The 72,089-nt window shown below is 38.7% G+C and overlaps 3 protein-coding genes, 2 long non-coding RNA genes and 1 pseudogene across 7 annotated transcripts; 3 read left to right on the forward strand and 3 right to left on the reverse strand.

Moving 5' to 3' along the window:
- The first annotated feature begins 263 nt into the window (after positions 1–263).
- LOC133720325 (THO complex subunit 4D-like) lies at positions 264–7,807 on the forward strand. 3 transcript variants are annotated; one of them, XM_062146583.1, is made up of 7 exons: positions 264–350; positions 2,484–2,760; positions 3,041–3,184; positions 3,274–3,342; positions 4,428–4,615; positions 5,213–5,278; positions 7,398–7,807. In XM_062146583.1, exons 2-7 carry the CDS (start codon positions 2,524–2,526, stop codon positions 7,570–7,572), a joined length of 879 nt encoding a protein of 292 aa, XP_062002567.1. In that variant the 5' UTR covers positions 264–350; positions 2,484–2,523; the 3' UTR covers positions 7,573–7,807. The 3 variants fall into 3 exon arrangements, with proteins under 3 accessions (XP_062002567.1, XP_062002566.1, XP_062002565.1); XM_062146582.1 differs by lacking the exon at positions 264–350 and adding an exon at positions 2,012–2,182 and having other exon boundaries at positions 2,438–2,760; XM_062146581.1 differs by lacking the exon at positions 264–350 and adding an exon at positions 2,013–2,182.
- A 13,713-nt stretch (positions 7,808–21,520) lies between these two features.
- LOC133723711 (protein OPI10 homolog) lies at positions 21,521–22,493 on the forward strand. The gene is made up of 2 exons (XM_062150592.1): positions 21,521–21,755; positions 21,833–22,493. The coding sequence occupies exons 1-2, from the start codon at positions 21,653–21,655 to the stop codon at positions 22,291–22,293; spliced, it is 564 nt and encodes a 187-aa protein (XP_062006576.1). The 5' UTR covers positions 21,521–21,652; the 3' UTR covers positions 22,294–22,493.
- Positions 22,494–28,643: 6,150 nt separating this feature from the next.
- LOC133721901 (probable calcium-binding protein CML23) lies at positions 28,644–29,350 on the reverse strand. The gene has a single exon (XM_062148671.1). It carries the CDS (start codon positions 29,235–29,237, stop codon positions 28,800–28,802), a length of 438 nt encoding a protein of 145 aa, XP_062004655.1. The 5' UTR covers positions 29,238–29,350; the 3' UTR covers positions 28,644–28,799.
- A 2,489-nt stretch (positions 29,351–31,839) lies between these two features.
- LOC133723861 (uncharacterized) lies at positions 31,840–34,027 on the forward strand. The gene is made up of 4 exons (XR_009853314.1): positions 31,840–32,097; positions 32,190–32,374; positions 33,137–33,213; positions 33,753–34,027. It is a non-coding gene; the product is annotated as an uncharacterized LOC133723861 (long non-coding RNA).
- Positions 34,028–34,385: 358 nt separating this feature from the next.
- LOC133723655 (uncharacterized) lies at positions 34,386–36,677 on the reverse strand. Its single transcript, XR_009853176.1, has 2 exons — positions 36,038–36,677; positions 34,386–35,052 (listed from the first exon to the last, which is right to left on the reverse strand). It is a non-coding gene; the product is annotated as an uncharacterized LOC133723655 (long non-coding RNA).
- Positions 36,678–48,720: 12,043 nt separating this feature from the next.
- Positions 48,721–54,497, reverse strand: LOC133723203 (21 kDa protein-like; annotated as a pseudogene).
- Positions 54,498–72,089: the final 17,592 nt, after the last annotated feature.

A 72,089-nucleotide genomic window follows, 5' to 3' on the forward strand; every position in this document is an offset into this window, starting at 1 on the left:
AAAAAAAAAATAGTGGCATAATCGTCCCTTCATAAATGGAGAAAAAACAGTCAGACGCGAGAGTAAGGGCAAGACCGTCTCCAATTTTCACGTAGCCCCACGTAAACGCCAATCGAAATAAACAGGAAAATTGACTAATACGGGTGTAAAAATTGGTCGGTGTCCCAATCGCGTATGCAAGCAGCTTCTGATCCTTAATTAATAAACAAGTACCCCAGAAAAGGAAGCCCACGCGTATCCAAAAACCCTAAAACCCCTCTCTGGTCTTCATTATAACCCAATCTTCCTTCGCTTATTCTTTCCGCAGCATCCAATCTCTCTTGCAACTCTTCGGATCTAATCGTCTCCTGGTATGTAATCTTATATCTCTAATTCTTTATTACCTTGTGTTGTTTAGGGTTACTGATTCAATTTCGCTTCAGATTTGTGGTTTTCTCTTTGTTTTGTGTGTGAAAAGATCTCGTTTGATGTAGGTTTTCTTAGATCTGATTGCTTCGGATTCTAAATTCTTTAACGTTTCTTGTTTGATTTTCCTTACGCTTGACTGTTTTGAATTTTAGTATTGGAAAGTTGAAATATGATTAAAGTTGATTTGAAATATGTAATTCTTTGCGAAAGTTTTGATTGATGAGTTGGAGATTGTTAGTTTGCTTGAGGACAAACAAAGTTCAAGTGTGGGGGTGTGATTACATGCATTTTTATGCATGTAATTGTATCTAAAACACTAAAAATAAGTTAATCCTCAAGTCAATTATTATATAATAATTAATTCATTTTTATTTATTGTGTAGAGAATAAGCGAAGTTGCGGAAACGAGAGAAAATGGTGGAAAATTGAGCAAAATGGAATTTCCGACAAAAGGACGAAATAGTCAATGCGGGTCAACATGGTCAACGCTATCAAGGGAGCGGAATATAATTGTCTCCGATTGTATTTGCGGAAATACGTTGAGAAGAGAGAAGAAAGAAGAAAGAAAAAGAAAAGAAAGGAAAAAAAGAAGAAGAGTATAACGCCTCATGCTGACGTCATCATGACGCCAATATAGATTTTTTCCTTTCCTACACAACCGTGCAGCATAATCATAAATTCAATTCGTTCAATTAGTTGTTTGTTAAAAACAGTAAGGTTCTGAAGCATTGTGTGCTTGGACAATTAGCTTTCGCCAGTTTAGAAATTGAAATAACATTGATTTTCTTTGCACGTTTCATTTAACATCTACTGCCATTAGGATAGAGCTGGATAAGTTGGATCTTTCTATGCAAGTATATTGACCTTCTGTATTTCAGGTTAATTATTTTTGGAATCGATAAACACATGTGTAGAATAGCCTAGATCTATAATTTGCTTGCCTGGGCAGCTTAAACAAATCAAGTTGATTGTTGACGAGCTACTAATTTAACTTGAGACTTTTGAGTAAATTTCCCACTTGCTCCATATGTAAATCTCAGTTGGAGTGATGTAACAAATAAATGAAAGCACTAGATTAGTGTTATGATTACCAAGCAACGGTTTGGATTGTCTTAGGTTAAATTTTGTTTTTTATCTAATATTTATAAATGCAGTACTATTAAACTGAAACATATTAATGATAAACCCGCAGCATCGCGCGGACTTTATACCTAGTAAAACACTAATACTCAATCTAAGACAATTTCTTCCCTCCAAAACAAATCCAAAACAAAGATCAAATTGAAATCAACACATGAAAAACCAAAGAGACACATGCAACCACCGAAAAGAAGAGAGTGGGAATGAGAGAGAGAGAACAAGAGAACAGTCCCAAAGCCAGAGCTCGAAAAACTGGCGAGAATGAGTTGGAGACCCTTAAATAGGGCAAAAAAAAAAAAAAAAAAATAGTGGCATAATCGTCCCTTCATAAGCGGAAAAAAAAAAAATAGTCAGACGGGAGAGTAAGGGCAAAACCGTCTCCAACTTTCACGTAAACACCAATCGAAATAAACAGAAAAATTGACTGTGCGCTTTATATTATACGGGTGTAAAAATTGGTCGGTGTCCCAACCGCGTATGCAAAGCAGCTTCTGATCCTTAATAAACAAGTACCCCCTGAAAAGGAAGCCCACGCGTATCCAGAAACCCTAAAACCCCGTCTCCCCTCTCTGGTCTCCTTCGCTTATTCTTTCCGCAGCATCCAATCTCTCTCGCAGATCCGAAACGTCTCCTGGTATGTAATCTTATATCTCTAATTCTTTATTACCTTGCGTTGTCTAGGGTTTCTGATTCAATTTCGCTTCAGATTTGTGCTTTTCTCTTTGTTTTGTGTGTGAAAAGATATCGTTTGATGTAGGTTTTCTTAGATCTGATTGCTTCGGATTATAAATTCTTTAACGTTTCTTGTTTGATTTTCCTTACGCTCGACTGTTTTGAATTTTAGTATTGGAAAGTTGAAATATGATTAAAGTTGATTTGAAATATGTAGTTCTTGGCGAAAGTTGTGATTGATGAGTTGGAGAATTTGATTGCAGATCTAGAGCGCTCCAGCATCTGACTTGTAATCTGATTTCGATGACTACTACTTTGGATATGTCACTTGATGATATGATTAAGAGCAAAAGGGGTAATCGTGATAGAAACAGAGAACGTGGCAGGGCTCCTCGCGGTGGTCGTGGCCGTGGCGGCGGCGGCGGCGGCGGCGGCCGTGGGTCCCGTGGGTCTTTTATGGGTGGAAGAATGACAGGGGCAGTTCGGAGAGGTCCTCCCCCCGCAATAAATACCCGACCATCTGCCCACACCATTGCCAAGGCAAGCTAAAAACTGTAGATGTTTTATGATATGCTTGAGAATATGATTTTAAAACGGTTTAGAGAGGATCTGTAGCGACTGTTGTTCATGGAGATGCTCATTTTGGCTCATCCTCCAAACCACTACCGTCGCCCCCCTTGTCTTCAAGATTTGTCTGTTCTTGTTGGTTATTTGGGTTAATTTTCTGGGGACTTTGAGGAATGGCGAATTATCTTGTTATTCATTCATAACCTGACATTTCTTTATCCCATCTGGATCTTTTTCTGCATGCTTTCATCAGTCCTTCCGCAGAACCAAGCGTTTTCCGTGGCAGCCAGATTTGTTTGAAGAAAGCCTTAGAGCTGCAGGGATTTCAGGGATTGAAATCGGCACAAAATTATATGTGTCGAACTTGCACTATGGAGTGACAAATGAGGATATAAGGGTACAACTTGAGCCATATACTTTCAACTTAAGCGCTTTCAATAACAAATTTCATGTATCGATCTGTTGAAACATCGAGTTGCAACTCAGGAACTCTTCTCTGAGATCGGAGAGCTGAAGCGATATGCAGTTCATTTTGATAAAAATGGACGACCAAGTGTGAGCTTTTTTGAACTCTTCCTTTCATTCTCTGTCTTGTTCTTCTTTGTTTGTTGTTGTTCCTTCTTTCTTTTTTCTTTTTTCTTTTTTTTTCTGCCTTGTTGGGATTTATTTTGCGTTACCAGGATTAATTATAATTTCAACTTTCTTGATTGGAGCAACAAACAACAATATGCAAATATCTACTGCCTCAGCCCAGACAATTGTTATTGAGTGGGAGATTTCCGTAGTTAGAATCAGAGACTAATTTCTTCAGAACATTTTAGCTGTTCGGATCCATTAGTATAAAGTTTCTCATAATGTGGGAGTTTTTGATGATGAAGGACTCAGATGTTGACTTTTAGCATCCGTTTAGTCTTGTCAAATTTCTGATATTGGTATTAGATCAGGCACTTGGCTTTTTTAGCATATGTTGACTTTATTGATTATACCGTGGTAGCAAGCATTTAGTCTTGTGAGGTTCGTGTATATATAAAAACTACGAAGCAATTGTCTTTGTTACAGACCACACAGTTACTTGCACACTGAAGCTAGTTAGTGTGGTCCCCATGATTTACCAAACAATGATAAATACCATCCTCCAGAATATTGCAGTGTACTTGGTTCAACTATGTTAAGCTACATGTCCAAAAGAATTTTGAAAGTATAAAAGCACCTACAAGTCAAATACCTTCCCACCTTTTTAAGAGGCATTTGTCTTCATGTGTCCATCAGCATTTTGTTTTGTGCAAGTACAAGTTTCTGGCTGGTAGGTTCTAAGAAAAGCCACCCGAAAGTGGTGTTGTGCTATATGTTTTGTTAGATAGTCTGTTATCATCAGCATATGCATCACTGTAGATCTTGATGTGTATTTTGACATGGTTTATTACTTTTTTGTTATGCCTCTTCCATAGTCCCATACATCCATTCAGGATTCTTTGTAGTTTTGGATATGTTGTGGTTCTCTATCTGCCATAGGATTCTATGATGCTGTGTTATTCATTTATATCTGCCGTTGGATTCTCTGGTTTATATTGGGTTGCTAATTTACTACTATCTGATATTGAAGTTTCAAGCAGAGAATAATCTGTTTTGTTTTATCACAGGGCTCAGCTGAAGTGGTTTATACCAGAAGAAGTGACGCATTTGCAGCATTGAAACGCTATAATAATGTCCTATTGGATGGGAAGCCTATGAAGATCGAGATTGTTGGTGCCAATGAGGGAATGCCAATTTCTGCACGTGTCAGTGTGACAGGAGTACAAGGAAGAAAGAAGAGGACAGTTGTAATGACGTATGATCTACACCCTCTGTTTCTACTCTTTTTTATTGTTATCATTTGTTGCATAAAGCTGATGGATCATCATATTCTGCTTAAAATGAACATGGATAGTTGATGATGGCCTCGGTTAATTGTTTCATTAGTCACGTATGGCTTAATGTATACCTATTCTTTTAGTTTGCAAATCATTGATCCGGATAAAAATTGTACAATTCAAGTAGGTAGGTCACCAGTAGAATTCCCTAACTGTAATTTTACTTTTTCGTATTTACTTAACAATTTTTCTGAAACATTGGAGAAATCTCTAGGCTGGGTAGAAAGTATAATTATAATTGTGGATCTTCTCACATTTGCATTATCTGATATCTTTTTAAATGTTAAGAACAAGCATTCTGATCATTGTTTTGTTAGATCCTAAAGTTATCCAACTCACAAGTGATTGGAAATATTTTGGTTGTCTCTGGTCATGTAGTTATTGCCCTATCAGCTCTATAAAAGCGAACAATTTTTATCTGCTACTCTGGTGAATTTGTATCTTGCAAAAAAAAAAAAAAAAAAGAGAATCTTTCATTACTATATGTACTTGACTCAAACTTGCTTTTAATACAGGCCCAGACCTGGTCGTGCTGGTGGCTATGCTTTGCCTGCGGTTAATCGTGGTCCTGGCCCTTCTAGGTGAGTTCTTATCTGTTGATATTGTTAATATGACATTTTGTATTTGAACTTGAAAAAAAAAAAAAAACAATGTATGTTATTTCCAATATGCTTGCTTGATTTACATGTTTGAAAGATTTTCATGAATAACCCATCTCCGGTGTTAGGTCAATGCCTCTTAGTCTATTTTCAGATGATCCATGAGCCAATAATAAATGGCTAACAATTAATAAGTAAATATGTTAAGATATGCACCCATGAACCAATAAGGTAATTAATTATGAGTAGATAGCATTCTACAGTAAGACTGTTGAGATATGAACACTTAGTCTATTACTGTAACAAGGGCACTTGCCATGTTTATAGTTAGGTAATAATCTAGCCTTATGTAGAGCCTGCAAGTACTTTAAATGTTCATCCAATGTCATTGAACATGGTAAGTGCCTTGTGAAAATGAAATTTAACATACTGACGGGTAAGGATAACTCGTAATTTGCCTAATAGATGTCAAACTTTATTGAATAATATCTATAAAATTGAAATAGCACTTCAATACTTAAATTTAAAAGCTCTCATTTGCACTCATGTGGTATAGTGGTCTTGACAGATTAATATTACCAAGCTCTGATGTGGGCTTCTGATTTTCTTGTTTTTGTTTGCATGGCTCAATATGTGCATGTTTTCTGGGTTGTGGGTCATTTGGTACGTGCAAGTGTGTTGTTTGGTGCCATAATTTTTGCTTTAATTTTATTTGGATCGTACTGTCCCTGTGTTATTTTTAAGCTTATATCTGTTCTTGTTCAGTTTGACTTGTGAGAGGGCATTTTGAAATTAAGTGTGGGTAACTGCTGGTTACCTACTTCAGTCACCAGGCATTAAGTAGTCTGGAAGAGACTGATACAAAACAATATTGAATTGAGTTAGGATGGAAATAAAAGGTTGAAATCGGATGGAAGAGGATAATTTAGTGAATTCCTCAGAATAAGAACTAATGAGCTAGACTCTTGAAATTTCCACCTCTCCCTTCTATAGCAGCTTATGGTCCTACTTACCCACCATTTCCAAACAGAAAATTAGTATAGTTTGTGCTTCCTCCCCACCACTCCTATCCAGTTGTCACCAACTTTCCAGGCCATGGTACTCTAATCTTGATGGGCTTAGTGAGGAACTTACAAGTTAGGTCATGCGTACATAAGCATAACAATTCTTAACTACAGATGCAGGATACTGAGATATGTATAGAGTAAGATATGGATGGGGAAGTAACGTACAAACCCTAGTATTTGTTTTGTCGGACTTTTAAAGAAAAGGGAAAGGAACCTGTCCTCTATTAAGCTTTAGAGGAACCAGGGTCTGGTGCTGTCCAGGTGAGTTCTTTGTTCAAGCTTTTGTGCAATCTGAAAATGTACACAATAAAGAATGTGTTGTACAAAAACCAGTAAAGAATGTGTTGTACAAAAACCTAAATCACCTCCTCTGTTTTTTTATTCAGGGACAGTTTTAGAAAATACTGTTTTATAGATGTAGTCTGACCTTTAGCATAATAGAATCACAATCAGACCCTCAAGTCAAATGCAGTATCTGGACATGTGTTGGGTCATAATACAGGCACACTCAGGCTGCTTAATGGCTGATGTCTTTTGTGCTTGTTTTATGGTTGAGAGTCTATGTATGGTCACATAATTTAGTTCTCCATTAGTCCTCTACAGTCCGCTTAACGGCTGATGTCTTTTGTGCTTGTTTCATGGTTGATATAGTCTCTGTATGGTCACATAATTTGGTTCTCCATTAGTGAGAACTTAAATGTAATAAGATGTTATTGGTCCTAGTTATGTCAGACTCTGTGTTCGAATTCATGGGGTAAAGTAAAAAGAGAATTTCATAGTAGCCAAAGATCATCTTTTATCTAGTGATCATAAACATTTTTTTTTTTTGAGAAGATGCTTGGCATAGCCACTTAGTATATGCTTGATTTCAGTATTAGCTGCTGCATTTGGAAGTGTGCTTATGTTTGTTGCTGCTGGGTTTTATAGTAGGAGCAGTCATGGAGGGATCAGGAATCAGTATATATGCATAAAAAGTTGTATTTCAGTAGTTGCTGCATTTCAATGTGTGCTTATATTTGTTACTGTGTTTATAGGAGCACTCGTGGAGGGATCAGGAATGGCCGTGGAATTCCACGTGGTCGTGGCCGTGGTCGTGGGCGTGGGCGTGGGCATGGACAAGGACCTGAGAGGAAGAAACCTGTTGACAAGTCAGTTGATGAACTTGACAAGGAACTTGATAGCTATCATGCAGAAGCCATGCAAACTTAGTTAAATGAAGCTGTGGAAGTTGCCAGTATTAATCAATAGTAGCTATGCTATCTGTACAAAAGTGGCCAATTGTAATTTTGGGAAATATTAACTAGTTCTGCTCGATTTCGCCATGCTTTGAATTCTAGGCTAGCAAATTTAGAGGAGTTGAAGGCTTTAAGCTGTTGGTTGATTTTGAAACTCTGGTTTTGTTCTGAAATCTATTTGCTTCATGAAATATGGTTTTTAATGTTTCCCGGTTTGTGTTGTTTTCCTTTAAAGCCGTGAAGTAGCTAGTCTACTTATTCATAGAGTAAGTCTACCTTTATATTAAATTTAGTCGACTTGATTTGATGTTCCATACCTTCAACCTTTTGCAGAAGCAACACCATTATATAACATGTTAAAATTTTAAAAAAAACATACTTGACCATATTCAGTCTTGCCATCCTAACCGTACCTGGTCTTGCAAAAAACAGCAAGAAAAACTGAGACAAGTTTTAGAACGTGCCGTCATTAGAGCTTCAGATGATCAACACGTGGCAGATAGATGTAAGGCATTACAAGACTAACCAACAAGTACTTACACAAAGGGAATTTTACCGAACTAACAGGATTGAAAAGCTAATGGTGCCTGAACACACCTCCTCAGCTTGAAGGAGCTTCAAGCTGCAGCAAAAATAAGTAAGTTGTAACACCCCTCCTCAGATTGAAGATTGGGCAGCTAGTAATGTTTGTTTCAACCAGGAGGAAAAAGAGGAAGTGATGGCCATAACTCCATAGGTTGACAAGCTTTCCAACAATTACTCATAATTCTGACCTTTTTGAGCTCCTTTGTCAACTGTTCTATCAATTCTTGATGTTCCAATGTGTTTGGATCCTCAGAATCATAAGCTGCCAAATCTTGACAACTAATTTGCTACTTAGAAATCAACAATGCCATCAAAAGCTTCATCTTAAAATGTTGCCTCAACTGCTTTGCGAGCCTCTCTTCTGCCATCCCTTCTTTGCAGAGAGCATCAAAAAGCGCTGTCAAAGTTCTCATATCAGGTAGTATGCCCAGACCAACCATTTCATAAAACAACCTTGTGGCTTCACCGCATTGTGATGTATTGCACATGCCACAACAATGGGGTGAAGCCACAAGGTTGTTTGATGAAATGGCTGGAATTGATGATTGCTCTTAAGGTAACCTGTATCATTTTTGAAAGTTCTAAATGATGCTTGCCGGTGCCGGTCGACAGCAGAGAGGATGAGGAGGGTTTGGCCAATCTCTCTAGAGACCTGCTTGAGGTATACAGAGAAGATGAAGCTGAGATCTAGCAGAGTGAAATTATACCTAGATTATACACGTGATTGTATATATCTATAGTTACGAAAAAAAAAAATATACCTAGATTATTTCCCTTTGCACTGAATAAAATTTAGCCAATTTTGATTTATCACTTGCCCATAAAAACTGTTTTCTTTTACTCTGAGGCGATTGATGGCTTGGTTGGTCTTGCTGGTGTGAGTTTGGGGGAAAAGTCTTTTAGACAGAAACCCCCCTCCTCGACAATCGAGATCCATCCATCTATCCAGTAAGTCTATCTCTCTCATGGCCTCCTTCCATGTTTAATATGAGCCCCCAACAACATCAATGTGAAAACATGATCTCCAAACCCAGAGGCGAACGATTATGGGCAAATATTTTTTATTTTTTTAAAAACGAATATAAAATAAAAATGTTATTCAAGTAAATCTAGAATATGTGTCTGACCCAAACTCTAGGTTACTTGGTTGTAATAGGGTTTATGTTAGAGATATTCGTAGATATCCAATCATTGTACGATTATGTTTCTATGTACAAATCTATCTCTATGCTTGTAATCCTCTATATAAAAATGGTCCTATTATTAATGAAAGCACGACTCAATTCTCTCCCAATTTCAGTTTTCCTAAAGCACGATATCTGCACGAAGCCTTAACCGTGAAACCCTAAAATCGTAGCCTTCAAACCCTAGCAACCACCAACCCCCACCTTGAAGGTCTCGATCCCAGGAGCCCAGAACCGCCGGCGGCATCACCAGAACCGGTCGGAAAAGTACCGAACCGGCCCTCCAAGAAGAGAAAAAATATCCCTGCCCAGTTCACAAGCTTCCAGACCGTCTTTCACTGTCAAACTTGGCCAACATCGCCGCCCTGACCCCAGGCTCCAGGAATCCGGAACTATCACCTCAGGAACCGGCCATAAAGTGACCGGACCGGCAGCAACTCCGCCAGCGAAAGAAAGAAAAAAAAAAAGGGAAGTAGCCCTGCCCACTGTCCAGCCCAGTCCAACGTTTCGGAGTGGCCCCAAGAAAAGGAAAAGAAAGGCCCCGCGGCCCACTTGCCACCAGAAAAGAAAAGAAAGAAGAAGAAAAACAAGGAGGAAAAGAGAAAAAGCGGGCCCAGAAGAAGAAAAGAAAGAGAAGAAGAAAGAAGGAAAAAAAAAAAAGGGTGCGGGCCCAGAAGAGAAAAGGAGGAGACCTGCCCAGAAAGAAAAAAAAGAAGAAAAAAAAAAGGAGAATGGCAGCCCACTGCCAAAAAATTCCGGCCAACCACCACCAAGCTCCTGCCACCTCCGACGACTAAATTCCGACGACTTTTTCCGGCGACTTTTTTATGGCAATTTTCTACACTTTTCAAGGTATGTTTTAAAGGTTCTATTAGTTCCCGTTTTTGAAGTTTTTTACTGTTTTTCTCTTCTTTTTCCTGGCAACATCCCTTCTTCTACCCCCCTTTCTTCTTCATAGGGGAGACCAAAATCCGAACTGTGGGGGTTCGTGCTCACTCCAAGTTTGGAGCTTGTTGAGATCTCCAAACTTAGAGTTTGTAGAGAATTTATGATCGACCACTTACATCATTGTTTCGATCTAATCAAATACCTCTTGGAATCCGATTTCTTGGAAGCGACTACGCTAAAAAATCCCTAGTTTCTTGAAAGCGATTACGCTTGTAAATTCATAATTCTTGGGAGCGACTACGCTCAGAAATTTTATATGTTTTCGTGGAAGCCTTTTTCGCTCCGAAACTAACCCTTTTTCTTGATCTCTTTCAGGATGAGTAACCTGAACAAACAAGACTTCGCTCCATTGGGAACAACTAGCTCTGGATATCACAAGTGGGTTCGTGATGTCCGCCAGCATCTCAAGGCTGATGGAATCTTAGATATGATTCTCGAGCCTAGCTAGGTTGTGCTAACTGTTGAGCAAACTCAAGCTTTGGAAGCAAATAGAGCAGTCTTGGAGGCAAATAAGGTGAAAGCCATCATCCTAATGACTCGTCATATGGATGATTCGCTCTAGTACGAGTATATGAATGAAGAAGACTCCAGAAGGCTGTGGGTCTCACTTGAAGAAAGATTTGGCAATGTCCGCGTGACTCCCTGCATTAACTACAACTCGTGTGATTTCAAGTCAATTATTTACTACAACTTGGAAGCACTTCGCATTAAATCCTTAATGGAATTTTGTGGAAAAGATATCACAGATGTGATGTTGATTGAGAGGACTCTCTCTACCTTCCCCCGTCTCTGCTTTGATGGTTGCAAAAAACTATCGAATCGATGTTATTGCAGGACGGATCACAAGGTTTCATGAGCTCATTGGAGCTATGAATGTCGCTGAAAAGCATGACAACATCTTTGTGAAGAACTATAATTCGAGACCCGTGGGAACAGAGTATATTTCGGAGTCCAATTATAGTTGCGCCCCTAATGGAGGGTGCCAAGAGCGAAACTCTAAATCTATGGACAATTCTGGACGTTTTGGTCCATATTCTCGCTCTAATGAGGAAGGTTACTGCCAAAATAGGAGGACATGGAACCGAAGAGGTCAACGTGGAAAGAGAGAGAGAGGCAACACCTCTGGCCATGTTGGTGGCGCCACCAACACTAAGAGCCATCCAAATGACGCTTTCAAGGTAAAATTAGAATTTGTTGTAGTTGAGAAAAGTGTTGGGCTTGTTGACTAGTTGTTGCTGCCAAAATTTGGTGGCCATCGGAGGTGGTGGCCGGCGGCACGTGGGCCCCACGCACCGCCACTGTAGGTGTCGCGTGGAGGCGCGTAAGGTAGGTTTCTGACTTCGATTTTTATCTAGTTAAATCCTATATTTGATGTAGAGCTTGTAAATGTGATTTTGGTAGAAATCGGAGAAGTTGAGTATTTATTTATTAATTTCTGAAAATTTAGAATTTCGGTTATCGATTTATGAGAATCCGACCGTCGGATTTCTCTCGAATTTGCCCTAGAACTTGTAAATTAATGAAATGGTGTTAGTGGTAAAGTCTGGGTTGAATCGGAGAAGGAAATGGAGATGTTGACTTAAGAGGATTGATTTTGAAATCGTATTTAATTGCCGAATTGTTATTCACGGAATATAATTGTGTACAGGGCGCTACACCGAGTTACCGCTCGATGAAGAAACTCGTATGCGTGGTCGCCTAAATAGTACTGTGAGTGGACTTTTATTTTCAAAGAATGATGCATGCAATTATTTTTTCCCGAAATAATAATTTATTTATCATTTTATTTATCGAGCATAATATTTTGCTTTGGATTAAAATTTTGACATTATTTTTCCATATGAATTTTGGATACGAATTTATTATGCTCGGATTTGGAGTTATGATTTATTTTCGGGAATATAATTTAATTTTCAGAGATTAATTATGATTTATTTCGATATGTTTCGGAAATGGATTTTAAGCCTTCGATAGTTTATCTCCGACATATGATTTTAATTGAAATCATGATTTATGTGATTCTCGACGAATTATTTTCCTAGGTGATTTCCGGAATTTAGTAATATATTTTATTTGTCGATTTTGAGATTTCTGCCATATTATCGGACTTGAGGTTTTTGGAAGGATTGTTATATTTATTATTTCTCGCCTATTTGTTAATGTTTTCGAGAATGTTTTGGCGTGCGGGGCCACGTCATTGGAATATATTTGTTTTCCCGTGAGAAATTTGGGAAGCCTTATGGATTTACTGGATTTGAATGTTTTCTTCACCATACCGGGGTCGTTCTGTTAATTAGTTCTCCTCCTCACATACTCTGTGTGTGTGAGTGGCAGTCGAGGTGATTGGTTCTCCTCCTCACTTGAGTAGCAGTCGAGGTTGTTAGTTCTCCTCCTCACATACTCTATGTGTGTGAGTGGCAGTCGAGGTTGTTAGTTCTCCTTTTCACATACTTTGTGTGTGTGGGTAGCAGTCGAGAGTAGAGCCTAAGGGGCTCCTTTACCCGTATGGTGATCATTTCTTCCCCATATTTTACTGTTATTTGACTAGCGAGGCTAGTTCGATTTCTTCTGACCAGTGAGGTTGTTTTCACGAGTTTTCGAGTGTCGAAAAATATATATATTTTTAAGGGCTAAATACAAATTACTACCTTGTGATTTAGGTCCAAAATCAATTCAGTCCCTGAACTTCTAATTTCATCAAAAACACCCATGCACTTTCAATTTTGATCTAATAGGTCCAATTTGTTAGTTTTCCGACAATTGAGTTATTTAACTTGTTAATGTGGATCATATATGGCCTATGTTTTATGATGTGGTGTCGAGGTGGTCTGCCTTGTCAATTTAGGAGTGAGTCCTACTATTAAAAATAAATAGTTTTTCAACAAATAATCCAACTATTTGAAAGAATATTAACGAATTGGACCTATTAGATCAAAATTGAAAGTGCAGGGGTGTTTTTGATGAAATTAGAAGTCCAGGGACTGAATTGATTTTGGACCTAAACCACAGGGTACTAACTAGCATCGGGTTTTTCTAAAGAAATAAATGTGGGAAAGTATTAAAGCTTTGCTTTTTCTATCAAATTATTTATTTAGTTATTTTTTTTTGTCCACTCACACTAATGTTTTTTTCAATACTTTTCCCCTGGGCCATTCGGTTTCAAATACCCAGTTTGCAGGCGAGATTAGTTGAGGTTGGGCGTACATGGAGTTGAGGCATAGTTGTCATTGCTTACGCATTGTAGGATTTATCGATCATTTACCCTCTTTACTTTTTTATTCTTTTACACCTTTTGTTTTAGAATTGCTCTGATAACCGTGAAATTAATGTTATTAAGTTGAGTTTTGTGTAATGTGAATTGGAAGATGTTGTGATTTGGGGAGCAGGGTGGCTCCAGGAGTTGAGGATGGTATTGATATTAGAGGTATAAATGTCTTTCTACAGGTTTTGGGTAATCCATCTTTAGGGGAAGTTCCACAAAATTTTTGGTAGAATTTTTTCTAAGGTGGGCCCCGCATGGCCACTTCGGATTTTAGGGTGAAATCTGGCGTGGGTCCTGTCAGAGTTAATGGATCGGATCATTGGAAATGGTTAGATTGTTATATTTTAGGACCGGTAATTAATCAAAGTGGAAGGATGCTTATTTATGTGATCAAATGGTTAGAGGAAATTGTGGACATGAGTTAGATTTAGGGACAAGTGATAAACGAAGTAAAATAGGGTCCAAAGACCTATGATAATTGTGAAATGGGCTTCGTGGTTGTAAAGTGACTGATATGAAACGAATCATGGCTCGTCAGTTAACTATTGGTTAATTGGGGTTTGACCCGGATTATAAGTTATATTTAAGGAATGGATATTTATTTCTTCACCGACTAATTATCTGTTTTAAATTTTCATTAAAGGACCGAACGTGACTCCTTAAAAATCGAATGAGGGGTGGAAATTATTGAAGGAGTTGAATGGAAGATTTATCGAGCCGTTAACTTGGGAAGTCTCAGCTTGACGACTATTGCATCTGAGTCACTGTGAGTGGACATTTGATTTTAAGATAAATTATGCATGCACTACTTACAAGCATTTATTTATTTATGAGTTTTGATTTATGAGATTAATTATGATTTATTGATATACTGAATTTTATGAGCTTTGATTTATCAAAATTTTGATGATTTACGAGGTTGATTAAGTTGAGATTGAGTTTCACTTTCTGAAAGTTTTTTTTTTAATTATTGAGTTACTTGAATTTTGAGCTATTATGATCTCTTTCGGAAAGTTGGTGAATTAGTGAGATCTTATGATGATTTCTATTGAGCTTTGACTTATCGAGTATTTGTATGGTTTCGATGATTTACTAACGATGATATTTGAGTATGGATTTATCACGAGCTATATTATGATTTAATGGTTTTGAATTATTCGGGCGTTCGTGGAGTTGAGGCATAATTGTCACTGCTTCCGCATTGTAGGATCTAGCGATCCTTTACCCTCAGCTCTTTACTTTTTATTCTTGTATACCTTTTGTTTTAGAATTGCTCTGATAACATGTGGGATTAAAGTTATTAAGTTGAGACTTGTGTAATGTGAAATGAAAGATGTTGTGATTGGGGAGCAAGGTGGCTCCAGGAGTTGAGGATGGTATTGATATTAGAGGTGTAAATGTCTTTCTACAAGTTTTTGGGTAGTTCACTTTTAGGGGAAGTTCCGCCATATTTTCGGTAGAATTTCATCTAAGGTGGGGCCCCGCAGGGCCACTTCAGATTTCAAGGTGAAATCCGGGGCGGGTCCTGCCACGAAATGTGGGGTGTGTTGTGCTATTTTTCCCCTTCGACCGAGGTTATTTTTGTCCCACATGGTTTTTGTTACTAGGTAAGGTTTTTAATGAGCCAACGAAAAGAGCACCACGTTTGGGCAACACAAGGGGGAGTGTTCAAGTAAATCCAGAATATGTGTCTGACCCAAACTCTAGGTTACTTGCTCTAGTTGTAGTAGGGTTTATGTTAGAGATATTCTCGGATATATTCGTAGATATCCAATCATTGTACGATTATGTTTCCATGTACAAATCTATCTCTATGCTTGTAATCCTCTATATAAAGATGCCCCTATTATCAATGAAAGCACAACTCAATTCTCTTCTAATTTCAGTTTTCCTAAAACAAATACGAATTTTATTTTATTTTTGTATAGTGATAATATTTCTAATCTCAAAACATAAAAGCATTTACAATAAGTCCATTACATTTGCAATATAGGAAGCACAAAAAGTAAAATACTTTCACAGCAAAACAGAAACAATATTGTTTAGTAAATATCTATAAACTGATGTGGTGCAAAGTGAGAGGATGATGAACTAACTGACTTGCAAGATAGCAACCAATAGTTATTTGAATTCAGTAAGAATCATATTATAGACTATTTTCTTTGCATAAGAGCATCTCTAATAGATTTGTTATATCTTATTTTATTCTATTTTATAGAAAAATAAGCGATTTTTTTACTTCAAAAGCTTCCCTATACCTATCTCTTTTTTTGAATGAAAAGACGACAAACTTTATTAATACGAACTAATTGTTACAAAGGATCTCATCAAGTGCAGGAGGGACAATCCCACTCCAAGACACTTGCAACCATGAAACAAGAGCACTACTAGCTAGCTTGTGAGCAATCTTATTAGATTCTCTATAGACATGGCAGAAGAAAGAACCAGCCATAGAAGTCAATGCCAAAGAAATGTCATCTACAATCCTCCCAATCTCAGAAGTATCCTCTCCAGCTGCCTGGACAGCCTGAACCAACCGTAGACAATCAGACTCCACAATGATGGGAGTTAGATGAAATTGTAAGGCAATCTTACATGCCAAACGACCAGCCAACGCCTCCACCATATATGGAGAAGTCACATCATCACACCTGCAACAAGCCCCAGCCACTATATCATCCATAGAGTCCCTAACAACTACTCCAAGACCTCCATGACGTAAATGCATATTATACGCCCCATCAACATTAGCTTTTAGCCAACCAACAGGAGGAGGACACCAAGGTTTAACCTGCCTTCCCAGTGTAAGCTTATTTTCCACATTAACTGCCTTGAACGTATTGAACAAAGACATCACTTGGAAATGAACCTGTGCAACAGAATGGAATATACCAGACCAAACCCTTTGGTTTCTCTCTTTCCAAACTCCCCAGATAAGCATCAACAATAGATCAAAATCCTCATTCGACAAGCGAGAGAGACAGAAGCTTAACCAATCAAGCATAGAACTCATTGGTGTAGCCAAAACAGACTGCATGGAAGGGAACAGATTGAGCAGATTTTTCACAAAGGCACACTCCCTGCTAATATGAACAATAGACTCCTCTGCATCATTACAGAAATAACACCCATCTTGAAGGAAAACCCTGCGATCTCTAAGCTGAGAAATAGTAGGTAAAATTGAAGCGCAAGCTCGCCAAACATGAACCTTGATTTTACCTGGAATCTTTGCTGCCCAAATAGATTTCCAAATGGGAATTGAGACCTCAGAACTAGAACTAGCCGTTGTGTTGGGATGTAAAGCACCAACTGCCAATTTATATGCACTTTTAGTTGTAAACTTCCCTTTCAAATCAAAGTGCCAAACAAGTCTATCTGGCACTTGATTAGAACTAAGGGGAATAGAAGAAATAAGAGAGGCATCACCCGCATCAAAATTAGCTGCAATCACCTCTTTATCCCATTGTCCATTACGTAACAGTTCACTGACTAACACCAAAGAAGAGGTACCGTACCTGATAGGTCGAAACAAAACCGGCCTTGGGAGCCATGCATCCTCCCAAATTCTAATCCTCGACCCATCACTAACCTGCCACCTCACCCCACTCTGAAGAGTAGATCGTGCAGTATAAATACCGCGCCAGCAAGCAGAAGGACAACGAGCTACAGGAGCAGATAAGAGGTCATCATTAGGAAAATAACGAGCTTTAAATAATCTTCCAACCAAAGAGTTGGGGTTACGCAGAATTCGCCATCCTTGCTTGGCCAATAGCGCCAAGTTATGGGCGTACAGATCACGAAACCCCATCCCTCCTTCCTCCTTAGGCCGACGTAGACGTTCCCAAGACAGCCAATGGATCTTCCTATTATCATCTTTGCTCCCCCACCAAAAACGAGCGCGCATCTGATGTAGAGAATCACAGAACTCTTTCGGCAATAGGAAACAACTCATATCATAAGATGGGAGAGCCTGAGCTACCACCCTTATCAACAAATCCTTGCCAGAGCTACTTAAAACTTTACCTTGCCAACCTGCTAGTTTCTTGCTCAATCTTTCTTTGATATAAGAAAAAGGAGCAGTTTTGTTGCGGCCCATGTAAGTAGGTAGACCCAAATACTTTTCATGCTTAGCCTCAATAGAAACTCCTAAATAACCAGCCATAGCCTATTTATCAACCTCCGGTACTCTCTTACTGAATACAATACTGCTTTTTGAGAAATTTATCTGTTGTCCAAAGGCCAACTCATAATCTTTCAACACCTCCTTAATGTGAAAACATTCTGCAGAAGTAGCCTTACCAAATAATAAGCTGTCATCGGCAAATAATAAATGATGAATAACAGGTGCATCCTCACAGACACTAATCCCTTTCAACTCCCCATTCAAAACTTTCCGCTCCAGTAAAGCAGAGAACACTTCAGCACACAATAAAAAGAGATACGGAGATAGAGGGTCCCCTTGACGAAGTCCCCTGGTAGGAGTGAGATATCCTCTAGGTTGCCCGTTCAACAAGAAAGTGTATATGACGGTAGTGACACATTGCATGATCAATGCAACCCAAGAAACATCAAAACCCAACCAAAGCAAAACAGACTCCAGAAAGCACCATTCCATACGGTCATAGGCCTTACTCATGTCCAATTTCAGAGAAAAAACACCATCTGAGCTAGAGTAACAGTTGTGAATAAAATGTGACACCTCATTGGCGACCAAGATATTATCAGTGATCAATCGTCCCGGAATAAAAGCACTCTGAAAAGGGCTAATAATCTGGGATAAAATTTTTTTCAACCTATTAGCAATAGCTTTAGAACAAATTTTATACACAACATTACACAAGGCAATTGGTCGAAGATCAGAAACAGACTGAGGATCTTTAACCTTGGGAATCAAGCAGATGTGAGTAAAATTAACCTCACCGAGAATTTGACCAGAATGAAGAAAGTTCTGCACCGCAACCACTACATCACTCCCAACTACATCCCAATACTTTTGAAAAAATAGGGGAGGCATTCCATCAGGACCGGGGGCTTTAGTTGGGTACATCTGGAATAAGGCATCCTTAATCTCCACTGCTGTGTACGGTGCACAAAGTTCAGCATTCATGCTGGCCGTGACCCTAGGCTGCAAGAGCTCAATGACAGATTGCATGTGGCCATAATCCACCGCACCTGCAGTGAACATCTTGGAAAAATAATGGTGCACCACCAACTCCATCCCTTCTGTCGACTCTTGCCAACTACCGTTATGATCAAACAAACCCTGCAAACGATTCTTTGCTCTTCTATTTGAAGCTTTCCTATGGAAGTACTTCGTATTTCTGTCTCCCTCCGCTAGCCAAGTCACTTTAGAACGTTGACGCCAATAAGAATTTTCTTCTTTCAGCAACGCATCCAGCTTGGAATTCAGCAGAACATTCTCTTGTTGGTTTGACTCAGTCAATGGTTGATCAAGCAAAATCTGCAGTCGCTCCCTCAGCATCCCAATCTCACGCCTACGAGCTCCAAAAAACTCTTCTCTGCCAATCATTCAAGGTAAACCGGGTATGTGTAATTCTCTTGCACACCTGAAACATGGGAAAACCTCCAGGGATGGGTCTGTCCCAACCCTCCTGCACCATCTCCAAACACTCTGGCCGGGTCGTCCAGCAGCTCTCAAAGCGAAAGCGATAGCTCTGCCTTACAACTCGACGCAAAGGTACCTGGAAAACACCTAAGACAATCGGGATATGATCACCATGGATTGGTGCCAGATGAAGAACTCGCGCCGCCACAAAGATGTCGGACCACGTAGCCGTAGCCACAGCGCGGTCCAGCCTACTCCTCATTCCCGGGCCCTTCCAAGTGAAAGGAGAACCAGTAAACCCTAAGTCAATGAGATCACACTCTGCCAAAACATCTCGGAACGGTTGCATCTGACTTTCGCGCCGGATCACACCTCATTCCTTCTCTGCTGCATGGAGTAGCTCATTCATATCGCCGATCACAACCCACGGCAGAGAAGACGCAGCAGCCAGGGACCACAGCAGATCCCACGTAAGATAACGAGAAGCCATCACTGGATGCCCATACAGACCAGTCAGCCTCCAAGCCAAACCCGAACCATCAGTTGCCCTGATCTCCACATCAATATGATGCGCAAACTTAGAGCGGAAGTGAACATCAACCTCATCCCTCCAGAGGTGGGCAATACCTCCAGATTGACCCGCGCTCCAAACCGCCTCACAATTCAAGAACCCTAGCTGCAGACGCAGATTGTTCATATACTCCCAATCGTTAACTTTTGTCTCAGAGAGAAAAATAATAGAGGGGCGCTGCTGGTGAATAAGGACCTTCAACGCCTCCACCGCCGCCGGATTGTTTAACCCCCGGCAATTCCAAGCCAAAACTTCCATGGTTAGGGTTTTGGATGCTACGTTCGTCAGAGAGAGAACGTCGATTTGTCTGTGTAGACACACCGCTACAACAGCTGCCCAGATAGAGCCTCCCACGAAGAGAGGTCAGGTTCACAAGCGACGAGCGTCGCCGGAAGAGAGGGCAGGTTCACGCCCTAACCCTAGGAATCTAAGATATTTTCTACACAGAGCTAGTTTAACACCCTATACCTATCTCTATTTTAGAGAAAACAAATATATTGAATTTATTATACCAAGAGCAACAAAATGATTAGTGGAATTGGAAAATAAAATAAAATAATATAGATCCCATTTACTTATTAGGTATTTTTAGTTTTAATATTTCTTCTCACATCTGCTCTCCCAAACCCTAGCAGCCATTGGCTAAACTATTAGCTTCTTCACTGTGCTGCTGCGCAATTTCAGAGTCGAGTATCGACTTCATTGATCCTCGCCATCACAGTCGTTCTGCAATTATAGTAACTTCCATACTCAAAGAAAATGATGAAAAATCCTTTTTCTAAATTACCCATAGGCAACATCTTCCACTTCAACAAAAGGCCTTCATGGTTTAGCAAGATCAAGCTCTATACATACTCTAGCAAATTTACTCTTAGATTGTGCAAGAGCTTGTTGATCCATCTTTAGCACATTACTTATAGTTCTTCCAATCTCAGCCACAATATAAGTTTTGAAGTATTCGATAGGGATTTGCAAAAATGTTCAAGTTCCGAACTCAATTTAGTACCATTTCGAATCCATTTGCGTTGGATTTATGAAGTAGATGCATCACTGCCACTTCCCAGTGAAAGGGCAGAGAACGTGAAGACCAGTGTTAGATTACAAGCGTGGAAACAATGAAGGTCAATCGTAAGGAGAAACAAAGTCAATGAGGACTAACATATAGTTTTTTGGAAAAAGAGAGAAGGGTGTGAGGCGCATTCTCTTAAAGCTCGAAGAATTTTTTGGCATGGATGATTCTATTTTCTAGCAGCAATAGTGGGCGGGACTTCAAAAATTCGCTGAATGAGTTTTCGACCTTGTTTTGGCATGTAATTAATACATGAAGTATTTTTGGATGTCTAGTTTACTATTAATTTTCAAGGTCTTTGGGTAAGGTTTGTTTTGTAAGTGCAAGTTAGTAAGTTATATGACCCACATCGTGAGTGTCACTGTGGCTCTTGAGGGATCTAGAAAATTCATGTTCATTTGTTCTTTTTTCTTTGATCACATCAACAACTCATTAATTACAACGTCTTCGGTGAGTCAAACTCACGACTTCCTACTTACAATTACACCATTAGATCAAATGATTCAGTTTGATTTGTTTTGATTGCACTCCATTTATTAAGCATTCTACTATATTGTTGTATCGATAGGCTTGTTATCAAAATCGACCCGACATCTGATCGAAGGCCACTAGTGTATTTAAAAATATTTACCACCGTTCGATTTTGATCCAACGGTGGTTGTCACATTATTGTTGCTAGAAGTCCTCGACTTGTCTAGATAGACGACCCAAAAAAGAAGATGACAATTCTAGACTATACCGGAGGCTTCTCACATCTCCTTTACATTTGCTCTCCTCACCGTTACAGTCACACACTCTCTCTTCTGCTAAACAAAAGCCTAAAACCCTAAACTCTACTCCACAGAAAGAAGAAGAAGAAGAAGAAGAAGATGTTTGGGGTTGTTTTCCCCAACCGTAGCTTCCCAATGGACATCTCCTCCTTCTCCCAAATCGACACTTTCCATTGGGTCCTCGACATGAACACCTTCGTAGGTAATCAATCAATCAATCTTCTCTGCTTTTCAATTTTGGTTTGCATCAATCACACTAAGTCTCGATTCCGATCACAGGTGAGGCGTACGATCAGGTTCGTGAAATGTGCATATTCCTCTTAAACGGCTTCCAGCTGCCGGCGGACAGAGCCCTGGCCGTTTACATCCAGTCTCCCGGCTCCGCCTTCCTCTTCTGCGGCGCCGTCACCGTCGCTCGCCCCTCGGCGGTGCTCTCCCTCCCCTGGCCGGAGCCCGGTGGCCAGCTCCAGCTCACCGCCGACGCCGCCCCACTCTCCGCCAAGATCGGGGTCTCGGTCGAGGACCTGGCCACGCTGCCGTCTCTGGATGTCACCGCCGAGAAGCGAATTGAGCGTTTGGCGATGAAGGTTGGGGAGAATCTGTTCAATTTTATGCAGTCGTTTTGTGGCGTCGATGGCTCCAAGCTGGTGGTGCCCATGGATATATTGGATCGGTGGTTCAAGAAGTTCCAGGAGAGGGCTAAGCGAGACCCCGAGTACTTGAAGGGCTTCGTTTTGTAAGTTCACTCACTTTTTTGTTTTAACTCTATCAACCTTTCTGTAAACTCTGAATCCTATCAACTCAATCTTCTGTAGAATTTTCACTTGTTAGAACTTTGCTTCTTTCAATCTGACAGTGAGAAACCCCCAAATTTGGGGATCCGTGTGTGAATTGTTTAATCTTCTATGAATGACATATATCTTGTTACATTGATTCAAAACCATTTATTTTCATAATAAACAATGAAGATTTGGAAAAAAAACCACGGGATATAACAGCATGATGCAGAGAAAGAGTACCACACACACCCTGTAAGCCAATGGAATATGAGAAACAGGCCAATTCGGAATCTCATTCCTCCACATATGAGCATTAGAAAAGCTAATAGCAGATTTAGCTTACCTGATGTGCTAACATTAACCTCTCAAGCTGCACGGAATTGCTTTTGTAATCCTTTAATCCTCCTCGATTAACCTTGACCTTTGTAAGTTGAGGTGAGTAACAAATCTAGGACATTAGGATGCTGATGAGCGTTAGTTGGCATTCTCTGATGATGTGCATGGTTTCTTGACTTTGGTTCAATTGGTGAAGATTTGCTAGCCTGCTGCGCTATTGCATCTTACTTATACATGTTCTTCAAGTACAATTTTTAATCCCTCATATTCTATTTTTAAAATTTTAAAGTAGCTCCTTTTTAGGAAAGAACAAACATGCAAAAACGTGATAGAGATAGGTGGCTATACCCTATCAAATACGTGGATAAGAAGACTCTAACTATCTTAAATGTCTCTTATGGATGCAAAATTTTGACAATCCTTCTCTTTCTCTTCTTGGCCCCTCTTGTATCAAAATTGTGTCCCAATCTGAAGGTGTTAACTTGTATTAGAGCTCGGGGAAGGATTAATACTTGTGATATGATTTGGGGCAGGATTATATATGACTGTAGGGATCATTCTTTCCATGATTGGAATGCTGTAGTGTTTTTGTCTGTTCTTTTTGCTGCCGTTTTAGGTATCTCATACATTTCAGTTTGCTAGTTTTCAGAGGGACTTCTTGTACTATTGTTTCTGTTCTTATTTAATGTTACTTTCCTATATATAAAAAAGAAGCGAAACTTGTTTGTTTTGGGTGGTGTTGTTCAATCTGCCCTAGCTGTCTCTTGAGATATATCTACAATTCTTACAGTCTCATGCTAGTACATTCGTATCTTTTCATAGTTAACTCATTCTTTATTTTCCTTTTTGTTAGCAAGTAGTGGCGGACTTGATGAGAACTGGAATTAAATTAAACTTACAGATTGTTTAGATCTTGCGTCCTATGTTCTAGTACCTGGAGATGAACAGTTTTTGATATGCCTGAATAAAAAACACACGTCTGAGAGGTTCTCTATTAAGTTAAGTTTGATATTCTCATGATCTAACTGTATTGAGTGGATTGAAATGAGGGATTTGGATCTGCCTATAGTTTAGATGGTTTAACTGAACGTTAGATGTATCTTCTATTAACAATTCTCTCCAGTAGAGAACAGTTGTCAAATCATTCATTTTTTTCCTTCAAACATCTAATTGAACTGTGGATTTTCTTACTTTGTAATTCCTTTTGATGGAAAAAAAAAAAAAAAACCATTGTAAACCGCACATCAATTTCTAATGTTATAAATAGCGTTCATCACTTCGCATGTGTTTGCACTTTCACTGCCCCTCCTGGTATGGTATCTTGGGTATTTGAAGTTGTTCTTGAAGTTTATAGAAGCCACAATGGCTATGTAGTTTTCTTGTTCTTCTTTTTGCCGGGCTCTCGTCTCATTGTACGAATACACACACACACACACACACACACACACACACACACGAAAATGTTCTGAAGAGGACGTCTGCACTGTCGGTAAAGTGCAGACGTCGACGCTACAGCTCTGCTCAGGCCGCGACGGCGCTGCGCCTGTTGCCGGATGGAGGCCAGGGGTCGGACGGACCTACACACACACACACACACACGAAAATGTTCTGAAGAGGACGTCTACACTATCGGTAAAGTGCGAACGTCGACGCTATAGCTCTGCTCAGGCCGCGACGGCGCTGCGCCTGTTGCCGGATGGAGGCCAGGGGTTGGACGGACGGTGACGAGGTTGCAGCGTTGCCCAGAACCTTACAGTTGCAGGTGGGGTTGCTGCCCAAAATCCTTCAACCTCGATCTCCTCCGACCTCGATCGCTACCCAGAAGAGGTCTGGGATGCCCGTCTGGCAAGCCCCGCTCCGCCGCCGCCGCCTGAAACGCTGCAGAAGCATCGACGTCCGCACTTTAGCGAAGTGCGAACGTCTACTCCAGAACCCGGCTGTGTGTGTGTGTGTGTGTGTGTGTGTGTATATATTCTATTGTTGTAACTTCTTTTGTCAAAATGAAAGCTTATACATTTTGGGTTCCGTGGTCTGAAGATAACTCCTAGTAACTTGACTGTCTGATATATACTTGGAGAACCTATGAAGTTTTGTTTTGTCTAATCTGAACTATTTGTTGTCTCGGAAAGATGTCAGGATCGGTATTTGTTTAGGGAAAATGTTTATTTATCCAAATTTGAGCTACACTAATCCCACTTATCCAAACATCTTATAAGATTGCCCACTTACCCAATAAATTACACATTTTTTGCCCTAATACCCCATTAAGTATTTTTTTTTTATTGTTTTTTGTTTATTTTTGAGACAATTTTGCCCTCCCTCCTTTTGTCACTTATGAGAGAGAAATCATTGGAAACTTCATCGGTCGCGGGACTCCGGTCGCTAGCCGCGGAACTCTCATCATTGGTCGTCGGAGATCTCATAGATCACTGGGGAATATTATTGCCTCCCAATAAGACCCAATAAAAAGTTTATTGCCCCTTAATAAAAAGTTTACTACCCCCCAATAAAATGTTTATTACCCCCTAAAAATTTATTGGCCCCCAATAAATTATTTATTACCCCTTAATAAAAAGTTTATTGCCCTCCAATAAATTTTTATTGAGAGGCAATAAAACTTTTATTAGGGGGCAATAATCATGTAAAATTATAGTGATTAATGTCCATTCCAGCAAACATTGAACTACCCCACTCAAAACATAAGATGTAATTATTTGCTTATACATTTATACTAATTGAAATCATAATTGCCAAGTCAATTTTGAAAAAGTTTGTTGGGCAAGTCAAAAATTACCAAACCAAGCATATAACAAGTATTTATATATTAGAGAAACATAACACCAATATCTTCTACCACATATGTTAATGACTCAATGGCCCACTTGGTTTTCTTCTCTGTGAATTTGGCTCCACAGTATTCATCCCACTAAAATTTGCAGAGCCCAGTAATACACTAATACGTAACAAGTATCATCATCATCGAGCTCTACAGCTAGCTTCAACTTAGCACACTCGTAGCTAATTGCCTCTTTAACATCTAACTCACACACTTGCTCCTTTACCCACTCAGAAATGAAACCCGACCTCCACTCCACCGTAGTCATCCACGGTGACGATGATTCCAACTCTGAATTCCACCAAGACCAGAAACAGTAGCGACGCGACAATTTCAAGAGCTCCACGGACTAAGAACCCGACCCGTACGCCACATTTGTCTACGACGATGACTCCTCCCTCCCTCCGCTCCTCAAACGCCTCCCAAGGACTTGGGCGGTGACGCCTCTTTGGACTACTTCGACGACGAGGATGACAACGGCGGCGATTTCGGCTCCGTGATCGTCAAGAGCGACCGCAATCGAACCATGAGGAGGTCACATGACTAGGGAAGCCGAGCCGTGGATTGCTGCTGCAGAGGAGAGTCGTCCCTAACTGGGATGATGAGGAGGACCAACGCCGGTGGCGAGTATGTAGGCCTCCGGCGACGGGCTTGGGAAACAGAGGAGAGAGAGAGAGAGAGAGAGAGGCTGTCGTCAACGTAAAAGATAGGAGAAGAGAGAGTGTGGCATGCTTTTAATTTTATAATAAAAGTTTGTCTAAAATAGTCTTTTTATTTTTAAATGGTGTAAGTGGGCACAATAATCTCTTACTGGAGTAAGTGGGTTCATGTTTGCCTAAATTTGGTCATTGGTCAAGGACCCATTTGTTTATTTATTTGTACACTGAAGCGACCGAAGCCTGACATGGCCTAATCCTAACTCAATCGCCTAGTCTCCCTCTGTTTAACTCCAAGGGCTTTGGGGATGAGTAATTTGTTATAACTAATCTGTTTCACTTTTATTGTTTTTTTTTTTTTTTTTTTTTCTGTTTCAATTTCATCAAGGGATGACTTGTGGGTGAGATTTTTTTGACCACGAAGAAGAGACTTCATTTATTTCATAGCCAGAACGACATAAATTATACTTCTCTACATTGTGCCCTAAAAATTAGGAAAGATTAATATCATTCATTTTCAATGATGCTCACTTATTCAATAACCCTACAAGAATATGTATAGTGTTCTCACACAATTTCATTGCCAGTGCTCTCAATTGTGGTACTCAACATTCTTTAAAAAGTGTTATATTCGATAATCTTGTTTCACTTGCTAAATGATTCAGAGAATGTCATTAATTGTCTTTGTAACGGGTGATTTACTTTTTTTTTATTTTTTTCATAGTGGGAGTACGTATCCCAAATAGACATTAACACTACCTAAAAGGAATAATATTTTATTCGGGGACGGATCCGTGACATCATAAATTATAGTTAAAATTATACTTCAATTACCAACCATTAGATTAAAAGGTTATCAATGGATGAGATTAGTCATAAAGAATATATCATTACCTATTATTTTTCTTTTCTTTTCTTTTCTTTTATTTTTAATTAATTAATCAAATCTATTTATTATGACTTAATAAAAATCAATAATTACTATTCTGATTTGGAATACAATTAAGGAATCAAATCTTTCAATTGTTTTCCTATTGAAACTCATCTACTCCTCAAAAAAGAAAAAGAAAAAGAAATCGATCAGATGTGGCCTTTGACGAACTAAATGAAAACTTTAACAAACTAAATAAACATGAAAGAATTTTACACAACGTCAACTACCCAACTAGATATCATGAGACCTGATGTTTATCATCAACAAATGGCATGAACTGTACAATATTTAGAGCAAACAGAAAGAAAAATAAAAGAATTAAGGGTAACCTATTGGAGATATGCAATCAAAATATGATGAATCTTGATTTTGCTCTGTCATCTTGATGAGGAAACGGTGAGAAAGAACCAATCAGTTTTCATCATGCTTCGTCAAAGGCCTCATCTGATTGATTTCTTTTTCTTTTTTTGAGCAGTAGATGAGTTTCAATAGGAAAACAATTGAAAGATTTGATTCCTTAATTGTATTCCAAATCAGAATAGCAATTATTGATTTTTATTAACTCATAATAAATAGATTTGATTAATTAATTAAAAAGAAAAGAAAAGAAAGGAAGAATAATAGGTAATGATATATTCTTTATGACTAATCTCATCAATTGATAACCTTTTAATCTAATGGTTGGTAATTGAAGTATAATTTTAACTATAATTTGTAATGCCACGGATCCGCCCCCATTTTATTCACTTCAATAGGTTATACTCTTTTTGTTTGGCTGAATATTCTTTATATCATGATCAATAGAACATAATTTAGCCGAGAACAAACATATTCTTAAATAGATACGAACAAAATATACCAAAGTTTAAACTGAGCTTTATCAATGTCCGGTTCGTATTTTTTGTTTTGTTTTTGTTTTTGTTTTTACTAATACAAGTCTTAAAAAAAAAAAAGATATTTAGGGCCCTATCTATAGTCAATAGAAGATCCGAGTTTGGTCTCTATTCTCTTTAGTCTTTACAGAGCAAAATTGAGTCATTCGTGAAACTTGCTGATGGAGAGTACGTAGACTCTTAACAACACCTGGATTTGGAAAGGCGTTAGATTATGATGTTTGACCAAACAACATGGTGCTGTAAAATTCTAGTGTTTGTTAGGAATAGAGGAATGACCTGGATTGTATGATTCTCTGCTTCAAAAACAAAGCGAGTTTGAACCTAAATCCATCATATTGATGCAAAGCCAAGTTAATGCAACTCCAATTTAGAACACCAAGCATAGCAATTATCAACACACTCCATTTTTTTTTTCAATATATCATTATATAAACGCACTCTATGATTTGACACTTTTATATGTAAAAGCCAGTCAAAGACAATCAAAGACTTTTGCTCAAAGTCCAATTCCGTGTTGATGTCAGCAACGGTACCACTTGGTCCGCATCAACGCTATTTAGTCTATGCCGTACCAGAAGCAGTGGGGCACCGAACAAACAAGTAAAAGTAGCCAATAGAAATTGTCCAACTAGCCAACCATAAGCATGGAAAAATAACAATGATAAAGAAACAAGTAGGTTAATCGGAAACAATTTTACACCTAATCCAGATTAACTAGTAGTACGTCATGAAATTTCAAACCAAACTGGTTCTAATCTCAACTATCTAATTGACTTGCTTTTTTAACAACGGAACCTTACGGTTTTCAGTTACGGTTTCTTCATCATCTTCTTGAATTCCTCGAAGTTGACGTGGCCATCGCCGTCGGCGTCGACGGAGCCGATCATCTTCGCGCAGTCCTTGAGCGAGCACTTCTGGCCCAATCGCTTGAGAACCTCGTGCAGTTCCTTCGCGGAGATGCGGCCGTTCTTGTCGAGGTCGTAGAGATCAAACGCGTCGCGGAGATCCTTGGTGGATCCGCCGTTGAGAACCTCGGCGAACTCGTCGAGATCAATGCGGCCGTCGCCGTCCTTGTCGAACTCGGCCATTATGGTCTTGACCTCCTCCGACGTCGTTTCGGAGCCGAGCTCACGGAAGATCTCCCGGAGCTCGTCGCAGCAGATCCTGCCGTCGCCGTTCTTGTCGAACTTGTTGAAGATCTTCTTCAGCTCCTCCCGCGAAGATCCAGCGCCGCCCTTCAACGACATCTTAGGGTTAGGGTTAGGGTTTTGCTTTCTTCTTCTTTCTTTCTTTCTGAAGAAGACAAGAGGAGAAGGAGAAGGAGATCGAGAAGAACTGAAATTCTAACTCGCTCTGTGGAAACGGCTGTGAGAGATTATTTTATAGGGAAATCCGTGGGCCCCGCTTCACTCGTCTTGGACGCGTTAACCCAAGTTTTCGTCTGCGGCAGATGTACGACAGTCGATTGACACGTGGCGAAGCTTGCTTCAATTGAATTGGCTGCAGTCCACAGGTAAATGGTGTGGCTGACGCGTGGTGAAGAATGGGCCTTGGAAGGAAGTTAAGAATGCGAATCTGGAAGGTTTTGAAGAAAAAACAGTTGGTTGCGTGCAAATTGCGACAGTGATCGATTGATTGATACTTTGCTCTCTCTCAAGTCTCACCTATTCCCGCGTGGATTCTGGAATAAAATTAAATCTGGTTACAAGTTTCTGTTAGGGAAAGCGCGTACCCAACAAAGTGTAATATTCAAGATGATGTCTTCTTGTATCTTTAAAGCCAAAAAAAAAAAAAAAAAGATGAGGTATATGCACAATTGCACATGCCCATGTTCATGTAAATTAATGTGTCTCCTCCATCCCTATTGGGTCATATGAACATTTTCTTGTACACAAAAAACTAATAATGATGATATCATTGGAGATTCTTTAGTTTGGTCCTCCAACAAAGGCTCTGTTTCGTATTTGCTGCAAGAACAAATTATCAGAAAACTTATGTTGAAAAAAAAAAGCAATGTGAAAATGTTTTACTATAAATTGCGGTAGTTTTTTTTGAAATGTGGATTTTATTGAACGCATGCCAAGATGACTACTATATATTCTTTTGCTGCCTTCGACTAGACAAAACAAGAAGTTCTAGTAGAAGAATTACTGTGATACATAGAAGATAGACCATCTATATTCGAACTAATCGCTCACTTAAAAAAGCAAGCTTATAAACTATGAAAAACATAGCAAATAGACAAGTAACTACACTCATTAGCGCTAATTACGGAACTAATGAGCATAGGTCCTTACAAAAAAAGAGAGGGAGTTATTGAAAGTAAAAAAAACTAACATTCTACAGGCTTAGGCCTAAGACTCGGCCCAAGTCACCCTTAAAGCCCAACTAGAAAAATCCAACCCAAGACCCACAAACAGGCCCAGACATCCACTTCGGTGCAAGTCAGTCACCGCCATCTCCTCGATTGCCATCACCAACTCCATAAACATCTCTGCCACTTTCCTCAACGCCACCACCCACGAGACCGAACGAAATTAGGCATAACCAAAACATTTCCGAACCCCAAAGGATTCGGACTTCTCAATCCCCAAGCCGCCACAACTCCCATTGATGTCGCCGCCGGAGGTCGAAAAGATTAGGATCATAACATCCCAATCCACCGAAAATCGCTTCTTGAATCAGTGCCTACAACTTCCATAGCCATGAAGCCTTCAATCTAGAACCTCCCGCCGACATTGCTGCTGCAATCTCCAAGCCCGACATTTTCAAAAAGCCTTAGACCTACAATTGAGAGCAAACACCCGTCTGACAGCACGAACCACACACCACCAGCGTGGCTAAGGCCACCTCCGACGATAGGGGTGCCACCGTCGGACGAGGATATTCTTCGCGAAGTTCTGGAACCAAGTAGAGGCGCCGCCAAGGTTAGGTTTTTCCTTAAGTTCCTTTCTTCATTACATTTTTCTTCTAGTAAGGCCTCTATATTATTTTTATTTATAAATTGGGGTAGCTATGCATAACATAAAAGCTAAAAATGAATTAAAGAAAATGGAATTGATTTTAATCATTTGTTTTTTAGGAAATGAATAAAAACTCTTATTTCTCTTTTTTTTTCTTGATTTTATTAGGCCATTTTGTTAGTATAAGAATTTTAGGTATGTTTCCAGCTTTTGGCGTCTTATCCCGTGAAATCAGCAATTTCACAGGAAAAAAATTGTGAAAATTGGGGGTGGGGGGGGGGGGGGGGGTGCGCAGATTCCCGACTTGAATTCCTCTCAAGATAGGTGTTGTGGTGACCCGGAGACCGGATTACCACAGCGCTGCCTCCCCAAGGAACCCTACACCCGCAACACTTGGAGTAAGTGTTTTGGGCCTAGAATTCCTCAAAGAGACAAGGCCTTTAGGTTGGAAAACAAGAAATCTATAAGCCCGAAATTTTTTTGGGCTTGTATAGTGGGCTTGTGTGAGCCCCGGAAAAATTTATCGAGCTTAAGTGAAATAGTTCGATAATTTACTCATCGATTTCGATAAAAGTTAAAGTGCTCGAGGAAATTTTCAGAAAATTTCATAAAGTGAAATACTCAATGTGAGAGTTGGACAATAAAGTACACGACACGACGAGTTCGTGGGATTTTTCAGGGAATTTTTCGGATATCGGAACTAATTTTTACGAATTTCGGAAGTTGGGAAACATTGAAATAATTATGGAAAAAGAAAAGAAATGCTACGGTGCGATCTAGACCGTTGATCAAGCACCGCTTCATCCTAGCCCTTGAAATGGAATGGAGTTTAGGGTATTTATACCCCTTGATCAGATGAAGGCTCTAGATTGCTCTAGAGCAAACAGCAAGCTCGAGCTCTCTCAGCCCGAGAGAGAGAGAAACCGGACGACCCGCAAGGCAATCCGATCACAACTCCGGCGTCCGGACACCGATCGACGACGGCCGACCACCATCTTTTTCACCTCTTCGTCGCCTACAACCTCGTGCTCTTGGATGGTCCATGCACTGCACGGAGAGGAAAACCCGACGACGAGAATCTTGAACCATCACCGGCAACCTCTGCATTTTCCGGCGAATCCGGCCATCGTCTGGGCCGCCTGTGGTATGAAAATTCTTCTCCTCGTCATTCTCTACACCCCAGTATACTTAGTTTCTCAATTCGATCAAGTTTTGACAAATTACATTTCTGGGTAGCTACGGCTTTGCCGTGTTCTTGAGCGCCGGCGACTTCTCCGACACTTCTGGGCTCGGTTTCCGTCTTGACTGCGTCTATTGAAGTGAAATTGGGAAGCTTGCTGGGTCGATTGCATCAGAAGCATTAGTTCATCATCAGTTGAGTTTCGGCAGTGAGTTGATTTGGTTGGAATCGATTTTCCAAGGTATAATCTTGATCTTGAATCAAAGTTTGATACTTGGTGATAATTGGGTGTTAATACCTGAAAGTAAGATTTGGGTTGGATGTGCGGTATGGGTTGCATGTTCAGAATGAATGTGTGAAATTGGAAACCTCTTGATTTCGTGTTGATGAATCTGCTACTGGTATTGGAATTTTGGATTGGGGTTGATTGCTTTGTTGTATGCTTACTGTGAGATGGTTGACTGGTGATGTAAGGGTTAATTGAATTATGTTGTTAGGTCGGAATTTTGGCTTTTGTTAATCAAGAAGTAAAAGTAGAAGTTATGAATTGATGTGGAATAATCGGAAAATGGTCAAGTTATGAAGCTTGGGTGTCCATAGTAAATTCTGTCGAATTACTATGTGATTTAAATGTGAATCGTTCGTTGGAAAAATCGTTATTGGTTTGTTTGCGTATTTTACGGTTTGATAATAAGTAAGGAAAATAAATTATATATATATATATATTGGGTGGCCTTGATAAAATTTGGGTGCACCTAATATATATGGTCGATATCGTGATTTAAGTAAAATGTTCGGTAATTTGGGTTAATTATCGAACCTATTACAATTGGTCAAACGTTGGTCAAACAATGGTAAAAACGGTCAATCCTGGTCAAACCAGGAAAGGTTGGTCAAATCTTGGTCAACTCCTAGTCCAACCAGGAACAGTTGGTTTAAACGATTTATTAATCGTCGAGATTTCGTTTAACTGATCAAAAGTTATTAACTATCGAAATGTCAGAATCTAGGACTTCAGTTACCCGAGGAACAGAAGGTTCGCAACTCTCGGAGTACGTGAGAGAAAGCATCGGAATCCAGGTAGGGATTCAGGACTCTCCTCGGTTAGTGATTTTCTTATATTATTATTAAATGGTGCATGTTAGTTGGTATGGTTTGGTCATGTTCAAATGCAATGCATACTAACCAAACCATGTGAGAAATGTGATGGCTTGAGAGCGAAGGGTGGCTCTGACTTCCTTGGGTTCGATCCCCAAAACCTCCGGAGGGTTAGTTACACCGGTCGGACGGTGAGCGATCGCAATGACGACCCGATCCGTGTGTGTAGCTAGGTAGCGGACGCTCTCGCTACGCTTACCTGGTGATAATTAAATTGAGGTAAGGTCGTGTAGTGGGTCTATGGGACCGGCCATCAGGTAATACTTGGTTTTGGCGCCGTATTTATTTAAGCATCATGCATCGGTTTTCAAGTTGAAAAACATTAAAGTTTGTCGTTCATTTAAATAATTGGTTTAAGTATGTTTTCATACTGGAGCTCCAAAATCTATTTATCGGTTTCAAACCTAGTCGAGTTAGAGTTCCTATTGAGCAGCGAGGACGAAAGCTCACCCCTACAACAGTATGGATGCAGGTACTGTGCACTGGTGACGGGACAATAGCGGACGGAGCTGGGTGTGCGGAACAAGTTCGGTAAATTCTGTCGTTTAGACCTTGTTCTAAATTCTATTTCCCGAACTTCATTTTCCGAGACCTGTTGATAGTTAGCCTTGTGTCAGTTTTGGTTGAGTTCTCATTTCCTTGAAGTTCGTACCTCGTGTGTGAGAATTCATTTTAGCAACTCAAGGATTTTCACCTCAAAATATTTGTATCTTCCGCTGTGTTTTTACAAAAAGTTTTCAAGCAAAATGCCTAGCGGTTCTCTAGGATATAAATCGAGCGTTCGGTTTATTTTAGAGACTCGCGGCACTGTGACGTGCTTAAGCTGGTGAGGTGCAGCTTGGGGCGTTACAGCTTGGCTCGTAATCACAAGATTACGAACTAGGCGAGGAAGAGGAGAGGAAGGTGGTGTTGTGTTGAGTTTAGAACCTACGTCATTTTTTTGTTCTTAGCCCAAGTTTACATTAGGTTCATTGAATTGTAATTTATGTGAGTCTTCTAGGTCTAGCCCACTAGGACCTAAACTCAAATGGAGGTTCTAACCCTAGGGTTCCACTTTGGTGGTAAGCAATCACACACACATCATCAACCATACATAACGTTACAAAAATTTAACGAAATCAAACAAGCCAAATAAAATAAACTTTAAACAAAACAAATTTTGGCCTCCAAGGATTATCCTCCGTACCCAAGCTTCGACAACAAACTAAAGTAGGGGTTAGGCTCCTACATCCAATCATTGCCCATGCCCGCCCCCATATCTAAGTTTAAAAATATGATTTATCGTTTTGAGAAAAAGTAATAGATAAGAACCAGTTTGCGATTCCACGTGATCGTCACCACGTAATTACAATTCCATGGCAATTGATCTTCTTCCACAACATTCATCATAACCGTCCATCTAGCCAATCACTTTCCGGAATTCAATAATCACAAGGCTAGAGACAAGGGGGGTAATTCAATAACAAGGGCATGGTGCACACTGCCCACCACCGGTGGCTCAAGGAGGAACTGACCTCTCCTTACATCCCCATCAATTGCCAACACATCAATCCAATCCATGCAAACCATTTCAATTGTAAAACAGATAATTTCCAAAAACCATGCAAGAGGCCTCTTATAAAACATAGTATATGCAAGAAAAGCATAGATAGAGTTAAAGGCATCCCCTACCTGGAACTCGAGCTTTCTCTTGCAGAACTTGGCCTCAATGCAACCTTGTAGCAACCACCAACTTCACAAGATTCCACCACAGTATCGAGCCTAGATCAATAAGCGACATTAATAACGATAAACTAGGCTAGATATTCACACGCAATACTCTCCAAAGAGAACCTTTCCTTTAACCTAATTGATTAGCTAATAACCAGACCATTTGGGCACTAAGGGAGAGTTTGGTTTTTCAGGAAAAAGTGGCAAAAACACCTTTAGAAGACAAATTGTCAAAAGCTGGAAACAGAGTTTAAGTAGGAACTGTTAAGGGCCAAGGAAGAGTGTCCAAAATACTTGAGGTAATTCTTGGAAAATTTTGAAAGAAGGATGGCTTGACAACCAACTCAGTAAGATTGAAATGGTTATTGAATTTCAAGTGAAACCAAACAAAGAGTAAAGGTTTTAAACGCTAAAGTAAAACAATGTGCAGATTCTGTCCAGAAATACCAGCTTCTGTACACCTTTTTCAAAAATTCATAACTAATTCTAGAAAAATTATTTTGAGGTGATTCAAAATCCGGAATGTTCATCTATGTGTACTATATTTCTCTAGAAGAAACTGATCTCAAATTCCGAGCGGTTTAGCACCAGTTTTGAAATAAATGCAACTGGGTCAGGATGTACCGAAAAGTGAAAAACTGCAGAAAGTTGGTCTTTTGCTCAAAGTTCTTTTGGTACCCAATATGGCCAGTCGAAGCTAACCCAACACACTTAAGAGGCATGTCTAATGCTCCTAATGATCTACAGCTCAAGTTACTTTCTAATACTATATGGGCAGGTGCTGTAGCTTGATGACATAATGCATTGAAACATGATATTTGGACAGCTACAAACAACAAACAACCTTTGAACCAAATACGATTCTAATACTCAAGGTGTAGCCATGACCTAGCAGAATCCCTAGACATTAGAATGGATGAGAAATCAAAATTAAGGCAGCAAGATACCAACAAAAGCAGTGACAAGTTCATAATCTTCAAGAATTCGTAATAACAACCAAAAATATATAGAGTTTTATGGAAAAGATGATACTCACCAAAGACTAATAAAAAAGGTGAGTTTTTCTTGAGGGTTTCAACAGGAAAGAGAGCTGAGGGAGCTGATTGGATCGAGCCCAGTTGCAGGTCAAGAAATTCGCTCCATCTCGAACATGCAGAGTGAAACAGAAACTTCTCAATATGTGGAAGATCGAGTTGTTTTGAATGTATTGAGCCTAAAATCGAGGAAAGAAAGGGGAACTTGTTGGTTCCAGAATCTTACCAAGTGTTTGTATCAGTCTCAAGTAAGATGTGAGGGATTCGGGTAGAGCAAGAGAGGGAATTCAAGCAGAAATCCGGAACAGGCTCGCTTCCGAACAGCTTCTGCTTCAAGGGGTGTACAGGTCTCAAATCGAATCCGATGGAGCTGAAATTTGGAGGCTAGATAGAGGAGACATAGGCGAACAACTTTGTTGAAGAAAGTTTTTTGATCGGAGGTTCCTAACTAGGAGTTTCGAGGCATGCAAACACACTGATGTGCCCAGCAAAGAGAGAAAGGGCGAGAAGAGGAGAGTGGACGACAGTCTCTGGTTTGGGACTCTCCCTTTTGAAGGTCTGGAGTGATGTTCTTGGAGGAGTTGCCATATGCATGATGGCAACGTGGAAGGGAGGAGCTAAACGAGGTTTACTTTCCCTCTGCCCAATTTGACGAGAACGTGATAGTGAAGGAAAGACTTGGGCTTTGTATAGGTCGAAGCAAGCTCAATGTGTGGGCAGAAAAGGGTTTGGATAAGCTAAGGCATGTGATAGGAAAAATAGGGTGTAAAAACTAATAGGGAAAAATTCACCAACGGTGTCTGGACACTTAGGGGACTTTCAGAATGATATCTGAACTTACAAAGTTATCAATGTGATACCTGAACTCATTTTTTCGTATCAACATCGTACCTATGACCAATTTCCGTAACGGCTCCGTGACGGAAATTGGCCGTAGGTATCACATTGATACGAAAAAATGAGTCCAGGTATCACATTGATAACTTTGTAAGTTCAGGTGTCATTCTGAAAGTCTCCTAAGTGTCCAGACACCGTTGGTGAATTTTTCCCAATTTTGCACGTGCGATGCATGTGAGTCACTTAATGAAGACAAAAGGACCGATTTACCCTCAAATTCTTTCTTTCTTTTCTTTTCTTTTTTTCTTTATTCTTCTTTCCTTTTTCTTTCTTTCTTTCTTCTTCTTCTTTCTGGTTTCTTCTTCCCCTGATTTGAATCGTCAAGATTCAAATCATCTTGCTCGTCCGATTCCCACCGCCGATCGCCGATCAAACACCGCCGCTGCGTCTCAATCCACCTTCATGCACCACAGATGTTTCTGGTTCACCCAACTTCAAATCCTATAGCAAATTGAAATTGTGCATTGAGGCTTCACCTCTCACTCCGAGTTCATCCCCGCCGCCGCCGCCAATGACTTGACCACCACCACTCTCGTTCTCTCCTCCGACCCCCTTTTATACACCATTGATCAGAAACTCAGACCCCGCCCGCCCTCCACTCTCAAATCATAGCTCCAATCCCACCCCTCCATCCTCTCCTTCGTTCCCGACATGCAACACCACCTCCACACCATCCTCACCTGCAACTTCATCGGTTTAGCCGACAACTTCGGCCTCTAGCCCAACTTCGATCAGAGGCAATTTTAGGCAGACAAAGATTAACAACTTCGGCCTCCACACCATCCTCACCTGCAGAAAATTCGAGCTGTTCTTATTCACCAGCTTCGCCACTCCGCTGCTACCCACCATTGTGCCTCGCCGATTAGTAGACAAAGAACTCGGAGCCTCCACCATCAAGAAATTGAGGCTCACGTTCTGCGTGTCCTGCGCGGCGGATATCGGCATCGTCAGAGAAAATGTTGTATGAACATAAATTTAGTTTGGGTTCCACGGTGGCAGCTAGTCGAGCTCGTTGATTGCGGCCTTGGCTTTCTTGATTAGCCAATTGACGACCTTGCTAGGTTAGTCGTATCCAAGCCGGTCCTGCATGTCGTAGAATTGAATGGCGGTGTGGGCGACGAGCCTGATGTTGCGGTCCCTGGGGCCTTTGGTGGTGCAAACCTTGCTGTGGCGGTCCTTCCGGTCGGTGGCCCTTACAATGTGGCCTTGATCCTCCACGATTTCGCTAGCGGTGAAGGAAGAAGCAGTCCTTATCCCCAACGACGTTGTTGTGCGGTGGTGGAGGTTGTTGTGGTCAAGTCATTGGCGACGGCGGCGGGGATGAACTCGGAGTGAGAGGTGAAGCCTCAATGCACAATTTCAATTTGCTATAGGATTTGAAGTTGGGGGAACCAGAAACATCTGTGGTGCATGAAGGTGGATTGAGACGCAGCGGCGGTGTTTGATCGGCGATCGGCGGTGGGAATCGGACGAGCAAGATGATTTGAATCTTGATGATTCAAATCAGGGGAAGAAGAAACCAGAAAAGAAGAAGAAGAAAGAAAGAAAGAAAGAAAGAAGAATAAAGAAAAAAAGAAAAGAAAAGAAAGAAAGAATTTGAGGGTAAATCGGTCATTTTGTCTTCATTAAGTGGCTCACGTGCATCACACGTGCAAAATTGGGAAAAATTCACCAACGGTGTCTGTACACTCAGGGACTTTCAGAATGATACCTGAACTTACAAAGTTATCAATGTGATACCTGGACTCATTTTTTCGTATCAATGTGATACCTACGGTCAATTTCCGTCACGGAGCCGTTACGGAAATTGGTCATAGGTACGATATTGATACGAAAAAATGAGTCTAGGTATCACATTGATAACTTTGTAAGTTCAGGTATCATTTTGAAAGTCCCCTAAGTGTCCAGACACCGTTGGTGAATTTTTCCCAAACTAATATGATGGGGAAATAAAAGTTAAATAAATAAATAAAAGAAAACTCAAAAATTAAAAATGTTGGCAAGACTAAATAAGAATTGGGCCTTACCAAACTTGTATGTAGATAGAAAAATGGCAAGGTAAATTTGGTCGGAATTTTGTTTGAGTTTGAAAAATATAAGGAGTAAATAAATTATGCTTTTGAAAGTCGGTGAGTTGGTTGACGAGTAAGCGTCGGGTAAGGCGAGTAGGAATTCAACCAACGAGTAAGGAATAAGGTAAAACGAGAAATCATAAACGCACGCACAAGTATATTTCAAAATTATGCAAAGATGTCATTATGAGCTAAAAGGACCATATTGGATCAAGGGAGATGTTCGGGTCAAAGGTCGACTAACTTATTGGGCTAGGTTCACTAGCATACCGGTCTGTTGGGTGTCCAAAGTAAATTTTGGACTCTAACCTTATGCTAATCTTGGGCCCAAGGCCCAAGCCCAAACTATTTCCAAAAGTCTTTGGCCAAACAAAGGTCAAGAAAAATTATCCCGTCCAAAAGTGACATTCGAAATTTCACGGGGTCTACAGGTGTCATTCATCAATTCCATCCCAGTGGGAAATCTCAATTTCCAAACCGCCAAAATCAAAAGATGGCGAGGTAAATTTTGATCCAAATCCACTAAGCCACAAAACTTGCCAGACTTCGACTCCATTTGCAATTGTTCTAATATTTGGGTTTTCTTCTGCCGCTAAAAGGGTTAGGTTTCTACCTCTATCTTTTTTTGTATAATTATTTTGTGTATTGAAATTTAATTTTTCAATGGTACTTTGATTATGGCTAGGTTATTAGCTATTGTTCTGATCTCTGGGTTTTATTTTGCCTCTAAAAAGGTTAGTTTCCAACCTCGATGTCCTTCTGTATTATTGTTTTGTCATGTATTGAAGTTTAATTCTTTTATGTTGTTGCTGCATATATGTTGGACTTTGGCATCTAGACTTTCTTACTGTGCTTTGTTATTTTCTTCTTTTGATTTTCTGTTTGAGATTCTTTCCTTCCTGGTAACACAATTCTTTAGGGTTCGTGGCTTTTCAACATTAGTAACCAAAACAATACTTTCATTAAAATATAGAATGTATTAGGAGGAACTTCTATGCTAATGTTTACACATTGATATGTGAAGATTCTGTGAGTATAAAGGATCAGGAAGACAGGACCATGAAAATGCTTGTTGTAGTTTGATTCGTTTATTTAGCATTGTCTATATCTTTCATGTACTGAAAAGGACTATTGTGAGTTTTGGTTACCGCATTGTAATTGGGGAGTGCTTATGTTTAAGATAAACATATGATTTTTTTCAGTTCAATGTACTTGATCATGGCTTGACTTAGTTGTGACAGATTCTGAGAATTTTTACTTATCATATGTGCACACTTCAATGATTACTACATCTGGTTTACAAAGCATTCTTGTTGCTCAAATTATGACAGTCCAGTGGGAGAATGTAAGAAAAAATTACATTGGACATGTCATTCTTTAACTATATTCACAACTTCTTGTCTTGATTCATTATAGAATAAGTAATCGATAAGTAAATGAGTTTCTCTAATGCAAATAATCTTATACGATATTGAATCATTGTGGTATAAGAATATGAATCTGTTAATGGAATAAATCCATAAAGTACGTGACTATGATTTTCATACTTGTACAGGTTTAGAACTTAGAATCCTTGATGGGAGGAACTAATTAAGTTATAAATAAAGGCTGAAGGTCCCTTGTCTATTCATCATACACACACATACATTATTCCCCATTATGAGAGTGTCTAAGGAGATTGCATAGAGAAGAAGAGCTTCAATGGACACATGAGGTTAGCAATTATGTTCATCAATATTAACTTAAGCATGTGTCACATGTGTATTGTATTCATTATGTATTTGTGTTCTTATATTGAGGGCAAAGCTATTTCAGATTTTAACATTTTGAATTGCAACTTGGTCTTGGAAGATCATGTGGTCTAGATTAGGCTTTTTGAACCTTGTGATTATATGAGGTAAAACATGGAGAGGGGCTTTAGCTGCAATTTTGGACACAGTTGTTGAACCAAGTCATAGTTGTTGAACTAGTAGTAATTCCCAATCTGGTACTAATGTTGAGAAAGTACTGAAAGCTCAAGTAGCTGTAACAGAACACTAGTAACATATCCCAACTTGGTATTGAAAAAGTATTGTTTCTTCCTTTTCTTTAAATGTTTAGGGACCAATCACTTGCAATAACAGATCACTATAATTGTCCAGTACCGTAAATGACCTGCACAAAGTTAGTGCTCAATTTAAAACCCTATCAATGTAGTAAGAGTAAGTAGGGTATCGTTCTCAACTGGGGATTAGGGACTTATTAATTCCTGAAAAATAAAACGTTAGAAAAACAAATTAAAGAATATATATACATTTTTACGATTTACACATAGAAGGGGATTTAGGATTTATTTTCTAATTTAACAACTAAGTAAATATACACATGTGACACATCAAAACACATAATCAAGTAGAATTAAATGAATGGAATGAAATTAGATGTAATTAACTACTATTAACATGTTGGTAATGTTTCAAACATCAAATCACGAATCAAAATATGTTATAGCATAGAATCAATCAAGAACAAAGATGAACGCATACAAAGTTCTTTTTACTTCCCTTAATAAAATTAACTAGATGAACGCACCATAGTTAACCCTATTAAGCATGCAATTACTAGTGGTAGCTAAGAACTAACAAAAATACTTTTAACGCAAAAAACTTCATGGAAGTTTGATCAATTCAAGTCAAGAACACAAGTTAGAACGCTAATTAAGCATATATGCAAGACTCATTGTTAATTTACCTAAGTAATTTTAGGTTTTCCACTTAAATAATTAAAGCCTAGAACACTAGCACCTTAATATAGATTCAATTACATGTTCATCAAGCTAAGTATGCATCCAAAGATCAATTAACACATAAAAGATGAGATTGAAGTTCGAAATTAACAATCATGCTAACATATAGTGAAATCGCAATTTTCAATTCAAAAACCTAAAACCTAAAACATGCTTCATAGTATTCAAAAACTACATATCTAAAATCAACACTTCATCATCACAAGAAATCGTAAATTATAAAACCAAATAAGAAAACCAAATCGCAATTTATATAAAACCTGAAATAGTTTTACAATCCAAAACCGAAAACAAATTATGGAGTTCATGGTTACACTTTTTGATATTCAAGGATGCAAGAAGCTTCAAAAGGTGGTGGAATGGATGAGGATCACGACAAGAATGCTTGAATGGAGAGGAGGATGCTTCACGTCCTTGAACTTTTGAACTTGGATGAATTGCCGAAACTTGGAAGAGAAGGGGAAGTGTTTGTGGCTTTTGATTCTGAATTTTGTGGTGTGTAGAATGGTTTCACAAACCTCCTTTATATAGTGAATGACAAGGCTAGGATATCAAGGTTGAAATCTACTTGTGACATCATCCTGCCAATGAAAATATTCCTTGAGAATTGGAGAGCAAGTCACCTTGTAATTGCCGAAATCTCCCTTGAACCTAGACCTTATTTCGGCCTCAAGTATGTAGAATGGAATCAAGAATCCAAATTCAATATTTATTCCTTTATTTTCTTCCCCAAAATTCCATAGAAATCCAAAACTATCCCAAAATGGATTTTGCTGAAATTCCTTGAATATCACCACTATATGTCATGGCAAAAAACAATATTAATGGGCCATGAACTTCTCAAGACGTCATGGATGGTTCTAGAGGCTCATGTGCAAGTCACATGCTTCAATCCTTGGGCTAGGCTTCTCTAAATGATCCAATTCGAAAGCCCACTTCAAATGTGACACAAATCTTGCTTCTTCTAGAACATTCTTGAACAATCTTGAGTCATCTTCAAGACACAGCATATCCTAGTCTCACTAGGTCTCCTAGCAGCATCAGGACTTCTAGTGTGATTAGGTTTCCTAGTTCAACTGGAACTTTATCATTTCTTCATTTCTGAACATCATTTTTCCGAGCTCTTTCCTAGTTGAGTTAGGATTCCTACTTTGACTGAGATTCCTTTTCCTGGTAGAACTGGGAAAACTACATTTCTCCATTTCTTCTCATTTCTGCGCATATATCTCCTTGCCTTCCATTTCCAGACTCAAAACTACCTAAAAACACAAAATAAGTTAAAATGACGTTGTTAAGGAAATAACTAAGCAAAATATAAAGAGAAATGCACTAAAAATGTAGTCGAAATTAGTCTCAACAGTAAAGATCACTAGTAACATATCCCAACTTGGTCTTGAAAAAGTACTGTTTCTTCCATTGTCCAGTACCATAACACTATAACTGAAACATGAAACAGTAACTTCTACATCTTGTAGCACTACATTTCAATTAAAGAACTAAACTTTATAATCTATAAACAACACAAATAGATTCTGCAGAAAAGGGTATGACAAAAATGAAACCTTTCTTAGCCTGCAGTAGGTTTCGGCCAATAGAAGCCTGAGATTCAAAGATACCATTTGCACTTACACACAAAATATAGAAAAGTTCAAAGCTTTAATGAATCTAAGCTTATTTGAATCCAAATGAAAGTGGGAGAAGATGAAGAAACAGGGAGACCCAACAAAATGAAGAAGAAGAGAGCAGCAAAACAGAAGCTGAAGCTCTGATTCAACACCATGCTTTGTGGGTTTTTGGAGAGCACAAAAAGGAACCCGAGAGAGTGATCAAGCTTGTTACTTTCTCTCTCTTGATAGGAGCATTTTAATGCGACGTTTTAACTGCTATTTCCCTACATTTCCTGCGTTATTTCCTTAAAGAAACCCTGTTTAGGAAAGTTTCCATTATTCGATTGGGAAAGCTCCTAATTGTAGAAAGTTTCCGTTTTGTAGTTTCTATTTCTCATTTTTAGAAAGTTTTCCATTCTAGTTTAGGAAAGTTTCCTTTTCTTATTTTAGAAAGTTTCTATTTTCAGGTCCTTGACATAAATGAGCTGAAATGAGCTCATAAATGGAAAGAAGAGCTGGTGAACGTTGGAAGGAGACAAGAGGAGGTACAAAGGGCTGCATAAATGAGCTGACGTGAAGAAAAGAAGTTTTCCTGCTCCAACCAGGAAATCCTGTCTAGAAGAGGAAACCTTGCCAAAACAAGACGTTTGAGTCAACCAAGAAGGGAAATCAGAAAAGTGAAGTGTCATGGCATGAGAGAAGCTTCTTAAAGACCTTAGAAGATGACATGACAAGGAGGTGACGCAAGAAAGCCCAAGAATTATCAAGAGACTTGGATTTTCGGCAAAAATGGATGAAAGCCCAAAGGAGCTAGGGTTTTGTGATGTCAAGAGATATTTTTGGATGCCTTATGTATTTTTCCGTCCAAAGCAAAGAGAGAAAGAAGGAGTTGGCGTGATAATGCCAAGAGGAAATCAAGGGAGAGATTCAAGGGAGAGTTTTTAAGGAAAATATATTCTCTTGGGGATTTAATCTTGTTTGCCGTGAAATACCTAGAGGAAAACACGGTGACAACGTGGAAATTGAGATGTTTGATTGAAGATTTCAAAAAGAGAGATTTTTAAGGAAAGAAATATTCTTGGGGGAGTTAATTTTGTGTGATTGCCGTGAAAAGGGAGAGAGATAAAGAGGAAGCAACGTGAAAATCAAAGGGAAATCAAGGAGATGACGCCAAGAGAAGAAATAGGGAGAGATTTAAGGAAGGAAAAGTGTGGACAACAAGAAAAAACTTAAAAGGCGTCTAGATACATTCCCTACTTTCTCTAAAGAGTTTTGGCCGAATTAAAGTATAAAATCAGAAATTATCTTATATATTTCGGCAACTAAATATTAGGGAGGTATTTTAGAGAGTTTTGATTGGTTGGACCACATCACAGGGCTTATTTGGCGAGTTATTATTGGTTGTAGCTATGTGGAAAATTCTGATTGCTTGGAGAGCCTTGGCCGTCCCCTATATATACCCTCCTATTCTTGACGTTGAGGAGGTTCCACACTACACAATTTTCAGAAATACTCTCTCCATAAACGTCTTCTCCTCCTCCATTCTCTAGTCATCTTTGGCGTTTCAAGCAAGGCAAGGAAGAAGGAAGAAGAAGCCGTGAGCATCCTCCACCATCCACCTTGGAGCCGTGAAGCTTTAAGGTTTGCTTTCAAAGTTCAAGTTCAAGTTCAACGTCCAAGTCCTTCATCCCCATCTCCATTCACGGTGTAATTCAACCTTGACCCTTGTAATCACTTTTGATTTTCCTTGCTTGAATTCGTTGATTATGTTCTAGTTAACCTTAACGTTTGAATAAAGTTTAATTCCAGATTTTTATGATTGAATAAATTTCAGATTCTTATTATTGTGATTCTTAAGTTGCTTATGTGAGAACGTTTAATTAAATTTGTTTAATCAAAATCCTTTGTGTGTTAATCTTGTGTGGTTCGAAACATATAGGATTGATATATAATTGTTGCTAGATTTAAGAACATGATTCAACTTATTGTTTTATGAACTTAAATCAAAAGTAGTGAAGGTTTTGGACAAAAACCGAATTTAATTGAAAAGGATTGCAATTAGATGGACTTTTTCATACTAAGTTGTACACTTGAGTTGATAGCCTTTCTATGTGTTCTTCATGCGTCTAACATGCTATGATTGCCTAGCTTTCTAGAACTTGATTACATGTTTGACAGGATTAATCTTTGTGCTTTCACTTAGGTTAATTAGCATTGGAAAGTAAAATATGGGAAATTATTTGCTTGAATATTTCACATGATCGACTCTTTCTCATGACTTAAGATGAACAATAATAGGGTTGAGTCGAATTTGATTATGAATTTGGTTTTGATCTTTGTTTCATATGTTCCTTTCTTGTATTTGTGTTTATACATTTTTTTTATTTTGTTTTTACTAATTTTCGAGATCCTAAACCAAAACACCCCCCTTAATTTCGTAAATTTGTATATACTTGTAAATATCTTTGTAAATATTATACTTTGTTTTAATTTTAATTGTTTATTTGTTTGACAATGACTGGTGTACCCTCAATCCCCGGATTAGATCGATCCCTACTTGCTTATACTACTAATGATATTTTTAGGGTTAAATTATGCGCTTGCTCAAAGCGTATCACCTCTACCTTATGTTCCTGACTTTCTTATATTCATTTTCTGGAGGGAAAACCAGAAAATAGATAGAAAAAAGGGTTAGTGCTTTAAATACAGACTTAAAATGAAAAAGAAAAAAATAGTTGCAACTATTAGTACCTAACACACACTTGAAGAAAGAGTCATCCAAAGACTGAGCTACAATACTTTCAATTATCTCTAGCACAGTAGCACTAACATTTGACCGTGACAGTGTTCTTTATTCATGTTTAATAGGTATAGCTGTTATGAGTGTTGGTAACATGTTAATGAGGTTAAAACGAAAGCGTGTCATAGAAGAAGAGGAAAATAAAACAAGAATGACAATTATTATTGGTGCCACCATATCTGTGATTGCTTCAATAATAGAGTGGTATTATAAGACTTTTTTGTTGAAGGGCCTTCACATGACTGAGATCAAGAAAGACGGTCTTACTTAAATTGTTTGTACGATGGAAGAGGTCAATTGTATTGAACAACTACGAGTTAGCAAGAGTGCATTCAGGAGGCTATGTGAGATTTTACAAGGAAAGGGTGAACTAGTTCGTACAAAAAATGTTTCAATTGAAGAATTAGTAGCTACATTTCTAGATATACTTTCTAACAATGTGAAGTACAGAAAAATTGGTTTTATCTATTATCTTTCTAAGCAAACAGTTAGTCGGCAATTGCATAACGTGTTGTATGCAATAATGAGAATAAGTAAGGAATACTTGAAATTACAGTCATCTGGCATTGGTAATTCAAAAAGAGAGAAGTGAAAGTGGTTTGAGGTAATTCTATACCTTTTGAAAACCTATATTTGCCTTTTTATATCTTAATTAATAACCTTAATCTTAATTTTTTTACCTTTCTTTTATCTTGTTATTAGAATTGTCTAGAAGCACTTGATGGAACTCACATTCCAATGACTCTGTCGGCTGAGGAAAGACCGAGATATCAAAATAGAAAGAGTGATATTTCTATAAATGTCCTAGGATTTTGTGCCCCTGATTTAAAATTTATTTATATATTGCTTGGATGGGAAGGTCTTGCTTCTGATGCTCGTGTTTTACCTGATGCTCTACGTAGAAATAATCGGCTTCATGTTGCAAGAGGTAATTCTTATACTAATTTTAAATTAAATAAAACTTAGGTTTAGTATACTTCTAATTCCTTATCTACACTTCTTATTAATACTTTCTGGTGGATGCAAGATATACTGATAGGCTTGATTTTTTAGCACCATATTGAGGATCTACATACCACTTAAATGAATGGATCGGGAGTCGACCAGAAAATTACATAGATTTTTATAATATTCGTCATTCAATTGCAAAATATGTGATTGAACGGCCATTTGGGTTGTTAAAACTCCATCCTTTTTCAACATCAAAACACAAGTTAGGATTATAAATACTTGTTGTGTTTTGCACAATTTTATTCGAATTGAGCAAGCTATTGATCCTGTCTTAGAAGATCAAGATTCAAGGTTTTTAGCAGCTGCTGATTTAGAGTTCTTAAATCATTCTACGTCAGAGGGTAATGTAAATAATTCAAATGATAGGATTGCATGTGTTCAAGTTACTAAGCAGTGGACAAATTTTCGTTATACGTTTGCATTGAAGATGTTTTAGGATTATCAAGCGCGATACGTTGCAAATCCAAGACTACCAACAATAAATTTTCCTAAAAATACATTGAAGATGTTTTAGAATTGTATGCATGTCATACGTTAACACATTGTAGAATTTTCCTAAAAATACATTATTTATTCCTTTTTTTTTTTTGTTCTCTTAGTGCGGTTTACTGTTTGTAATGAAACTTTGTTGAAGTTAAATTTTAGTATGGTTGTTCACTTCATGCATTTTTTATGGTGTGTATGATTTATCTTGTTTCCTATTATGGTGATTATTGTCTTCACATATTGAGATCTAATCATTTTTGTTCATGGTGTCTAATTGTGTTTAGAAGTGAGTAGACTTGGAGGAAATGATGTCAAAAACCGAAAACCAAATGGAAAGAATGAAGGAAAGAGTAAAGGAAAGACCGAAGGCAATAACTATTTGTAGTGGATTTTAAATATGGAGTGTGCTTTGGCTGACATAATTCGTGAGGAACGAGGTTTGGGCCACAAAAGAAGATAATGGTTGGAAAGCTGTAGCTTATGAAATAGTTGCTGATAGGAAAAATTTCAGTATACTACCTTATGCTTTGCACTCAACATCATGTTAGTCCCTCGCCTTCCAATTTCATCAGCAACACCCCTGTGCTTTCAATTTCGATCAGCCGTGTCCAAATTTTACCGTGCCGTCCAATTTGAACGTTTACTTTGATGGAGGGGCCCACTTAAAGGGCTAAATTTGTCATTTCATACAATTTTCCTTAGAAAAAAAAAATCTAATCGAAGGACCCCATTCCTTCATCTCCACCCACCTCCTCTCCCTTGATCCTCAGATCAACACCAATACCCAATCCTAACCTATCTCCGATTCCACTATCTCTGACCTTCAAACCCTGTTTGACGCTAATGACCCCGACCCCATGGACAGCTTCTCAGACAAGCTCGCCGCCAAGTCCCTCTCCCTCTCCAATCTGGTCCGCCCCATTGCGGCCGCCATGGATTCTCCAGGCCCATTTCACCCTCTCCGACTCCAAGCTCTACCTCTCTTTCCTCTTCTCCCCCAATTCCCCAGTCTGCACTCTCTTCACTCTCATGGCGTTTCTCTCTCTCCTCCAGTCGATTCATCAAGCACTTGAGCTCTAATGGAGGCCTTGATCTTGCCATTCATGGCCTTCTTGGAGAACCCATCAAGGCAAGTGTTGTCGTCAGTCAAAGCAACGCTGACCCGAGTCTCGACATTGCTCATGTGCCATATGAAATCCTGGCCCTTGGATGACTTCCCTATCTTTTTCAGCTCGTCCACTGACTTGCTTAGCTAGTCGACGCTGTCGCCCATCTCCTCAAGGCAGTCATCGATGGCCTTGTACTCCTTGTGGCTCAAACGCTTGAACTTGGTCAGCTTGGTGACGAAGGACTAGGCGAACTGGGCTCAGGTGAGGCTGACGGAGAGGGCGGTCTAGGCCAGCTGGAGAGGGCTTTGCTGGATTGCAGTGGAGAATGATGAGAGGGACTGAACGCAGAGGTTAGGGTAGATGGTGGTGCTGCATAAGGTTTTAACGAAGTTGGAGGCAGTGGAGGTGGAGGCAGAGTTCGCTGTGAGGGCGAAGAGGCAAGAAGTAGAAAGAGAATGGAGGATCCATCCATTGTTATGAGATTGAGTTGGAGTAGGGATGAGAGAGTATGGGACTGATTGGGAAAGATGAGGTTTGGAGGTCGGAGAGAGTGGAATCGGAGATGGGTTGGGATTGGGTATTGGTGTTGATCTAAGGGTCGAGGGAAGGGAGGTGGGTGGAGATGGAGTAATGAGGTCCTTCGATTAGATTTTTTTTTTTTTGGAAAATTGTGTGAAATGATAAATTTAGCCCTTTAAGTGGGCCCCTCCTTCAAAGTAAACGTTCAAATTGGACGGCACAGTAAAATTTGGACATAGCTGATCAAAATTGAAAGCACAGGGGTGTTGCTGATGAAATTGAAAGGGGAGGGACTAACATGATGTTTAGTGCAAACCACAGGGTAGTAAACTGAATTTTTTCCTAAAATTTAATGCTTTCCGAAATTTATTTTCACTTAAAAGCAAAACACGCAGTAAGATTTCATAAAATACTCTTAATCATTCTTAGTATTGAGATCTCAAAATATGCTGCAAATTATCTCATTTAAAATACTAGTATCTCAAAATCATTTCAGAAATCTCGGAAATCTCAAAATTTCAGCATCTCATTTAAAATACTCATATGATAAAATATCTCAAAATTATTTCAGAAATCTCAAAATATACTGATATCTCAAACTCCATTTCAAATCATCTCTTAATAAAATAGGCGATGACTAGAGGGTACTGTCGACTAGTCATCTCATGCAACCTGGAGGGTATTGCCGACCAGAATATGAGAAGGCGATGGTTAGAAGGTACTGCTGACGAGATGACACATAAGAGAGTACTGCCGACCAGTATACTATGAGGCAATGGCTAGAGTACTACCAACTAACCATCTCATGCCATCTAGAGGGTACTACAAACCAGCTGAAACATCGAATGGTACTGCCGACCGTCATCTATAAATATATATATATACTGGAGAGTACTGCTGACCAGAATATTGTTTGGATGGTACTGCTAACTAGGTAAATGCATGCATGCGCTAAAATCATCATCTTTCATGATTTACCACCTCAAGATCATAATCCAAACTCGTTAACTCTCAAATTTTTTTTAACTCATCAACTTTCTCAGAACAAAGTTTCAATAACTCAAGTATAAGCAAAAGCTCTATGAATACTCATAACCCAAAGTCGATAATAAAATCTGGAAAAGGAAATCAACGATAACTCAATAATTCAAGAAGCGACAGAAACTCTAAGGATACTCATAACTCAAAATAAACTCAAAGCCGATACTAACATTCTGAAAAGAAAATCAATATCAAATCTCGATCATTGTCAAATCAATACTCAAATCTCGACCAAGTCATTGAAAACATAAATTCTAATAAATTATAAGTAAATCGTAACTCAATACCAAGCCTCAAACATTATCAAATTAATTCAATATGAAAATTTAATAATTGAAAATATAATACTGCATACATATTTAATTGAAAAGAAAATGTCCACTCACTAGATTAGAGCTACGACGGCTGTCCGACAAATTCCTCATCTAGCTCGATCTATACGTCGTCCTCGAAAGCTATAAAATTCCTAGAATTTCTGATCTTCAATTTGTCCTTCTCTGAGTCACTTGGAGCCAATGGCTGCATGGTTCGAACCATGGAGAAGAGGGTTTCAAAACTCAGGTTGTGGCATCGCTTGAGGTGGCTGGAGGAGAAAGCTCTAGCCAGATCGAAATCTTGAACTCGCCACGACTGGTTTTGGCCCGATCCATCTTCTACAGCCCAAATCATCCTAATTCAGCACCATAGAGAGGAAGAGGAGGTCGGGGCGCTTCTAAAGGGATCAATTTCATGGCTTGAGGTGGCCAGAATCGTCACTGGAGAAATTTGGAAGTTCTCGCAGTTTTCTGGGTTCTCTCTTTGAAGTTTCTGGAAATGGAAATCCTAAAATAAAATGGTTGGAATTGGAAACAACTAATTATAATTAAAGATATTTCTAAGTATTTACAAAATTGTCACCGAGTTTAAGTATCTATAACTCTTTCGTTACAACTCTGATTTTAACATGCCACGTGTACACGAACTAGGTATAACGTCCTCTACAACTCTCGTGAAAGAAGTTTCCTAAAAAATTGAGACGAACAAAAAGTCAACTTTTGGTCCCCTAAATGATCGAAACAAAGGTAAAAAGTAAGAATTTTAATTATTTACGGTCCGAATGACCGATAAATAGGTAATTTTAGGTACTGGCATAACAGTTAGGCTGAGTGTAAGACAATTAAAAATCAACTTGAGACAACTCTCGATTTCTCAACTTTATCTGATTTCAAAACCAATCATTAGTCATTTTGCTCAAAAACAGCCACATATGTCATTCGTGCAATCATACCACTTCTAATAGCCATTATTCTACACCAAAAGATACAAAAAAGAAACAGTAAATCAATGCAAATAATAAAACAATGTCAGATTGCTAAACTGTATCAAGCTATATCACTTAACATAAAAGCTTCAACCGAATCAAAAGAAATTTCAAAATCCAAACTCGAAAATACATATTCAACAATCTATCTATAATTGTTTATAGTTTGAAATTTCATAACTTCAATTGGAACATGCAACTAACGTAAACAAAAGCACAAAACAAAAAAACAAAAAAACCAACGAGATATACTATGCAGCTTAAGTATATAGAAGGACTAAATACTGTTTAGTCCTTGCGCTTTTGACCATAAAACACTTCAGTCCCTGACCTTCTAATTTCACACGTATAGTCCCTGTACTTCAAAATTTGAGACCAATAGGTCATTGCCGTCTAAAAGTCGCGGCGAAATGTCTATTATGCCCTCAGTTTTTTTTTTTTTTTAATAAATTTATTCCTTCTCTGAGGATGACCCAGAGATGGGGTAAGCGCATCAGTCATCTTCATTCCGAGAGCAGAGAGCTGGGTCATCTTCATGCCCTGATCGTATGAAGATGACCCTAAACCCTGAAGATGACCCAGCTCTCTGCTCTCGCAATGAAGATGACTGATGCGCTTACCCCATCAATCCTCCTCTCAAACCTTTACGGCGAAGCTCCTTCTCCTCTCTCTCTCTCTCTCTCTCTGTCTCACCACCTTGGCTTTCATCCTCCAATGGTGCGGCGGTATCCCTGACCCAACCACTCGCTGGTCCCCTCCTGGATCGCACCACCTCCTAGCATGGAGGCCTCTCTTCTCTCCTCCGCAGTCGTTTGATCCTCCTCCTCCTCGAATTGCGACAATCTCAGCCACAACCTCCCCTTTGTTTCCTTACTATCAGAATTAGAAGTTTAATTCTCCCTCTGATTTGAAACCTAAGGTTTCTCTTTCTTCTTTCAAATTTCAGATTCATGTGGTGTTACTAGGGTGTTAGAAATTCGAAAGTTGGTAACCGCTGCGATCTGTATGTGATGCTTGAAGGAAACTTTGACCGATTGATCACTTTATCCGGTTAATGCTAATGATTTCAGTTCATGGATCATCTGGTTTTCTTGATTATTGTTTTGTATTTTTCTTGATTGATCCAACAGTTTGTAAGGTGTGATTTTTGGACATTGATTAGGAATTTACTATTTCTGCGAAACTAGGAGCTAGCAAGTATCACTATAGGCCTTAATTTAGAGATGTGCTTTCGATTGTTGGCTTGAATATGGACACAAGCAATTGCTAAGTTTCTTTTGCGAGATGGTTAGTTACATATCATAATAACCAATTCAATTAATTTAGCTTGATTTTCGTTTTTAAGCAGTGGTGGCAGTAATGGCAGTGGTTCGGATCGAGAGTTTGAATGGGATTGAGAGAAGCTCTCGATGCCAATAGAAGAGGTAAGAGAGAAGATGAAGATGAATGGGTCAGAAAAGAAAACGATGAAGAATAAGATGAATTTGTCTATCACAATTTGATGAATGAACTGTGATTTTTCTTCTTCTTTTGTTACTGAAAGGATGAACAAAAGGAAGAAAAAGAAGAATTGTGTAGAGGAAGAAGAAGAATATTCAAGGAGGGCAGTCATCTTACTTGCAAATTTATTCGTTCACGCTATTTAGTACTCATGATTTTTCAAAACACACTTTATTTCTTTTTCTTTCTCACGAGTATTATTCCTGCTACTGTTCTCAGCAGCAAATCATCTCTCTCATCTTTCAATTATCAAATCATACATTTCCTTCTATTCTTTTTGTCACTCTTATTTCATTTTTCACACAATGTTGCAGGCATTTTATCACCATTCTTAAAACAAAATTCATGCTTGCTACACTATATGACACACACTTCACATAACTAATATAGACGTTATCAATTTATATGTTACATTTCATTTAGTTTTACTTCTGTTAATTATTTGCTTACAAGATTTTCTTTGTCCCACGACTTAGCAAGCAAACGCAACACTTTGACTTTTCAGCTATAGTAATTAAACATTGATTTCAAATCACCGTGCATCTTGTACTCTCAAATACTCATTTGTTATTTAGCAAACGTAATTATGCATACTACAACCACCTAATGCCTATATGCATTAAACCAATACACATACGCACACATGCCTCATTAATTTTAACACATCAGCTTATTTAGCTATCTAATCTCTATGTCATTACTCATTTAACTACTCTTTCATACTTTTATCATAAGCTAAGGATCTGATGAACATGCATGAAAGTATTTTCAACACATGGCAGCAAGCAAATAAAAGGCTAAGGGCTCAAAAGCACATCATCATGCCAATGCAACAAAAAAAAAAAAAAAAAATCCAAGCTTTCAGTTTCAAATAATCAAGCTACCTGATCATTATTTTCATCCTCACTTGGACTCCGCTGCAAAGGCTCGAACTCCGCGTCAACCTAAGAGGAATATACTTTGTGAGCCAAAGAATCTCCGTGCATGTGACACATATAAAGAGGAAAAAGAATAGCTGGGACACACCTGATTGTCATTGCTCACACCGCCGTTTTCGATAACCTAAGAAGAAGTAACATCATCAAATTTACAAAAAAAAAAAAAGGAGTGAAAGAAGAATCTTTGCGATATAAAAAAATAAAATAAAAAGCAGCAGGTGAGCAATAAGGATGATACACACTTGGTTATCACCACCGCTCATGCCGTTGTCTTCAATGACCTATGAAAGAGAATGAGTTTTAGATTCCTCCAAAGAAAAAAAAAAAAAAAGAAGGGGAGAAGTCGTTGCAAAAAAAAGAGGGAAGGAAGAAGAAGAAACAACCTGATCGTCGCCATCTTGATTAATTACATCCTTGAGAAGCCTTTCAGACACATGATTAGATGCCTCTTTTGAAAAATTAGTACGGTCCTCTTTAAGAAGAATCAGTTGGACCCCCTTGAGAATCCTCTCCGTGACCGAACTCCGTATCAGACAACTCAACATAAGCTGGAGGACCACGAGGAGAAGGAGAACTCATAGACTTTACACGATTGCTTCGACGAAGAAGGACACCAAAATCTACATCAGCCTTCCTCTTTGTTCCTTTTTTCACTTCAAAACTTGTAGCATTCGCTTACTTTGCATGAGAAGTACCACTTGCTCGGGAAGTTGAAGATGTTTTCTTCTTCACCTCCTTGTTCTTTTGAAGCAACGTGCTGGGGGGAATCATCAACTTGACTCCATGACGGGTCGTATGCATGAACTTATCAAAATCCACTTTGGGCGTGAAGCGCCGAATAGGTTTTTGGGGGTTTTGTTCCTTCACATTACCCTTGTCACTTGGCTTCTTGTCATGCTTTCTTCCTTCTTTCTTCGCACTCTTAGCTTCAAAACCTTTTAAATAACCGACAATCTTTCTAGTACCATCTATGTACACTTCAGTATAGGTGAGGTTATGCTTTTCAACATAAGTCAGTACAGTCTTGGGACTAGCCAACCTACTATTGGTAATAGGTCTCAACTCTAACTGAGGACTGCTAACTTCCACAAAGAGCTTGAACCTGCACAACACCCCCCTCCAATAGCAACTATAAGCATGGGAAACGTTAACATTTGCAGCATTCCCTGGCAACCGAGAGCCGTAGCACACTGCTCTTCTCTACCAGAAAATGAAAAGGTCTCAAACTCAGAAGGCTGTAGATAGGGCTGCCAAATGAAATTACTTACATCATCCAACATACTTGGGGCAAACACTGTGTTATCTTGCTTCCTTTTGAACCGGCGACACAGCAGAGGAAGTACCGGCAGCAAATATTCAGTCTGTGCTTGCTTGCTGCCTTCCTTGTCGTTGTTGTACAATTCCAAGGATAGACTCATGGTCAGGGGTTCCACCTTTAGCCCTTTGAACCGTTCCCAGATGAATACTTGCAGAAAGGTGGTAGAAACCAAAGTAGTAACTCCACACCGACCAACACTCTCTAACTCATCAACAATGATGTAGTCAAGTAGACGATAGACATGACCGAGAAACATTGGTCCTAAAGGAAACCTATTGCTGGCTGCTATTGCAATTGCCAAGGGAAACAAACGCTCTTCAACATACTCATAAGAGAACTCAATGAAGACAAATTTCGTTAAGCACAGAGATAGCATTGCTTCCAAACGACAACCAAAATTGAAGCCTTTACCTGGGACAAACACCCTATTTTCAGTAATGCCCCAAAAATGCTTCACCCAATTTGAAAAACGGCTTTTACATCCTTTGACACTAGAGACCCCTTCTACAAGAACCTGCAACTTCTCTGAGTCAAAATCGAAACCAAAGGGGTTGACTAAACCAGTAATTGGAAGCCTCATAATGTTGAAGACATCCTCCAAAGTAGGGGTAAACTCTCCCCACTCACAAACAAAGGTATGCGTATGAGGATTCCACCTCCGAACCACATGACAAAGAGACTCCACATCCCTGTTAATGTCGCAGCGAGCAGAGATGAATACAGAAGATAGAACAACAGCCTCTGAAAGTCTAATTCTCGTGGCCTCATGTTTTAGCTCATTGTCCACCCACTAAGGCCACCCTGTAACTAAACCACAAGGATACTCAAAGTTTATTGGGGCTGCAGGATAAACCCCCATCTCAATCAGCAACCTGGAAATTTGCTCAAGACTGATATCTCTTGAGGTTTCAAAATTTCCTCTAAACTGACCCCTTTTAAGACCATCCTCAAGCACAAAATGATGATCGACTAGACTAGATACCTCAGGAGCCATGATGTGTTAGGAAGATACAGAGGCCTGCACATACAATGAGAGATTTCTTAAAGAAAAAAAAAAGAGGCCAAGCCACTAAACCGCAGCACGCAATTCACAAACTTTGAATCAATTAACTATTACATGCCAAGCAAGAGACCGAGCAAAATTAAAAACCTTAAAACCAACATGGTCAATCCAAGCTAACAGGCGTAATTTACATGATGAACTAAACTATATGATACCAAGCTACATCATGTTCCATTGCAATCACAGCAGTAAAACTCTACGCATAATGCAAGAAAAAAGAGGGAAATCCAGGCCACTTCATGCTCAACCAATTCATAATCACACGCCAAGCAAGGGGCTAAGCTAAAATTGAATTGAATCCACATAGGCCAACCAAGCTAATAAACACATCTTACATGATGAACCAAGAAAACTAACAGCAAGCTCCATCATGCCTAATCACAATTACAGCAATAAAAAGAAATAAAAAAAAGCGCCACGCATATCGCAAAGAAGAAAGAATCCAAGCAACTCATGCTGAATTAATCTATTATTACGCATCAAACAAAGAACTAAATTAAGGCCATTGAGTCCATATATAGTCAAGTCAAGAAGACACACTTTACATAGCTAATAATACCCTGCTGTACCAACTTCATTGCTGTCACGGCAGTAGAAAAAAAAAAGGGAAAGAAGAGAAACAAATCGGGATGCGTTATGAGGCTAGGGAATGGGAAGAAATACTTACAGTTTGTGTACCCTCCAAAGTGCGTGGTAGCGAATCAATCACAACAACAAAATTGATCACAGCAGGATCGATCACAACAACAAATCAGTATAGCTAAAGCAACAAGAAATTGCAACAGCGAATCAGCAATATCACAGCAGCAACAAGCAATCGCATTGGTAAACTGATATTGCGTTGGCCAATATGAGATTACAATAACGGCAGGTATCAAATCAAGAAAAAAAAAAAAGAAGGAGAAGAGAAAGAGAGAAGAAAAAGACAGAGATAACAAAGGATGGAGATGGTCTCACCGAGCAAAAGATGATGCAGTCTGGCAAGCTCACCAAGAGCAGAAGAAATCGCAAATTAGCTCTGCAGCGAGCCCGACGCACTAAATCTGTTCCGTAAGAGAGTGAGGGAGTGGGAACGGAGTGTCTCAAGCCAAAGAAATTTGAAAGGGGATGAGCCTTCTTTCCTTAGATCGAGGGTCTGACTCTTGAGAAGAAAGGCGTCTTGTGCAAATCAAAATATGGAAGAAAACGAAGAGAAAAGAAAAAGACTTTACACGGCAATGCCGTTTTCCTAGAAGGAAAGTAACTGAAAAGTAGGACTCCTCTCTTCTAACTAGGAGTCCAATGATGACGAGGATCTGATGTCACGTGTGAATTAGCTTGATAAGTCATGGGTCGTATCAGCAAGATATACAGGCCGACGCAACTAAAAAAAAAAGAGTTATATACAATCACTCAATAAGTCTACGAATTTTTGATTATGTAGCCCATAACACGGTCACACGACCTACATAATCAAGGGGGCTAATGTTGATACCCAAATTTCCACAAGTTCAAATTAAAGGAGTGATAAGCAAAGGGGACGAGTGATCAACCTCGTGACCTAATTGGGCCTTCAAGCAAGCCCACTTCATGTCAAAAGGAGGCCCTCTAGTTAGCAAGAGATACGACAAGCCCAAACACTCAAATGACTAACATGCATTTTTAAAGAAGCCGGCACGCTAATTTACCGTGCGAAATGCGTAGACCCAAGCTACGGTTTGGGGCTTATACGAAAGGGTGTGGTGTGGAAGGTAACGGATTCTGTGAGGCCTATTGTTAAGTTAAGGCCCATCGACAATTTTGGGCTTGGGGACCAAAATTCATGCTTGAGGGGCTAAAATCTTAACAAAGGCTAGTAGAGAGATGAAAGCAGGCCCAGCAAAACTCAAAGCCCATTAGAATTATCTCCTTACCAAAAGCCCATTACAACAGCCTCTAGCCCAAGCCCATTGAAACCATCTTCTTCCCCAAACCAGAATGTCGTTCTATCAAAATTGCTGCTGGGATTAGTGCTTCACCATTTCTGGCAAGAACCCAGAATCTATGGAGAAGCTTTCTGATTCATATACCCAACAATCCCATTTCAATTTCCAATAGCCCTCAAACTTTGTGATTACAATTTACAATAGCACAAAATAAGGGATTAGAATCCCTCAAAGATCACGGCAACACAAAATCTGGGATCTTCACCACCCTATGCCTATACCACCGACCTTCACTCTTATAGCCAGAGCAAGCTTTCACTCTTTTGGTTTCATGGAGAAAACAAAAACAGAAAGATTTAGAATGATCCCACCAAAACTGAGAATACCCCTTCAAAACCCCGGGTTCTCAATACGAATCTTCCCCGCCTATCTCCGATATAAAAAGCGGGTTCACTGCCGTTGTAAACCAGACCACAACGACCCAAAGCATCAAGCAAGAGATCAAACTTTATCTCTGAATCCCTATCCATCAATTCCCGAGTCATTCTTAACCCAAAACCCAGAAATCATGCCATTGTTGGAACTCTCTCTCTACTAAACTCCCAAGCATCTAGCTCCCACACCATATCCACCTATAACTTCTATTCTCAAGAAATCAAGCTCTAATTACTGCTGTTATCATCTAGCTGGTCACAACAAAGTTGTTCTCAGGTCTAACCTTTGATTGATTTTGGGCCTAGTCTCGCTTAATCAAGATGGTTTTGCTGCCGAAAGTCCAAAACACAAAAAATCACCCTCACAAACTTCAAATCATGATTCCGGCCACAACACTTCGAATCAAGCTTTGAGGCTTGTATAGATGTGATCAGGAGGAGGAGGGCTTCAAAACTTCGTAAGAATCGAGCCCAACCATTGCCGGAATCAAAAAATCCGACCGGGTCTGCTGCCTCCTAACCCTTGGTTTCGATCTCTAGTTTCTGGCAAGAATCGACAGAAAGGATGCCGGTGGGGAGGACGGCAAACAAGTCTGTGAAGGTGGCGTCGCCGGACTGCGAAGATACTGCTAGGTCGGGTCGTCCGGGTTTGGGTCGGGTCGGTAAAAAATAGAGAGTTAGGGTTTCAGCAGAGAGAGAAATAGGGGAGAAAATTTCTAAAACTGAAAATATGAAAAATTATGGGAAAAATTGGAAAAAAAATCCAATTTATAGGAAAATTTCTTAAAAAGGAAAACTTTTTTCCGTCGGCCATAACTTTCTCATAGGAACTCCGATTTATGCGTTCCACATGTCCATGAACTCGTATCGACACGCTCTACAACTTTTGAGAAGGAAGTTTTCGGAGAAACTCAACAAATAAAAAGTCAATCCTTTGACCTCTCAAAAATAAAACGTTTTGATTAATTATTCGTCCGAAACACTTTTGCTCTACCCTCGAACAACAAAATCGTACAAACAAACACTTTATTAATTCCAGGAAATTCTAAGAAATTAATAACGAATTTCCAGGGTATTACAGGTCCAAGCCTCTAACTCCGTCCTAGACATACTCAAAATATATACCCTATAGAGTTGACTAAGCTCTTAGACATGCATTTCAACTCAACAATAATTGATATAAGCATCCATTAAAGTAAATTGCATCATTACATTAAAATAGACATTCTTTACATAAAATTTAGGCTAGGGCACACAACCCTAGCCCCCAACAAAATTTCTACTCACTACTCATAAATATACACATCATCAATTCCATCAATTCCATACAAATAAAAGAGGGAGAACAACCAAGACAAGTTGCAAATGCTAAAAAGCATACATAACAAGCCTTGGAATTGTAATTTCTCCTTTTTACCCAAGTGGTGATTAAGTCCCTTATGCTTGAAGTGCTTCCCCTTGAATTTCCTTTAAATTTATGAGAATTAGAACATATGGGTATGAGTGAATGGTGAGAGGAAAGAGAAGAAAAATGGATGGACGGTGCCTTGGTGGTGTTCAGCAGAAAAAGAAGAAAATGGGAATAGAGGATTAATGTGGTCTGGTGGTGTGGCTCGGCGATAGAGAAAAATGTTATGAAAAAATGTGGTGAAGTGTGGTTCTCGGTGGAGTATGCTGAAGAGGAAGAAGTGAAAAAATTGGAAAAGGAATGGTCGAGTAGTTAGAGAGGAAGATGATGGATTGATTGAATTAGAGCTAAAATCATTTTACCACCCTGAATTTTACACTTAAAATCGGTTGTGCCCCCAAACTTATAATTTGATCGCATGTGCCCTTGTACTCTCCAATTTGATCAATTTTGACCAATTCTTCACTAATCTATCACTTTATTCATATATTGTTGTCCACTCAAACTAGTTTTTAGTCTTTAGTCATGTAAGAAAGACACTATTTACATGATCAAGACTAAAATTTGACCCCTAAGTGGGCATGCATTGTCACTAATATATGAAGAAATTAGTTTACTAATGATTATGATTGATCATATTAGAGAGTATAAGGGCATATGCGATTAAATTAAAAGTTCGGGAACACAGACGATTTTAGATGTAAAGTTCAAGGAGGTAAAATAAATTTAACTTTATTAATTAATATGTGTCTGGTCGAGAGAGAAAGGAAAAAGAGGGAAAATGTGCTAGCTGGCAAAAAAAAAAAGGAAGAAAGGAGGAAAAAAGGAAAAAAGAAAGAAAAAAAAAAGAGAGAGAACAAGTGCAGCACACGTGAAGGAAAGGCAAGAAAAGCTGATGATGATGTCACTGCTGATGTCAGCAAGGTCATATTTTCTTTTTTCTTTTTTCTTTTTCTTTTCTTTTCCTTTTTCTTTCTTCTTTTTTTGTTCTTCTATTTCTTCTCTCTTCTCAATGCACTTCCACATATACTATCAGAGGCAATTGGATTTCACTCTCTTGATGGCATTGACTACGGTTGACTATTTCGTCCTTTTGTTGGAAACTCCAATTTACTCTAATTTCACACCATGTTCTCTCGTTTCCACAATTCCGCTTATTTTCTACAAAATAAATAAAAATAGATTAATTACAAATTAATTGACTTGAGGATTGGATTATATTTAGTGTTTAAGGTATAATTACATACATATAAATGCATATAATCAATCACATATCCTAGAAATCAAATTGCAAAATTTTAGAAAGTAACTCATAATGAGAAAAAAAAAATTAAAAGGACTATACATTGATTTTAGTAACACGTCATTGATTGTCCATACCTTGATTAATCACTTAAAGTAATATTATTGAAGCATTATTCTCCAAATTGATCTTCACTTGTCAACCTAGAATTGAAGAGATCTTCAGTAAGTTGTTCCAACTCCAAGTTAAAACGTTCTTTCTCTAAAGCTACAACATAGAGACAAATTACAAAAGATAAAAAGAAAGAAAGAAACAATAGTTGCAACTATCCACATGATAAGAAGTTAAGAACAAAGAAAATACAAGTAGCAACTTATTATCTAGTAACCAAAAGACCAAAGAATTATTTATAAAGTAAAGACCGAAGTTACATAATTGACCTCCTTTGCTAAAAAGCGAATCTCAAGTACACAATAAAGCTTAAATAGTTTTAGGCAATAATGAATTTCGATATTGATCTAGGACTCTACCACCAATACTAAATGTTGATTCAGAGGCAATAGTAGAAACTGGAATTAATGGTTAACACATCACAAGCCAAATGAGCAAGAATAGGATAACAAAATTACTTCATTCTCGAGCTCCACCAAGAAAGAACATCCAACTCTTGCCTCCTCTCCCAACTCAGTATCAGAAGCGAACGTCCGCGGTGCATCAAAAGTGCGTACGTCCATGCTTCTGCCTTGATCAGGCGCCGACGGCTGCGCAGCTCTTGCCGGATGGAGACTAGACTTCGATCTTGAGCTTCTTCTTGCCAGTGGACTTGTCAACTACCAGTTTGCAGTCCACCTTGATCGGGCTTGAAGATTCAGGTGAGGTCGTTGCCCAAAACCTTCGACCTTGATCTCCTTCGCCTTCATCCAACTCTTGCCTCCTCTCCAGCCTTTCTTCAACAAAATACTTATGCACCTCAGTTTTCATACTTGAATCAGAACCATTTTTGTAGCTAATATATATATATATATATATATATATATATATATATATATATATATATATATATACAGATTCTATCCAGAGCGGAGCTCCGCTTTGAAATTAACGTGTGAAGTTCGAGTTTTGGTCCACTTTTCGGTCGCATATCCACATCTCGACCGTTCAGTTTTTAGGTACTAGTGTATAGATCATCTCTGCAAATTTTCAGCCAAATTGATTATCGTTAAGGTATCTAACTCGCTTAAACCAATGGACGGACTGAATCTGTCAACCTGAACCGTACTAGCTTTAAGGCAATTATCAATGCCTTAACGATCATCATTTTAGCTGAAAATTTGCAGAGACGATCTATACACTAGTACCTAAAAACTGAACGGTCGAGATGTGGATATGCGACCGAAAAGTGACCCAAAACTCGAACTTCACACGTTAATTTTCAAAGCGGAGCTCCGCTCTGGATTGGATCTGTATATATATATATATATATATATATATATATATATATATATATATATATCAGAAGCGGACGTCCGCAATGCCCCAAAAGTGCGGACGTCTATGCTTCTGCCTCGATCAGGCGCCGACGGCGGCATGTCTCTTACTGGACGGAGACCAAACGTCGATCTTGAGCTTCTTCTTGCCGGTGGACTCGCCGGCTGCTAGTTCTCAATCCACCTTGATTGGGCTTGAAGATTCAGGTGAGGTCGTTGCCAAAACCTTCGACCTTGATCTCTTTGGCCTTCATCTTCATGGTGAAGCCGTTCGGGATGCCCTTGGCTTCCATCCGGCAAGAATCGTGCCGCCGTCAGCGCTTGATAGAGGAGAAAGCATGGGCGTCCGTACTTTTGCGGCTGTGCGGACATCCGCCTCAAAACGGGCTTGTAAATTGCAAACTACTAACAATCAAAGAAACATATAACTTGAACATACACTACAGGAGAAAATGTCACTGGCGATAACCCAAAGTTGTCGTTGTCAAAAAAAGTCTAAATTTCTCGCTTAATTGAAAATGCAACGACTTTGGGTTGTCGCCTAAATGTTTTACTGATTGTCAAAAGCGATGAAATTACACGGTTGTCGCTTTTTCAATATGTGACGCAATTGGTTCCTCACATATCACAAATTGTGAGACACACGAAAAACTATATGCGAGACTTTATATTTGATCACGGAGGATCAACATAATAATATATTGAAATTATTCAATATATTATACTATATTCTATTATTAAATATTATAAACCACTAGAACTTTGCGGTTTACAATTAACAGTTTGAAACCGTTTAAAGTTAAAAGTTTATATTGATTAAGAAATTTAAACCATTTATAATTTATGGTTTAAATTCAATTATTATATTTAGTTTTCTATTTTAGGAAACCATTAATTGTATATAAACAGTAATCATTGTATGAATTAGGCAGGCAGTTGAATACGATTCCAATTCTTTCCTCCATAATTCATTGTGTTCTTTTATATTTCTTGATTAAGAGTTCCACAAGAAACCTTTGATCAAGTCGTATCAGAGCAATAGATCCTGTTGTAGCCTGTGGTTTATGGTCTCAACTCGCAAACAAATCAAGGTTTCGGGTGAAGAACTTGTTGGACCATTAATCTCAGAAAAAGCTCTTCGACAAAAGAAGAAAAAAGCAATGGCAGAAGAAGAAGGAACCGATGCTAAGATTGCGTTGTTGGCGCAACAAATGGAGAAGATGACGCTGATGATGACAAAGTTGGTAGAGGATTCTGCACGTAAACCGCTAGATGAGATTCCAGAAGGTTCTAGAAGGAAGGCATTGAGATTTACTAAAAAAGCCAAGAAAAAGGTGAATTTTAGTGAAGAGGATGATTCTGACGAGGAACAGGAGTTTGCAGAGGAGTCGGGTGCAGATCAAAGGCAAGAGGAGGAATCGGGTGCCGATAAAGCTGGTAAGTCCAAAACTTCTATGAATGGTCTTAAAATTGATGTTAAGATCGATATTCCGGCTATGATGGTGCTATCAATGCCGAGAAGTTGGATAATTGGATTGACCAATTAGAAACTTATTATACTATTTATGAGTATAATAACTGTCAGAGGATCAACTTTGCAACATTAAAGTTGACCAAGCATGCTTTGACATGGTGGAAGGCTTATAACAAACGTTGTAGTATAACGACTATGACGTGGAAAAAGTTTAAGCGAGCCATAAGAAAGCAGTTTTACCCTGTTGTCATCGAAGAGGATAGAAGGTTCAAGTGGCAGCATTTGAGGCAGAGTTTTGGACAGTCGGTACAAGATTATGGAGCCGATTTTCAAAATCAAGCTATGGTGCTGGATCTAGACTTGGATGACCATGAACTCCTCATGAAGTTTATCGGGGGCTTGCAAGAATATATTCGCAAAGAGTTACGATTGTTCAGCGTTGAAGACTTTGAAGAGGCATTAGTAATGGCAACTGCCATTGAATCAAAGAACAAGAAAGTCGACAAAAAGGAGGACAAGGGGAATTCAAGGAAGTTTGAAGTTGGGAGTAACAGTAGTAAAAATAGGGAACAAAGTTTTGGAAAGAAGCAGACAAAATGTGAGCATTGCAACAAGCCAGGTTATACCAAAGAAACCTGTTACATTCTTCATCCCGAGCTTAGGGAGAAAGAAAAAGAGAAAAGAAGTAATCGAAAGATCTTAAAAAGGCACTGAATTCTAACAAGACTGTGGAGATTCCAGAAATGGTGCAACCAGACACAAAGTTGACTCTCATGGCCCAGAAGCTTGTTCATCCAGAAGGTCGCAAAAACTTGTTTAATGTTCGTATACAAATGAAGCACGATTTGATAGACACTATAATTGATTCGGGAGGCCAAAAGAATCTCATTTCGGAGGCATTAGTTCGGAAGTTGCAGTTAACAACGTCTCCCCATCCTAAACCATACCCGTTAGGATGGATACAAAAAGACGTTGAGTCACAAATTACTCGACAATGTACTTTCAAGTTTGCAATTACTAGAGAACACATTGACGAAGTGACTTGTGAGGTGGTGCCATTGGATGTATGCAAAGTAATTTTTGGTAGTCCATACTTATGGGATCGTGATGTAGTGTTCTATCGACAACTTCAAAAGTATCGATTTCTGAAGGATGGAGTAGAGTACTTCATTCATGCCAGCAAAGTTTCCTTTAATAATAGTTTGATCAGTGCTAATCAAGCTAAAAGGATGGTAAATGCTTGTGGGAAGTTCGTTTTATTGGTGGTTCAACCACGAGAAAACATCCCATCTACATATGTGCGTGTTATCTACTCTGATGCTTACTCCTAGGCAACAATGCGATATGGAGGGGTTACAATCACAATTCTCAGACTTGTTTGAGGATGTTGAAGGCTTACCACCGCAACGCCCAGTAGAGCATGAGATACAACTCGTTGGAGGATCTCCATTGCCTAATTTGGGTATGTATCGTCATTCGGTGGAAGAAAGCGAAGAGATCAAGAGACAAGTCAATGAGCTACTAGAGCAAGGGGTATTGAAACCAAGTTGCTCACCTTGTGGATCCCCAGTGTTGTTGGTCCCAAAGAAAGATGGCAGCTGGCGTATGTGTATTGATTTCCGAGCACTCAACAAAATCACTATTAAAAATCGGTATCCATTACCAAGGATAGATGATTAATGGATCAATTACAGTCAGCTCGATGGTTCACTAAACTAGATTTGAAGTCTGGTTATCATCAAGTCAGAATCAAAGAAGAAGATACATGGAAAACCGCATTCAAAACCAAACAGGGCCTCTTTGAGTGGCTCGTAATGCCGTTTGGTTTATGCAATGCTCCAGCGACATTTATGCGTCTTATGAATGAGGTACTTCGTTCATACATTGATGATTTTGTCATTGTTTACTTGGACGATATCTTGGTGTTCAGTCCTACTTGTGAAGAACATATGATTCATGTTGAAAAAGTGTTGGAGACATTGAGGCAATCTCAGTTGCGATTGAATTTGAAGAAATGAGAGTTTGGGAAAAGTTCTTTAGTGTATCTTGGTTTTATAGTAGGTGAAGGAGAGTTGGAAGTTGATCCGTCCAAGGTGCAGGCTATCACAAATTGGCCTAGGCCTCGTACAGTAACTGAGGTGCATAGCTTTATGGGAGCTTGCCAATATCTACGTAAGTTTATCCGCCACTTTTCTCAAATTTCAGGGCCATTGTTTGAATTGACTAAGGCAGGAAGAAAATTTGAGTGGTTAGACAAACATGAGGATACATTTCGGTTGTTTAAAAAGAAGATCTCAGAAGCTCTAGTATTAGCTTTGCCAAATTTGCAAAGACCATTTGAGGTAGAAACAGATGCGAGTAATTACGCCTTAGGTGGAATTTTGAAGCAAGATGGGAAGCCAGTTGAGTATTATTCTGAGATGTTCAATGCTGCAGTGCAGAATTACCCTACCTACGATAAGGAGTTGTTTGCTTTACATCAGTGTGTGAAACATTGGAGATGCTACTTATTAGGTAAGGAAGTTATAGTGCACTCAGACCATAAGCCTTTGCAGTACTTGCAGACACAGTCCAAGTTGCAACAAGCTCGACATATGAAGTGGATGTCTTATTTGCAACAATTCAACATCATCATCAAGTACAAGAAAGGTGTTACAAACAAGTTAGCAGATATGTTGTTTAGACCTTCAGGACATTCCACTTTATTGGTGGCTATGCAACTCCAACCTATGGTACTTTTTAAGTACGTAAAAAGTTATGAGAATGATCCAAAATTCAAAGTGTTCTTTGCTAAGCTACAACATGGGAAGCCATGCCAATTTGAGATGAAGGATGGCTTAATGTTCAAGGGAAAACAACTATGCATCCCCAACAATGGAGACCGATTGCAGTGGATTAGGGAGGCTCATACTTCTGGATGTGCAGGACACTTCGGAGTTGACAAAACTCTACTCAATCTACAACGTTATGTTTATTGACCTCGGATGCATGTGGATGTTTTTCGCTTTATTCGAGGTTGTGTTTTGTGCAACACATCAAAACCTTCGAGGAAGTTGGGGTTGCATACACCACTTCCTGTACCAAATAGACCTTGGGAAAGTATCTCAATGGACTTCTTGGGAGGTTTGCCTACGACCACCACTGGGTTTGATTACTTGTTTGTTATGGTGGACAGATTCAGTAAAATGGTGATCTTAATTCCTTGTAAGAAGACAATCTCAGGAGAAGGTGCAGTGAAGTTGTTTTTCCACCAAGTCAGGAAACATTTTGGGTTACCTACTTCTATCATTTCCGATAGAGATAGCAGATTTCTTGGTCACTTTTGGAAGTCTTTATGGGGATTGATGGACACAAAGCTGAAACATAGTACTGCTTTTCATCCTCAAACAGATGGACAAACAGAAGTGGTAAATCGGACCATGGTACATCTGTTAAGAGGATATAACTCTAAACATCCTCGTACTTGGGATGTGAGCTTACCATATTTACAATTTGCCTTCAATAGGGCAATCCATAGTTCTACTTTGAAGTCACCTTTCGAAGTTTGTTTGGGCTACCTACCTTCAAGTCCATTTGATATGGCCTTCTCATTTGGTGACAAGCAAAATGGAGAAGAAGAAGAAGATAGGTTAAAGGCACATCGACTCTTGGAGCGCATTTCGAAGATTCATAAAGAAGTTGAGGAGCAATTACAGAAGTCACAACAACGATACAAAGCGCGACATGACAAACGTAGGCTCCAACATAACTTCAAGGCAGGTGATATGGTTTGGTTAAAGCTCAGCAAGGAAAGATTACATGGTGTAGGAAAGAAATTAAAGCCAATTCGATATGGGCCATTCAAGATCTTGGAAAAGATTGGAGAGAATGCATTTCGACTTGAGCTGCCACCTTACATTGATAGGAGTATTTTTATGCGACGTTTTAATAAGTATTTCCTCATATTTTGCTTAGTTATTTCCTTTACTTAATCAATTTTAATTTAGTTTCTATTTTCTAGGTACATTGAATAAATGGAGAAGAAATGAGCTTAAAGGCAGAAGGGATGCAGAAATGAGCTGAAATGAAGAAATGGAGTTTTCCTGGTCCGACTAGGAATCCCAGTCAACGCAGGAATCCTGATGAGGCTAGGAAACCTGAAGGCATTAGGAGACCACATGACTTGAAGATGACGTGGAAGATATTATGGGAGATTAAATCTGATTTTTGCATGGGAAATCAAGGAGATTACGTTGAGAAAATCAAGGGAGAGTTTCAAGGGATTGCAACAAGCAGAAAGGCTCAAAACAAGTCCAGATTCGTTCCTTAATTCCCTCAAGATATGTTGGCTGAAATTAGAGAATAAAATCTGCAATTTTAATGTGGAAATCAAGAGAAAATCAAGGGGAGGATGTTAAGGATAAAGCCATGGAGAGATTTAAGGGAGAAAAGGTCCAAAACAAGTCCCGATTCATTCCTATTTTCACTCAAGATTATTTTGGCCGAAAATTAAGAGAAAAATCAGATAAAATCTTGGGAAAATCAGCAATAATATATTTGGAAAGATTAGGGATTGATTTTGGAGCTTCCTGATTGGTTGAATGACATGGCAGAGCTGACGTGGCATTAATTCATTGGTTGGAGCTGTGTGGTGCAACCAGAATATTCCTCGGAAATTAAATTCATGAAGCCTTGCCTTCCCCTATATAAACCCCCCTATGCTAGATGTTTGAATGACACCAACAACAACAACACCACAACACCTCTTCATTCAGAAAAATTCTCTCCATTCTCTAGTTGCAAAGTTCTGCGTTTTCAAGCAAGGAGAGGAAGAAGAAGAAGGAGCCGTGAAGATCATATCCTCCATCATCCACCTTGAAGGCTTGCTTCCAAGATTCAAGATCCAACCATCTAGCTCTCCATCTCCATCTCCACTCACGGTGTAATTTGTTCCTTTTCCTTGTAACCTTTTTGGTTTCCTTGTTTGATTTCGTATGAACTTGTTTCTAGTTAACCTAACGTTTAGGGCGAAGTTTAAGCCCAATTTCTATGTTTAAATAAAGTTTTCAGATTCTATTATTGTAATTCGAGAGTTGCTTATGTGAGTTTGTTTAATTAAATTTGCTTTATAGATATCTTTTGTATTTTAATCTTATGTGGTTCGAAACACTTAGGGTTTTGATATGAATGGTGCTAGATTTAAGAACATAAAATCAACTTTTTGTTTTGTGTAACTTGAATCGAAGTAGTAAAGGTTTTGGACAAAAACCGAATTTAATTAAAGAGGATTGCAATTAGGTGGACTTTTCCATAACTAAGTTGTACACTTGAGTTGATAGCCTTTCTCTATGTGTAATGCGTTAAACATGTTATGATTAACTAGCTTTCTAGTGCTTGAATGCATGTTTGATAGGATTGATCTAGGTGCTTTCGCTTAGGTTAATTAGCATTGAAAAGTAAAATATGGGAAATCATTTGCTTTCGAATGTTTCACATGATCAACTCCTTTCTCATGACTTAGATGATCAATTATAGGGTTTGAATCGAATTTGATTACATGGAATTGGTTTTGATCTTTGTTCCTTGCATTCCACCCTTGTATATATGTTTTTACGTTTTCTTTATTTTATTTTAATTTATCCTAAACCCCCCTTTTGTGTTCACTTGTATATATTTTTATTCTTTGCTTTATTTTTGTAAATAATTCTTTTTACTTTAATTAATTTATTTTTGCAATTACAGGTGTACCCTCAATCCCCGGCTTGAACGATCCCTACTTATTCTATACTGACAACTACATTTTGCAGGGTTAAATTGCGCGCTTACTTTTAGCGTATCATACATGCAGCTGTATTCAGTAATAAATGCTGAGTATTTGAAACCCTTCGAACCATCATTATTGGATGATGGCGAAGACGTTAAGGATTCTCGACTTCCTCCACTAGACGATTTGTGGTTTGAGAGGGAAGATCCATTGACGGCAGACTGCATTTTCGAGAAGAAAATCACTACGACTCGCTGTGGTCAGATAGAATCCTACCGCATTGGAAGGAAAGATTAATTGCCAAGCAAGTCAAAGTGGTTTCGCAAGGAAAAAGGAATTCAAGAGTTCCCTCATTTGCAGTTCTAGCTTTTGCAGGAGCTCCAGCTTCTTCAAAATAGGGAGCCATGATCCCGGAGGATCAACATAATAATATATTGAAATTATTCAATATATTATACTATATTCTATTATTAAATATTATAAACCATTAGAACTTTGCGGTTTACAATTAACAGTTTGAAACCGTTTAAAGTTAAAGGTTTATATTGATTAAGAAATTTAAATCATTTATAATTTATGGTTTAAATTCAATTATTATATTTAGTTTTCTATTTTAAGAAACCATTAATTGTATATAAACAGTAATCATTGTATGAATTAGGCAGGCAGTTGAATACGATTCCAATTCTTTCCTCCATAATTCATTGTGTTCTTTTATATTTCTTGATTAAGAGTTCCACAAGAAACCTTTGATCAATATTAGTAATTATTTTTAATATACGAGGCTTCATTTACGTTACATATTTCTTCTGCAGGATTTGTATGTTTGTAGCATTTTCAATATGTGACGCAATTCGTTCATCACATATGACATCTTGCGAGAAACGTAAGTATGTTGCAGAATGTCGTATACGAGACTTTATGTTTGTAACAATTTCTAATACACGAGGCTTCATTTACGTTGCATATTCCATCTGCGAGGCTTGTAGGTTTGATAAAAAATTGATATGAGAGATTTACTTTTGTTGCAAAAAATTACTGCGAGGTTTCTGTTTTGTTACATGTATTAATATGTGACACATATGCATTTGTTGTAGAAAATTATATGCAAGACTTCTTGTTTGTCTTCTATAATTTTGTCAAGGAACCAATTGCGTCATATATTGAAAAAGCGACGATCGTGTTATTTCGTCACTTTTGATAATTAGTAAAATACGTTAAGCAACAATTGATTGCAACAACCTAAAGTCGTTGCATTTTCAATTAAGCGAGAAACGACTGTTTATTGCAAATGATTATAGACGAGGCCAGATTGTTTGTCTCATTGAACAACAAGCGAATTGTGACAAATGACTACATATTTCTTGCTCAAATTTAATTATATATTTAAAAACTCTAAAATAATTTCAATACTTGAAAAAATAAATTACTTCATTAATAATATTTGTCTCCAAATAATAATATTAGAAGACTTATTAAATTATAAACCAAATAAAGTCTACAAAGATTCTACCAAAAATAATAATAATAGCTAATAAATACAAAAAAATATAGTTTACCAAGACATGCTAAAACCTAAACTAATTATTACTCAACTACTTTGTGAATCAAAATTCATCATCTTCATCAAATTCCTCATGTTCCGAATTGTCTGCATTGTTTCGAACACCATCTTTATCTATTTATTGTCCTCAAAGCATGTTAAGTTCAAGGCATAGCTGAGCCATGATTCTTACTCTTTTGCTTTTTTCGACTAGCTGAATTCTTGTTGCATTTTTCCTTAATAAATAATGTGAGGTCAAATATATGTACATTTTCAATCTAGGCATAAAATTGTAACATAATTTCTTATAAAAAAAAAAACAAGACATAAACAACAAAAATATTTTGAAAAATAAAATGTAGGTATAAGAGA

The sequence above is a fragment of the Rosa rugosa genome, chromosome 7 (assembly GCF_958449725.1).
Source record: "Rosa rugosa chromosome 7, drRosRugo1.1, whole genome shotgun sequence".
Classification (NCBI taxonomy): Eukaryota; Viridiplantae; Streptophyta; class Magnoliopsida; order Rosales; family Rosaceae; genus Rosa; species Rosa rugosa.

What these genes read in the sequence shown, in the direction of transcription:
- LOC133720325 (XM_062146583.1), top strand. Translation starts at nt 2,524, where the DNA reads ATGACTACTACTTTGGATATGTCACTTGATGATATGATTAAGAGCAAA. An exon ending in CTGCCCACACCATTGCCAAG is followed by an intron (nt 2,761 to 3,040) that starts GCAAGCTAAAAA and finishes TGCTTTCATCAG; the next exon opens with TCCTTCCGCAGAACCAAGCG. An exon ending in ATAAAAATGGACGACCAAGT is followed by an intron (nt 3,343 to 4,427) that starts GTGAGCTTTTTT and finishes GTTTTATCACAG; the next exon opens with GGCTCAGCTGAAGTGGTTTA.
- LOC133723711 (XM_062150592.1), top strand. Translation starts at nt 21,653, where the DNA reads ATGTTTGGGGTTGTTTTCCCCAACCGTAGCTTCCCAATGGACATCTCC. An exon ending in CGACATGAACACCTTCGTAG is followed by an intron (nt 21,756 to 21,832) that starts GTAATCAATCAA and finishes TTCCGATCACAG; the next exon opens with GTGAGGCGTACGATCAGGTT.
- LOC133721901 (XM_062148671.1), bottom strand. Translation starts at nt 29,237, where the DNA reads ATGTCGTTGAAGGGCGGCGCTGGATCTTCGCGGGAGGAGCTGAAGAAG.